The sequence below is a fragment of the Carettochelys insculpta genome, chromosome 1 (assembly GCF_033958435.1).
Source record: "Carettochelys insculpta isolate YL-2023 chromosome 1, ASM3395843v1, whole genome shotgun sequence".
Taxonomy (NCBI): domain Eukaryota; kingdom Metazoa; phylum Chordata; order Testudines; family Carettochelyidae; genus Carettochelys; species Carettochelys insculpta.
Window position 1 is genome coordinate 9,512,068 of NC_134137.1, and position 71,685 is coordinate 9,583,752.

Genomic DNA, 71,685 nt, shown 5'->3' on the forward strand with positions numbered 1-71,685 from the left:
ATGGAAATGGAAATTTTTTCCATGTGAGAGAACAGTCTATTCCCCTCTCTTTTTCTCTCTGTCAGACTATATGTGTCCTAGCAACAAAGGGTCCTGTGGCACCTTATAGACTAACAGAAATTTTTGAGCATGAGCTTTCGTGAGCACAGACTCACTTCATCAGATGCTGGTCTTGGAAATTTGCAGGGCCAGGTATAAATAAGCCAGAGCAAGGGTGGGAATAGCAAGGTTAGCTCAGTCAGCAAGGGTGAGGCTTACTACCAGCAGCTGATCTGGAGGTGTGAACACCAAGGGAGGGGAAGCTGCTTCTGTATTTAGCCAGCCATTCGCAGTCTTTGTTCAAGCCAGAGCTGAGGGCGTCAAATTTGCAGATGAATTGTAGCTCAGAAATTTCTCTTTGGAGTCTGATCCTGAAATTTCTTTGCTGTAGGATAGCTACTTTTAAATCAGCTACTGTGTGGCCTGGAAGATTGAAGTGCTCTCCTACGGGTTTTTGTATATTGCCATTTCTGATATCTGATTTGTGTGTGTTTATTCTTTTACGTAGAAACTGTCCAGTTTGTCCGATGTATATAGCAGAGGGACATTGCTGGCACATGATGGCATAAATTATATTGGTAGATGTGCAGCTGAATGAACCCACGATGGTGTGGCTGATCTGGTTAGGTCCTGTCATGGTGCTGCTGGTGTAGATATGTGGGCAGAGCTGGCAACGAGGTTTGTTGCATGGATGTGTCCCTGAGTTAGAGTGACTGTGGTGCGGTGTATAGTTGCTGGTTAGGATTTGCTTCAGGTTGTCAGGTTGTCTGTGGGCAAGGACTGGTCTGCCTCCCAAGGCATGTGAAAGTGGGGGATCATTGTCCAGGATGGGTTGTAAATCCCGGATGATGCTCTGTAGAGGTTTTAGCTGAGGACTGTAGGTGATGGCTAGTGGTGTTCTGTTAGTTTCTCTCTTGGGCTCGTCCTGTAGTAAGAGGCTTCGTGGCACACGTCTGGCTCTGTTGATCTGTTTTTTCACTTCCTCAGGTGGGTATTGCTGTTTCAAGAATGCTTTCTTCAAATTGCATTCTTGAAACTGCAATACCCACCTGAGGAAGTGAAAAAACAGATCAACAGAGCCAGACGTGTGCCACTAAGCCTCTTACTACAGGACGAGCCCAAGAGAGAAACCAACAGAACACCACTAGCCATCACCTACAGTCCTCAGCTAAAACCTCTACAGCGCATCATCAGCGATTTACAACCCATCCTGGACAATGATCCCCCACTTTCACATGCTTTGGGAGGCAGACTAGTCCTTGCCCACAGACAACCTGACAACCTGAAGCAAATCCTAACCAGCAACTATACACCGCACCACAGTCACTCTAACTCAGGGACACATCCATGCAACAAACCTCGTTGCCAGCTCTGCCCACATATCTACACCAGCAGCACCATGACAGGACCTAACCAGATCAGCCACACCATCGTGGGTTCATTCAGCTGCACATCTACCAATATAATTTATGCCATCATGTGCCAGCAATGTCCCTCTGCTATATACATCGGACAAACTGGACAGTTTCTACGTAAAAGAATAAACACACACAAATCAGATATCAGAAATGGCAATATACAAAAACCCGTAGGAGAGCACTTCAATCTTCCAGGCCACACAGTAGCTGATTTAAAAGTAGCTATCCTACAGCAAAGAAATTTCAGGATCAGACTCCAAAGAGAAATTTCTGAGCTACAATTCATCTGCAAATTTGATGCCCTCAGCTCTGGCTTGAACAAAGTCTGTGAATGGCTGGCTAAATACAGAAGCAGCTTCCCCTCCCTTGGTGTTCACACCTCCAGATCAACTGCTGGTAGTAAGCCTCACCCTTGCTGACTGAGCTAACCTTGTTATTCCCACCCTTGCTCTGGCTTATTTATACCTGGCCCTTCAGATTTCCAAGACCAGCATCTGATGAAGTGAGTCTGTGCTCACGAAAGCTCATGCTCAAAACTTTTCTGTTAGTCTATAAGGTGCCACAGGGCCCTTCGTTGCTGTTACAGATCCAGACTAACACGTCTACCCCTCCGATACTTGACATATATATCCTGTAAGCATAAAATCCATAGAACCTGGGAATTTCAGTGGAAGAGATCTTGGGCTGAGCTGCCAGAATGAAGGTGTGTGTTAAACCCAGTTCTTGGGATCTTTTCTGAAGAGCTACTTGGGCGTAACTATTGGTTTCTCTATGTTAGGGCTGTAATAGGTTAAACACATCTGGCTCAGTTTAATTTAACAGCAGTTTGCTGGAAAATGAGCATGAAGGGAAGCAATAACTAAGGCAAAGCCATCACTCCATGAGCACTTCAGGATAGCTGTGAGCTGCTAGCTGGGAAGAGATGAGAAGCTGTTCAGAGTTCCAGGCCCAGACACCACTGGGGAAGCCAGAAGGTCCCGTCCCCATCAGAGTTGGAAGTTTTGAGCACAGAAATGTGCACAAACTTCTGTTCCTATGGTTCAGATTAAAAAGTATTTTGGTCCAAGAAGGTCGGCTGGTCACTCCCGTCACTGCTCCTCACAGCCTCTTGAAGGACAGAACCCCACTTGGACTTGAGGCTTAATCAATCTGAGAGTGAGGGTGAGAGGATTGTGTGACTCCACCTCATACGAGTCATGTGGCACTCAGAGACCAAAAAAAAGCTGAGATGCCAGTAGCCCTATAATGATAATAGGAACCTGTGGAAGTAGAGATGGAACTCTCAGTCAGACAGAAAACTGACATGTGCCCCATTGTACCTGTGACCACAGAGCAGCACAGCTCTGAATTCTTGTCTTCACTTTGGAGCCAGAGAATAAAAGCTTTCAAAATGCATTCACTGGTTAAATTTCCAGGAGCAAATAAACCTGGAGTGATTTGGAAATTAGTCTCTGATACTGCATAGACTGATCTGTCACTCAGCCCCTGGCAGGATTGAACCCAGAGCACACGGCACCTCTAGAAATGGGATTCCTCAAGAAATTCTGAATCAGGGAATCAGAGTCTAACACTTCTGACTGGCTTTGAATTCCAGATTTCTGTGGAGGATGAACAGCCCCCCCATGGATCATGAGCAGATGTATCTGAGGGGTTCCCAAGTTACCTACCCCTGCCTGCCCTCCAGCCCTTTAACGGAGTCACCCCAACAGCCCAGTCGTATCCCCTGACACTGTACAGAACAGCTGGCAGCCTTTCTCTTGCAGTTTAATTTTAATGATAATTGATGAAATCTGCCAACTTACCCAATTTGCGCTAGAAGAAGAGCTGTTGAGCCTAGAGCTATTCACACTCAAGGACAAAGAGTCACAGAAGAGGATGTCCTGACAGCAGGCAGTGTGTGTGCAGGTAGGAAGGCAGCTTCCTTTATAAAACCTTACTTGCACTTTCCCTTGGGGGCCACTTGGCCAACAGGGAACTTCAGCTGGTTGGCGTCATGTGCACCAGCTTTAACTGCCTTGTGGTCAATGGCAAACTGCAGGAGGCCAAATCCCAGGGGTTGGGCTCTGATGCTAAATAACGGGACTGCAGCACCAGCCCTGCTGTAGGCTCCATTACCACAATCTGGGCTTGTCAGCAGTATTTGTATTGTTCCAGTAAGACTCTGGGCCTCCTTGAGAGCAGCCAACAGGTAACAATGATGCTGTCCCATGTGACCATTCATAAAATAATAATAATAATAAATAAACAGATTTCACTCTGTCTCATTTCCTTCCTTATAAATCCAGGGTGCAGGCTGGGGAAGGGAGTTTCCACAAGGCTGTCTACATGGAAATTTCCTTCAGAATAAACCAGGAGGGAAGGCCCCTTCCCTTCTTTTTTTCTTGAGGTATGAAAACCGCAGCCCAGGATCCAAGGCTCTCCAAAGCTAGCCACAGAGCTCAGTGACTCACCAATATACAGGCCCACAAAAACACAATCTCTGAGTGTCCATATCTCCTCTAGGACCCTCTCCAGCCCCACTGCTAGCACAGGCTCATCAGAGATGTGCTACCAGAACCTGTATAATTAGTCACTGCCTACGGGATATGCTGAAGGGGTATTGCAGACAGACGAGAGGGCTGCACAGAGGTGAGAAGGCTGTTAGAGTTCCTGATGGACATCATACCTCAGGTTTCAACCTTTCCTTACCAAGAGTACAGCCATAGGCTCCATCTGTGCAACATTCATTTAAGTTAAAGGGTAGAGGCAGATGGAAAACCTTCCATTTCTTTTGGGGATCCAGACAGCTGTAGCTGTGCAGCATCCTGCCGTATGAAATTTCAGAGAAAAAATGGTCTGCGTTCTATGGAATCACAGTCCTCAAAAAAACATGAAAAAGAGAATGTTTTGATTGCTGTAAAACTGTGACTGTCTGAGGTAGGGACCCCCCTCTTTCCCAGACCAGGTCAAGCTCAGTGAATCTCTGACTCTCATCCTCCAGGACTATACCACTAGGTGACAGCACTGTTCTTCCCTTAACTTCCCACAGTGAGAAACCACTTTAGGTGACCATATTTCCCCAAGGAAAGAGAATCAGATGTTTATAGATGCCCAGAATACGAGGTTTTCACAGTGTTATTCTTGGTTTATATTCAGTGCTGAATCTCTCCTTCATGAACACATTGTAATGGGTTGGATCACAGAGGTCCCCTTGAGATAGTCACATGATGGGCTTATCATACTGCTGATCCTGCGTGGCTGCGCTCTGGGGAGCCCCATTTCTCTTCCCTGCTGAACCAGAAACCGTGGTCTCTTCCAGCAAAGGCAGAGATTTGTGGCAACACTCTGCTCTGAGAACACTCAATCACAGGGACTTAACACAGCACCCAGGTGCATCGCCCCGTAGGACGGTCCCCTAAGATAAATCCATTGTAATCTGCATCATAATTTTGTACAAACCAATATCATAAAGGGTTTGTCACCTATATCAATGAAGGAGAGATATTCACAGCTGTTGCCCCTCCCAACACTGGCAATTATTTACATTGGGTGTAATCATAAACGAGAAACTTTGTAAAGAAGAAAAAGTAGGATTTAAGTGATTGCAGGTGTCATGAATGAATGTGTGTAATGGGTTAAGAGAGGGCTCTCTGCAGGTGGCTGCTAGGTAAGCTAACAGGAAGAAGAGTGTTTTTTATACATGGAGAGCAATTGTAGTCTGAGTGCTCTTTTGGTCTGTGAGTCGAACAGGGAGAGGCAAACAATGCTTGAATGAATCCACTAAATCTCCTGGGCATCTCGTAATCAACACATAATGGGTGCGTCTACAGTAGCCGGCTACTTTGAAGTAGCCAGCACAATGTCAAAACAGCACCCGTCGCGTCTACACACACCGGGTGCTATTTCGACGTTGAAATCGATGTTACGCGGCAAGACGTCGAAGTCGCTATTCCCATCCAAGGATGGGAATAGCACCCTACCTTCGACATTGGACGTCGAAGTAGGGCGTGTGTAGATGATCCGTGTCCCACTACTTCGAAATTGCAGGGTCGTCCATAGCGGCCATCAGCTGAGGGGTTGAGAGACACTCTGTCCAGCCTGTGCGAGGCTCTATGGTCCCCGCGCACAGCAGCCTTAAAGGCACCATGGAGCCGGATTTCCTGTGGCAGGAAGCTGAGAGCGTGGAGGCAGCAGCACAGGCACGTGCTAGCCCTGCACACTTCTCAGAGTCCCCGATCCCTGCTGCCTTCATCCATGGCCTCAAGCCAGCTGCCCGAGCGCCCTTCCCCCAGGTCCCCTTCCCAGGCATCTGCCCAGGTACCCCACTTACCCAGCCCATCCCTCCCCAGTACCCCTTCCTTTCCAGCCGCCCACCTGGCCCCTGCCTCCCGCCCTCCCCAAGCCCACCCCCGGACCCCCACCCCCCAGTGGGTGCATGCCCGGGCCTTCTTACCTCCATGACGATAGCCCCGACAGTGGTCTTTCCCACTCCAAACTGGTGTCCCACGGAGTGATAGCTGTCTAGAGTGGACAGCTTCCAGATGGCTATTGTGACCCTCCTCTTGATGGGGAGGGTGCGCCACATCCAGGTGTCTTGGCACCTCAGTGCTGGGGTGAGCCACTGGCAGAGCTCGAGAAAGGTCTGCTAGCGTATGCGGAAGTTCCAGAGCCACATATCGTCGTCCCACTCCCTCATGATGAGCTGCTCCCACCACTCAGAGCTGGTGGGGCAGCTTCAGAGGTGGGGGAGCAGCTGGTGAGGGAGGAGGAGGGGACACCAGTGGTCAGGGGCATCCCTGTCTGCCTCCAGGGTGGGCTTCGCTGGCAGGAGCCACTGGGCATCACCTAGCAGGGCGCTTGCCCCCTGGATGACTACCTGGAGGGCCTCCGCTTCCTGCTGCTGCTGCTGCAGCTGCTGCTGGGTGTCCATATCTGCTTTGACTTGATCTGTGACAGAGTGGTTACTGCTCTGCAGACCTCACGCTGGGCAGGCCAGGTGTGTCTGGGAGGGGCCCTTTAAAGGAGCAGTTTGCAGTTGCCCTGGAAGGGCTAGTGTGCTCTGTGACCTGGTCCGCGGTCGTTCCTGGCCCCTTATTTTGAAAGAGGGTGCTTGTGTGTGTGGACGCTCTGCATTTCCTTCCAGGGCAGCTCCTTTCGACGTTCCCCATTGCTACTTCGATGTTGAACGTCGACGTTGCCAGCCCTGGAGGACGTGTAGAGGATAATCATTGAAGTAGCCTATTTCAATGTTCTTACTTCGAAATAGGCTACTTCGATGTAATGTGCTAGTGTAGACGTAGCCAATATGTAAAGAGAAAGGAAATGTTTGGTTAGATGTGATCAGGTTATGGTTATTTTGAAACTGGGGTGGACTTTCTCTGGCTTGTTGATACTTTCCCCTGTACTCTGTAACTTCTAAGCTGAATCCCTGGGAAGTAATTCTGTGTGCTGCAACCAGAATGTTTAGTGCTGTTTTCTCTCATTTTGAGAATAAGTTACTATTTTGAAGGCACTCATTTGATTCCTGCATCCTAGGCAAAGGTCTGTGTATATTCATGCCTTAGACTGAAAGGTCAGCTATCATACTGCATCTGTTTTTGGGGTTTTTTTTCTCACAAGCTTTCATAAGGGAGGGTTTAGAGCTTGGGGTTTACCCCACAGGGAGATATTTTCAGTGGTTTTTTCTGGGTTAAAGGGTGTTTTTAGAACTTAGGTGGTGGTGGCGATTGTCTCCTCAAGGTCAGATAATATTTCACCTTGGAAGCTTTTTTAAGCAGAGCCCTTAAAGACAAGGTATTTTTAAGTTTTTTTGTGGGCCCCGTGTTCTGTACCCAGAGTGTCAGAGTGGGGAAGCAGCCCTGACAGCAAATGGTAGCAGACAGCTCCAAGTAAATTATTAAGCCAAAATAAAACAAAACATGTCAGCTAAGCCTCATACTCTAAGAAACTTGTTACCTGAATGTTTTACTCTAACCATTATTTAAACCATCTTTTCTTACAAGTTAGAAAGCCTCCTAGATTGGGCTTCATCCTTCCCCCATCCAGTTTCAGATGTTTCCAACAATCATCTTTCTTTTTATATTTAAATTAATCTTAGGTCAGTTATTAAGAACGGGCTAAAGTGTGTATCTGAGATAAGGTCTGAAATATTGATTGACCGGGAAGTTTTTCTGTTGGATCCTTTGGGATTAGTAGAACTTTATTTTGCTGGGGTATCTGGGTTGTGGCCAGACACTGGGTACTTTAAGGGAACTCCCTGATTGTCCAATAAGCTAACACGGGCTTGTGCTGGCTTGGAAAATACTGGAATGATTGCCAGAATTGGGAATTGGCTATTCCATTTCTTGCAGTCTACCTTGTTTCAGTGAATTCCCGTGAGCCTATTGCATGACACAAATTGACTAATGTGACCCATAGCATGTAAGTCTAGAACGGACATCATGGGTCAATGTGCCCATCTCCTACCATGGCACATCAACTCAGTATATCATCTGGTGCATAAGCCTTTTTAATTATTGTGTGAAAGCCTTCTCCCATGAAAGCTAGCTGGGATGGGGAAAGATTCAGGGGGAAACTATTTACATGAACACTTCTAATCTGTCCAGATATCTAGCAGATAGCTCAGTGTTGTTTAACGTCATGAGCTTTGGCTGACGTTGGGTAATTAGTCACCATAGTGTTGAATGCAGCAGATAGTGACGTTGTTATCCATCTCATTGTCTTTCACTTGGTTTTTGATTAGCTGTTTAACCAGAGTTACCCTAAAGGCCAGATGAGAGATGGATTTTGGTTGGCATATATAACATTGTCTGAGCATTTCACTTTTGGCACAGTACAGATAGTTTGGAGGTTTTAAGTGAGATCCATAGAACACTGTTTATCTTCAGAGCAAAAACCCATTGTATGCCTTTATGTACTTTTATATGACCTGTGGCTTAATTTTTATACGCAGGTGACTTTTTATGGCCTGGGGACTTTTGACAATTATTGTCTTTTGTACGATGGTCACTTATTCCAGGCACAACTCACTCTCCAGCATAATCGGAGGCTCTGATACACCTCATGGACCAACTCTGGATTCTGGAGTGCAGATAGGGCACAGCTTCTGATAACAACGAGGAACAGGGGGTGAAGTTCTTGTTAAAGAGATTAGGCATAAAGTGGGACCTTGTATGAAGAGGAGAAGCAGAGGGTAATGGAATCAAGAAGAGAAAGAGTGAAATAGTTGAAGTCAGTGAGTGGATGAAACTCCTAAATATGTCCCACATTTTCCATTTGTGTAGGTGGTCTTCCAAGACTGAACAGGATCTGTTGGGACAGCATCTGGCTGGGTCTCTGTAAAGGATCATTTCCACTGGAATAGGAAAATGGTTTGGAGTAGAAGGGAGTCTGGGAGTGAACCTCTTGCTAGGAGAGAACAAGAGTCATGGCACACAGAAATCACATCCCTCCTCTTTATTGACTGTATCAACAGAAAATCAAAGGAGGGAGCAGTCACTGATAATGCTCCTCACTGGCCAACATCCCACTGGTGCCCTCACTCTCTGGGAAAATATTCACTTTCCAAATGCTATTGACTGCCTTGGTCTCCTTCCCTCCATGCATTGTCCTCCCTCACCAGCTCATCTCACATGGCTCCAGGTCTTAGTCAACGTCAGGCCACAAGTGGAGGTCACTAGTTATTTCATATCAGATGTAAGGGTCCAAGATACAATAGATAGCCCATGTTTTTCATGGCCTGTGGTACCAGTACTGCAGCCAGATGATTACGTGAACCTTCATTTGAAAAACACCCGGATGATCCTCTCACGAAAATATGTGCTTTTCACACTGTACACAATTGGGTTCACCAGGGGTGGTACAAGCACATAGATGTAGCTCAGAAGAATCTGGGGCAAGTGAGAAGACCTATTCCCAAATCTGTGTATCAGAGACAGGCTTATCTCTGGTACATAGAAGAGCAGAACAGCACAGAGGTGGGAGACGCAGGTGTTCAGGGCCCTGAGGCTCTCTGTACGGGATGTGACACTCAGCACTGTTTTGAGGATCATCACATAGGAGAGGAAGATCAGAACAATATCGAAAAACACTGTTAGACATTTAACAGACAAGCCATAGAGGCTGTTGACTGTGATGTCTGAACAAGCCAGCTTCATGACATCCTGAAACAGGCAGTAGGAATGAGAGAGAATATTGGCACGACAGTATTGGAAGCGTTTCAAGAGAAAGGGATGTGGAAACAGTAGGGACAGAGATCTTACCACAAGCACAAGGCTCATCTTGGCTATTCTTGCTGGGGTTAAGATGGAAACATATCTCAGCGGGTCACAGATTGCAACAAAACGGTCAAAGGACATCAACAAGAGCATGGAGGATTCAATTAATGAAAGTGAATGGATGAAGTACTGCTGGGCAAAACAAGCATGGAAGTTTATCTCCCTAGAGTTAAACAAATATATTCCCAGTATCGTCGGCATGGTGGCTATCAATAATCCAAGGTCTGTGGCAGCCAACATGGAAAGGAGAATGTACATGGGCTCATGGAGTCTTGGATCTGTTTTTATAACGAAGAGAATGATGGAATTTCCGACTATTGATACAACATATATGCAGCAGAAGGGGATTGAGATCCAAAATTGGGTATCTTCCTGCCCCGGTATTCCTGTGAGAAGGAACACTGAAAATTGGAATTTGGTATCATTGAGAGGTGACATAAGGTAGTGCGCTGGTCTGAAGAGCTTTGAATTTCCTCCCTGAAAGGAAACAAAACAGGAGATTAGATGATATTTATCAATACACCTCTCTGCTCTCAGTGGAAGATTAGAGACTACCAAGAATATGGGAAAGATCATCAGAAACACTGTGTAATTTTCACAACATTAATAGGAAGATAGGCACTGACAGACTGCATCAGACTTGCCGTCCATCTCTCCCAAGGGTCTGCATCCTGAGGCTCTAGGTTCACATGGTGCTCTCTTAGGACTTCTTTTTGGCTCCCAATGCCGTAATTGCAAAGTGAAAAAAAAAAGGGCCTCCTGATTATTTTTAATAAACGATGAATGTCTGAGAGCCCATCTGTGAACAACTCATATCTAAAGAGAAAGTGATATGTCACCTTGAAACTTTCGATAACTCCCCCTTCTTTGGATTGTGCAGTGGATCATGGGATATGATATTGTATCTGTGTTCTGATCGTGTTGCTAATAACATCTTAATTTTGTGAAGGATAAGGAAACTTGTGGCATTCCTGCTGTTAAGGGCAACGTGCATTTTAAGAAAGAAAACTGAAATTAAATGTGATGTAAAACTGGCATAGTTAAAATAGGTTCAGAGTGAAAGCCAGGAAGATAGTGAGACAAACACACACATGTAAATTGTGCAGAAATAGAATATGTAAAAAAAAAAAGATTGTGAACATCCTGCAGTAAACATTTATCATATTACAAATATTAGTCTATGCTATTCTGAGAAAAGGGGTCATAAAAACTATGGTTTGACATTGTTTATAAAGGACCATCTCATATTCACATGCCCTGAGGCCCTTCCATTATTGAGTTTTTGACTGAAAGAAAAAGGCTGTTCTTGCTACTTTAGCTGTCGACCCCTTACCTAGCCCAATGACCAGTGGCTGGTTCCAGATTCTACAGAAGAAGACAATAAGCCTTGCAACAGGCAACTATCATACAACCATCTCCCAGGGAAAGCATAACTCACAAAATAAAAATTTGTTATGTAAATCAGGAAGGTTTGAAGACCTTCTATGTCTTTTCTACACTATTACTCCCTATTGTAGTTGGATTTTCCAGTGAGCCATGCAAACATCCAGTCCACCTTCAAAACCTACAAAGCTCTGGACCCACTGATATCTTGTGGCTGGGAGTTACACATCCTACTTGAACAGTGTGTGACTTTTTAATTGTGATCTTCCCACAGACAAATTTTCTGGCCCTCCATGCCCATCATATCACAATAAACATAGTCAGTTGCATGGGAAGGAAAAGATGGTTTATCTGTACTACATTAAAACTACTTATTAATGTTTCTCTTTGTCACATTATAAGTATATTTTATTGTCTCCACTCCAGCTTTCCTTCTATAAATTTCATCAGATCCTGGATTTATGAACCTTTCCTTAGAAAATGTTACACTGTAATGCCACGAATCCTTCCGAGAGGGACTGAAGTGCCTTACCTGGCCAGTATTGACTGCACCCAGAGAGACTGCTCATCTACAGATTCCTCTTCATCTTTCTAGTGCCTGCATCTTCTACACAGAGAGTTGCTTAGTTGGGCTGCATAGGGGACAACATCAGAAAGGGGTAAATAACGGAAACGCTAGGTTAAATAAACCTCTATCAGGGATAGTGAACATGGTGTATGGTCCTGCTGTGATGGCAGAGGACTGGCCTTGATGACTGCTCAAGGTCCCTTCCAACTCTTATGTTCTATGATGCTATGATTACATGATTCTTCTTCTTCTTGGCAGTCACTTGATAGCAAGTGGGGTGTCTTCATGTAACCTTCTCTTTGTAGTCTGTTGATGGCTGAGCAGCCCAATTCTGGAGCCGCAGGTCTTATCACAGAAGGGGCAGGTGTTGGTGGCTGCTGGAGGGGCGTGGGGAAGTTTTTGCCACTCTTTTCTTCTTCTTTGCTTCTCCTCATCGGCACTGCAGCAGAACCTCTCAAATTATGCCTCCTCCTCATGGATCACTGCTCTCCACTGTAGATGGACCTGGGCAAGGCTCTTCCAAGTGTTGACACTCATGCAGCAGTTTTTCATGTGTGCATTCAGTACGTCCCTACATCACTTCCTGTGACCCTCAACACTCCTCCATCTTTCCAACTTGAAAAACAGAATCTGTTTTGACAGGCACTTATCAGTCATCCAAACCACATGACCGGACTAACAAGTTGCTGGTGAATGGTAATGGCTTCAATGCTGGTCATGTTTGACTACTCCACGAGGCTAGTATTCACATTCCTATTCTACCAGGAGATAGTTAGAATTCTCCTGAGGCAGCATTCATTACATTGTTCAAGTGCCTTGAAATGATGCTCATATATTGTCAAGGTTTCATATGTGTACAGTACTGTTGGAATCACCACTGTGCGGTATATAAGGAGATTTGTCTTGGCATGGATGTTCCAGTTTTCAAAGACCCTTTCTTTCAGGTTGGCAAAAGCAAAGCTTGTACAGCTCAGACAATACTGGATTTCTCCAGCAATGTTAACTTTAGCATAAAGATAACTTCCAAGGTATTGGAAATGTTTCAAATATTCCAGCAGCTCTCCATTGACCTCAACAGAAGGTCCATAAGATTGTCCCATTGGCGAAGGTAGTTGGAGCACCTTGGTCTTTTTAACATGGTTTTGGGAAGAAGGGGCTTTTGAAATAAGGGAGGTCATTTTGAAAGTTCCCCAGCTACACAGGTGACATGTGTTTTGAAACCAGCAGTTTCAAAACACACGTGGCTACCATTATGCCAATGAGGCACTGCATATTCCTGGAAACACCTCATTAACATATTCCAAAGTTACAGCTTATCACAGCCCTTCCAAAAGGAGCAGATAGTGTGACCACGGCCTCAGTGAGCACTTCAAGGAAACTGAGAGCTGCTAATTGGGAAGAGATTAGAAACTTTTCAGAGTGACAGGCCTGGACACCACTGGGGAAGACAGAAACCCTCTTTTTCCTCCATGTTACACTTTAGTCCAGCTGTTCAAATTAAACAGTATTTTAGTTCAGAAAGGCTGGCAGGTCACTCGTCTCATAGCTGTTCACAGTCTCTTGAAGGAAAGATCCACAGGTTTCAATCACCACTTGGGCCTGCTGGGAAGGCATATTTGACCCACACAGTGAGGGTGGGAGGATTGTAATTCCACTCCATAAGAGGGCAGAGTATGATGCCTGCCACATGGCACTCATAGACCAGAGAGAGGCAGAGATGCCACTCGCCCTGTAATTATGACCTGTAACTGTGATAGAAGATCTGGAGCCCTCTGCCAGTCAGGTAACAGGAATATTCCGTACTGGACTTGATACCACAGAGCAACACAGCTCTGAACTCCTGCCTTTACTTCTGAGGCACAGAGTAAAACCTTTACAAATACATTTGCTGATTAATTTCCAGGATCTAAGAGGCCTGAGGCAATTTGGAAATTAGACACTGATATTCTGTGGAGTATCTGTCACACCTTCACTGGCAGGATTGAGACCAGAACACATGGATCTTCTAGAAAAGGGACGTCTTGAGAATTGCTGACTTGGGAAATCAGAGTCTAATACTCCGAACTCACTGTGAATGTTAGACTTGTATGCAGCTTGAACAATCCACTTTGGAGCATTGTCAGATATAGGTGATGGGATCCCAGGCTTATGTAGCACTGTCTGCCCTCCAGTCCCAGGACTGAGTCACCCCGAGAGACCATCTGAGTCCTCTGAAGCAGAGAACATCTGCCAAAGGGAACAGCTGGCAGCCTTTCCCCTATACATCACATTTTAAAGATAGTGAAATGTTCCAACTTACCCAATTTCAGCTAGAAGGGGAGTTGCAGACATCAGAGTTATTCATGGTAGAAGATAATTAGTCATTGGAGATGTTGAGCTGGCAGCAGGCAGTGTGTGTTCAGATAGGGAGGCCACTGCCTTTATGAAGCATGCTGGAGCATTACCTTGGGGACATTTGGCTATCAGAGAACCTCAGCTGCTTGGCTTTGTGTGTACCAGCCAATCAGAGCCAGTGTCAAACAACAGGAAGCCAAATCACTGGGGATGGATAGTGATGCTACACAATTGGTCTGCAGCCCCAGCCCTGCTGCAGGCTCCATTTCTTGAATGAGGACTTGTCATCGGTGTCCCTGTGGTTCTAGTCAGCCTCTGAACTTCCTTGAGAGCAGCCAAGACATAATGATGTTGTCACTGATGTGGTCTTTCAAATAATAACAATAACAATAACAATAACAATAACAATAACAATCATAGATTTCACCCTAACTGTCCCCTTTCCTTCAGTGTAAATCCAGGGTGCAACCTGGGGAAGGGAGATTCCACTAAGCTGTATACATGGAAATTTCCCTCAGATAATGCCATGATGGAAGGTCCCTTCTCTTCTTTTCTTCTTGAGTTATGAAAACAGCAGCCCAGGATCCAAGGATCTCTAAAGTCATTCACAGATCTCAGTGATGCACTAATGACTAAGCCCAGAAAAACACAATTTCTGGGCCTGTGCACCTCTTCTGGAACCCTCTCCAGCCTCATGATAGCACAGGCTCATCAGTCATGTGCTACCAGAAATGGTCACATGAGTCACTAGCCACAGGCAATGCTGAAGGACTGTTGTAGGGAGGCAAGGAGGATGAACAGAGGTGAGAAGGCTGGTTAGAGTTGCTGATGAGAGCCTAAGACCGGTCAGAAGGTTTCGAACCATTACATGCCCCCCCTGGCCCCAGTTAGGGCGCAGTGCTCTCCATGGGTGCAGGTGCTGACAAGCACTGACGGCCATGCTGCCATCGTGGGACCATGCTGTGGCTGGGCAGTTGTGGTCCAGGGTCTGCTGGGAGTACGGGGGGGCAGTCATGTTTGGTGCCCCTGCCCCATTGACCAGGGATGTGTGCCCTCTGAGGTATACACCTGACCATCCACTGCTGCAGTTGGGGGACACGCAGTGGACAGACGCCCGGCTGGAGCTCCGGGGGGGAGGTCAATGATAAGCCCCCCTTCCTTGCTACTGGACCCTCCTCCACTGTCACAAGGACTGGCTCCTCAGGTGGGCCCTGGCGTGTGGGGCTGGCCTTGGGGCTGGACTCTGGTTCTGAGGCCTGCTGGGACTCCGGGCCGTGGTGTCCTGTGTGGCCGGGGAGGAAGAGGTGCCCTGGGGGCCCAGGATGACCCTGAGCTCCCTGTAATAGGGGCAAGCAGCAGGGGCAGCCCCAGACCAGATAGCTGAGTCTCAGGCCCAGGTGTAACCCTGCCACAGATACTTGACTTTGCTCTGGAAGTGATCCAGAGCTACAGGCTGGGTGACCACAGGTGGCCAGGCCCTTGGTCAGCTGGGTGAACGCTTCTGTGTTCTACTGCTTGCTCCCCATTATGTGGAGCACCTCCTCCTCACCCCAGAAGGTCTCAGAGGTCATCCTCCATCCAGGAGGGGCCCCACCACATTTTGGCCACCCATTTGGCTGCCTGAGGGCCCTGGGGCCCCTCAGGGGGGAGCCCAGGGGCACTCCAGGGGCTGGATGGCTGCCATAGGTGCCTGTTGGACAGGTCTGTGGAGGTCGTGCAGATCTACCATGTGCGTGTGCTCCTGCCTGCACACTCTAAGCTTCCTGCCACAGGATATCCAGGTTCGTGGTGCTTTAAGAGCTGCTGCACGCGGTGATCATAGAGCCATGCAGGGGCTGGACAGCAAATCTCAACCCCTCAGCTGATTGCCACCATGGAGGACCCCTCTATTTTGAAGTAGTGGGATGCAGATTGTCTACACACACCCTACATAGACGTTTAACTTCGAAGTTGGGCACTAGTCCCATCCTCTGATGGGAATAGCGATTGCGACATCTAGCCACCTAACATCGATTTCAACTTTGAAGTAGCACACGGCATATGTAGATGTGACACGCTATTTTGAAGTTGTGTCTGCTCCTTCAAAGTAGCTGGCTAGTGTAGACGTGGCAAGAGTGTCAGAGTAGCCTTGACAGCAAATGACAGCAGAGAGATCTGAGTAAATTATCAATCCAAAATAAAATAAAACATGCCATCTAAGCCTTATACTCTAAGAAACTTATTACCTACCAAGTTTTCTCATAACCATTGTTCTAATTATCTTTCCTTGAAAGTTAGGCAGCCTCCTAATTTGGGCTTCATCCTTTCCCCATCCAGTTTCAGAGGCTTCCAAGAGTCATCGTTCTTTTTTATATTTCAACAAATCCTAGTTCAGTTATTAAGAATTGTCTAAAGTGTGTATCTGAGATAACGTCTGAAATATTGATTGACCTGGACAGTTATGTGTTGGATCCTTTGGGGTTGAGAGCCCTTTATAGACCTCAGGTGTCTGGGTGGTGTCCAGACACTGGGTACTTTAAGGAAACTGCCTGATTGACCAATAAGATAACACAGACTTGTGCTGTCTTGATTAATACTGGAATGATCAGAATCTCTGGGAGTTGGCTGTTCCATTTCTTGCCTTCTACCCTGATTGAGTGACATCAGCTTGCTCCCCTGGCACCCTGTGTATCACAGCAAGAGAGTCTGCATGAGCCTTTGGTGTGACACAACTCTGCTGATTATCAGAGGGGTAGCTGTGTTAGTCTGAATCTGCAAAAGCAACGAGGGGTCCTGTGGCACCTTATAGACAAACAGAAATATATGAGCATAAGCATTCGTGGGCAAAGACCCACTTCGTCAGATACAGGCAGATTTGTCCTGCATTTGACGAAGAGGGCCTTTGCCCACGAAAGCTTCTGCTCATACATTTCTGTTAGTCTATAAGTTGTCACAGGACCCCTCGTTGCTTATGTAACTCTGCTAATGAGACCCATAGCACGTGAGTCCGAAAGGGAGAGCCTGGGTCCATAAGACAAGTTTCTACTGTGGTACAGGACAGCTATATGTCATCTGGCACATAAGCATGAGTAATTATTGCATGAAAGAGTTCTCCCATGACAGCTAGCTGCGATGGGGAAAGATTCATGGGGAAACTTTATTTACATGAACACTCCTACTCTGTTTTGATATCCAGTAGATAGAACAATGTTCTTGAATGTGCTGAGCTTTGGCTGAGAGTCGGGTAACAAGTTATCATAATGCTGAATGCAGCAGATAGTGAGATGTTGTTAGACACATCCTTGTCTTCCCTTTTGTTTTTTGATTAGCTGCTTAACCAGAGTTACCCTGAAGGCCAGATGAGAGAGAGATTTTGGTTGGCATATAGAACATTTGTAGGGTGCGAGAAGACATTGTGACGGTCAAGAGTACAGTCCTACCCCTCTGTGAACCCTCAGGAGAATTCCAAACAGACCAGTCTATGCAAGGTGAAAAGCTGCAAAACAAATAATCCTGCCAAAGCGAACAGCTGCAAAACAAAGTACGATTGCCAAAACTTCAAGGCTACGCTGCCAGTAGGCCACAAGAGAGAGTAAGAGTAGCGCATAGGCAATTTTAAGCAATTTTATGTAAATGAGTTTAAGCTTTATTAGTTAGTGTTAGGAGGCCCGTTACAGAGCCTCTCCCCTGAGCAAAGCTCCGAAATGTCAGGTTTTCCCCCACTAGTGGCTGAAGCGTTTCTGGGGCTCCCATCGCGGGTGTCACGCTTTCAATAAACCAAATATAACACTTGCCTTCTGGGTGCAGCCTCGTTTCTGGGGAACCCGAGCGTGGTTGGTTACAACATTGTTTGAGCATTTCACATTAGACTCAATACAGATGTTTTGGAATTTTTTTAGGGACACCAGTAGAACACTGTTAATCAACAGAGCAAAGAACCGTTCTACACCTTTAAGTACTTTAATATGACCTGCGAATCAATTTTCATACTTAGTTGATTTTTTAGGGCACGAGGGCTTTCCAGCTGCAACTCACTCCCCAGGGAAAGCAGAGTCTCTGCCACACCTCCAAGTGCCTGTAGCTCCCCAGGCAGTTTTTCACATGGACGAACTCTAGCTTCCAGCCTGTAGACAGGGTGCAGCCTCTGATAATAAGGAGAAGCAAGGGGTGATGTCTTCAGTAAAGAAAGGCAGCAGAGAGAGGAGGATGGTGAGGAGAAAAGCAGAGGGTGGGGCCTCCAAGCAGAAGAAGAGTAGCAAAGGTGGGGCCACAGAGGAGACAAAGTTCCTGCATCTGTCCCACTTTTGCCTCTTGAGAAGATGGTCACCCTAGAATGAACAGGCTGGGCTGGGATAGCAGCCGGGATGGGACTCTGTACACAAGTTAAGGGTCGTTTCCCTGGGAGTGGGACGAATGGATTGGTTTGGAAGGGAATCTAGAGTCGAATTTCTTCCCAATGTTCCAGTGTGTCAGACCCTCACTCAGACAGACAGCTGTGCTCTGCCTAAGTACAGAGGAGAGGGGCTGCCTGAATGGCTTCTCCTGGGACTCCTGTGTTTATCATGGTTCTCAAATGACTCAGTCACAAGCAGCTGGCTGAGGACATAGGAGAAAGGTGGGTGTCAGGGTCCCTTGAACAGCCCCCATCCAAAGCTGGTACAGGCTCACAATGGGTCAAGACTGGGACTGCAGAACAGCTCTGTAGATATTTCCACATGCCTTGGATGTTTAATCAGAGGCAGAACAATGAGAGGACAGGTGTTGTGGGAAACAGCAATTACATCTCTTCTCTTTATTGACTGGGTCAACAGAAAATCTAGTGAGGTAGCAATCAATGAGATTGCTCCTTAAGGGAGAACATCCCACTTCTGCCTCACTCTCTGAGAACACAGTCACTTTATAAATGCTGCTGCCTGCTTTGGTCTCCTCTCCCCAGCGCATGGTTGTTCCTCACCAGCCCCTCTCACATGGATACAGGTCTTAGTCACTGTCAGCCCCCAAAGTGACATCACTAGCTCTTCAGTCTCAGACATAAGGTTCCAGGATGCTATAGATGTCTCGTGTTATTCACGGTCTACTTCACCAGTGCTACAGCCAGGCAATTAGGCGAGCCTTCACTTGAAAAACACCCTGATGATCCTTGCACGGAGGTGTTTGCTTTTTATGCTGTACACGATTGGGTTCATCAGGGGTGGTACAAGCATGTAGATGTAGCTCAGGAGAATCTGACCCAACTGAGAAGAGCTGTTCTCAAATCTGTGTAGCACAGAAAGGACGATCTCTGGTGTGTAGAAGAGCAGGATGGCACAGAGGTGGGAGATGCAAGTGTTCAGGGCCTTCAGACTCTCTGTGAGGGATGCAACACTCAGAACTGTTTTGAAGATCATCACGTAGGAGAGGAAGATCAAACCAAAATCCAAAATGATTGTTACAAATTTAACAGACAAAGCATAGAGACTGTTGGCTGTTGTAATATCCAAACACGCCAGCTTCATGACATCCGGAAACAGGCAGTAGGAATGGAAGAGGACATTGGAATGACAGTATTGGAAGCGTTTCAAGAGAAAGGGATGTGGAAACATTAAGGACACAGATTTTACCACAAGCACAAGTCCCATCTTGACTATTCTAGCTGGAGTTAAGATGGAAGCATATCTCAGTGGGTCACGAATTGCAACAAAACGGTCAAAGGCCATCAACAAGAGCATGGAGGATTCAATTAATGAGAGTGAGTGGATGAAATATACCTGGGCAAAACAGGCATTGAGACTGATTTCCTTAGAGTTAAACAAATATACACCCAATATTGTCGGCATGGTGGATATCATTAATCCAAGGTCTGTGATGGCCAACATGAAAAGGAGAATGTACATGGGCTCATGGAGGCTTGGATCTGTTTTTATAATGAAGAGAATAATGGAATTTCCTACTATTGAAATAACATAGATGCAGCAGAAGGCGATGGAGATCCAGACATAGATGTGTTCCTGCCCAGGCATCCCGGAAAAAAGGAACACTGAAAATTGGAATTTGGTCTCATTGACAGCTGACATAATGTACTGGGCAGGTCTGGCGAGTTTTGACCTTTACTCCCTGAAAGGAAAAAGAATAGTAGAGTAGGTGGTATTTAACAAGGCATCTTTCTTCTCTCAATGCAAGTTTAGAGACTCTCAGGAATGATCATCAAAAACACCATCTTAGATTACACCATGGATAGATGGAAGGTCCTTTCATAGACTGGTAACTGGTCAAAAAATTGGAAACAAAGAGTAGGAAAAAAAAATTTCCTAATGGTGTTCCCCTAGGGCCCATACTGGGATAAACCTATTTAATCGACTTATAAATGATCTGAAGAATGGGGTAAACCATGAGGAAGCAAAATTTGCAGATGATACTAACCTGATCAAGATATTTAAAACCAAAGCAGACTGTGAAGAGCTTCAAAAAAGATCTCACCAAACTAAGTGGGTGCACAACAAAATGACAAATAAAATGTAATGTTCATTAATGTAAAGTGATTCACACTGGAAAAAAATAAATCCAAACTATACGTACAAAAGCCTGGAATGCCTGCCGTATGAAGAGAGATTAAATGAATGGGATTTTTCAGCTGAGAAAAGAGGATCCTAAGTGACTTATGATATATATATATATATATATATATATATATATATATATATTTCATATATATATATATATATGAAATCATCACAGGCACAGAAAAAGTGAGTAAGGTAAAGAACTAACAAAAGGAAGTTTTTCTACTTGAAACACATGGTAGGCCTGTGGAACTCATTGCCAGAGGATGTGAAGACCAGGAATATAGCAGGGTTTAAAAAAGAACTAAATACGGATCCATCAGTGGCTATTATCCAGGATGGGTAGGAATGGTGTCCATAGCCTCTGTTTGCAGTGGCTGGACATGAATGACAGCAGAGGGATCACTCTATAATTACCTTTTCTGTTCACTCTCTCTTGGGCATCTGTCATTGGCTATTGTCAGAAGACGGGATACTGGACTAGGTGGACCTTTGTTCTGAATCAGTGTGGCAGGTTTTTATGTTCCTGATGGTAAAATAGGCATTGTCAGACTGAATCAGAATGGCCATTTTGGGCACGTGTGTTCTCCTTGTTCAACTTGTTGTGTGTACCTGGTGTGTTCTCCTGTGTTCAACTTGTTCATCAATGATCTAGAAAATGAGGTAAGCAGTGAGGTGGCAAAGTTTGCAGATGACACCAAGTTGTTCAGGACAGTCAAAAGCAAAAGGGATTGTGAAGAACTACAAGGAGATCTCAGCAAACTGAGTGATTGGGCAGCAAAATGGCAAATGAAATTTAATGTGGGTAAGTGTAAGGTAATGCATGTTGGAAAAAATAACCCAAATTACACGTACTACATGATGGGGTCAAATTTAGCTACGACAGATCAGGAAAGGGATCTTGGAGTTATAGTGGATAGTTCTCTGAAGACATCCACGCAGTGTGCAGCGGCAGTTAGTAAGGCAAATAGGATGTTAGGAATTATTAAAAAAGGGATCGATAATAAGACAAAAGATATCATACTTCCCCTATATAAAACTATGGTACGCCCACATCTCGAGTACTGCGTGCAGATGTGGTCTCCTCACCTCAAAAAAGATATATTGGCATTAGAAAAGGTTCAGAAAAGGGCGACTAAGATGATTAGGGGCTTGGAAAGGGTCCCATATGGGGAGAGGCTAGAGAGACTGGGACTTTTCAGTTTGGAAAAGAGGCGATTGAGGGGCGATATGATAGAGGTATATAAAATCATGAATGGTGTGGAGAAAGTGAATATAGAAAAATTATTTACCTTTTCCCATAATACAAGAACTAGGGGACACCAAATGAAATTGATGGGTAGTAGGTTCAAAACTAATAAAAGGAAATTTTTCTTCACACAGCGCACAGTCAACCTGTGGAACTCCTTGCCCGAGGAGGCTGTGAAGGCCAGGACTCTATTAGGGTTTAAAAAAGAGCTTGATAAATTTTTGCAGGTCAGGTCCATAAATGGCTATTAGCCAGGGATAAAGTATGGTGCCCTAGCCTTCATAACAAGGGCAGGAGATGGATGGCAGGAGATAAATCACTTGTCTTCTGTTCTCCTTCTCTGGGGCACCTGGCATTGGCCACCGTCGGCAGATGGGATGCTGGGCTTGATGGACCTTTGGTCTGACCCAGTATGGCCATTCTTATGTTCTTATGTTCTTATGTTCTTATGTTCTCCAGAGTTAGTCCAGAACAGTTTATTCTGGAGATATAAGCCCAAAATTAGCTATGCCAGAATAACGCATCCTCGCTACAGGGAAGCTCCGAAATAAACAAAACTTGTTCCAAAAGAGTGTGTCCACACACAAAATAGCTTCTTTCAGATTAGAGCCCCTGGAACCACTGCTTTCAGGGGTTATAATCTGAAACAACATAGTAGTATTATGTTGAAACAAAATATTCCAGAATAATTTATTTTAAAATAGCTCCTATTCTCTGTCTACACCACCCCAATGAAATTAATGGGCAGCAGGTTTAAAACAAATAAAAGGACGTTCTTCTTCACACAGTACACAGTCAACCTGTGGAACTCCTTTAATAACAGGGTATGAAAAAGTAACAGAGATAGCCGGGATAGTCTGTATTCTATCAAAACCAAAGGGCAGTCCAGTAGCACTTTAAAGACTAACAAAATAATTTATTAGGTGGTATATAACTGGAAATGGTTTTGGGTAGTCATTGAGTCCAGTCCCCTGTTCTCTTGGCAGAACCAAGCACCATCCCTGACAGATTTTTTTTTAATTAAAAAAGTCTATTTGCCCCAGACCTGTAAATGGCCTCCTCTAGGACTGAGCTCACAACCTGGGTTTAGCAGGCCAATGCACAAACCACTAGTCTTTAAAGGGTATAAAAAGAGCTAGATAAAATCACAAAGGTTAGGTCCATCAATGGCTATTAGACAGGAAGGGTAAGGAATGGTGCCCATAGCCTCTGTTTGTCAGAGACTGGAGACCGATGGCAGGAGAGAGATTATTACCTGTTTGGTTCGTTCCCTCCAGGGTATCTGGCATTGCCTACTGGCAGCAGAAAGGATACTGGGCTGGATGGACCTTTGGTCTGACCCAGTATGGCTGTTCTTATACTCCAAAATCTCTGTTTCTGAATAGGCACTATTCCTCTTAAAAAGAGGCTTACCAAACTTGAAACAAACCATACGCTACTTTGAAATTATTTCAACATAGCAGTTGCATTGTACAGATAGTCACAGTGTTATTTCAGAATAGGGGCCATTATTCCAAAATAATGTTGCTGGTCAGACACATCCTTCCAGATTCTACAAAAGAAGATGAATGAGCCCTACAATTGGCAGCTACAATATAACCTGCTCCCAGGGAAAATATAGTTCTAAAGATACATATGTTGGTATCAGTCAGAGAATCACAAAATCACAGGGCTGGCAGGGACCTCAGGAGGTCATGTACTCCAGCCCCCTGCTTCAAGCAGGATCAACCCCCACTAAGTCATCCCAGCCAGGATGACCTTGTCCAGCCGGGACTTAAAAACCTCAAGGGATGGAGAATCCACAACCTCTCTAGGCAATGCATTCCAATGCTTCACCACCTGCCTGGTGAAGTAGTTTTTTCTAATCTCTAACCTACACCTCTCCCTCTTCAACTTCAGACCCTTACTCCTTCATCTGCCACCTGACACCACTGAGAACAGTTTCTCACCCTCCTTTTTAGAGCTCTCCTTCAGGAAGTTGAAGGCTGCTATTAAATCACCTCTAAGTCTTCTCTTCTGTAAACTAAACGAGCCCAAATCCCTCAGCCTATCCTCATAGGTACTGTGCTCCAGACCCTTAATAATTTTTGTTGCCCTTTGCTGAACTTGCTCAAGCAAATCCACATCCTTTTTATACTGGGGGGCCCAAAACTGGACACGATATTCCAGATGTGGCCTCACCAGTGCCGAATAAAGAGGAATAATTACTTCTCTAGATCTGCTCGAAATGCTCCTCCTAATGCACCCCAGTATGCTGTTAGCCTACTTGGCTACAAGGGCACACTGTTTACTCATAGCCAGCCTTTCATCCACCATAACCCCTAGGTCCCTTTCCATCATACTGCTGCTGACCCAGTCGGTCCCCAGCCTGCGACAATGCTTGGGATTCTTCCGCCCCAGGTGCAGGACTCTACACTTCTCCTTATTGAACCGCATCAGATTTCTTTTGGCCCAGTCCTCCAATTTATCCAGGTCCCTCTGGATTCTCTCTCTACCCTCCAATGAATCTACCTCTCCCCCTAGTTTTCCATCATCCACAAACTTGCTGAGGGTGCAACCCAGTCCCTCATCCGGGCCATTAATAAAGATGTTGAATAACACCGGCCCCAGAACCGAGCCTTGCAGCACTCTGCTTGAAACAGACCGCCCTCCAGGTATTGAGCCATTGACCACTACCTGTTGTGCCTGACCATCAAGCCAGCTTTCCATCCATCTTATAGTCCAAAGATCCAATCCATATTTCTTTAACTTATGGACAAGAATGTTGTGGGAGACCGTATCAGAAGCCTTGCTGAAGTCAAGGTATATCACATCCACTGACTTCCCCATGTCCACAGAGCTTGTTACCTCGTCATAGAAGCTGATCAGATTGGTGAGGCAGGACTTGTCCCTGGTGAATCTGTGTTGCCTACTTTTCATCACTTTCCCATCTTCCAAGTGCTCCAAAATGGATTCCTTGAGGATTCCCTCCATTATTTTCCCAGGATTGAGGTAAGGCTGATGGGTCTATACTTCCCTGGGTTGTCCTTCTTTCCTTTTTTTAAAGATGGGCACTATGTTTGCCTTCTTCCAGTCATCCAGTATCTCCCCCGATCTCCAAGAGTCTTCAAGGATAATGGCCAAAGGTTCAGCAATGACCTCTGCCAATTTCCTCAGTACCCTGGGGTGCATTAAATCCAGACCTATGGACCTGTGCACATCTAGTTTTTCTAGCTAGCTCAGAACTTGTTCCTTCCCCACAGATGGCTTCCCTCCACCTTCCCATACTGCATTGTCTTGGACTGTCATGTGGAACTTGACTCTTTCTGTGAAGACTGAGGCAAAAAAAGCATTGAGTACTTCAGCTTTTCCTGCATCATCTGTCACTAGGTTTAACCACATTCTCCACACCCCACTGCCTTGTGGGTTATCCTGGGAAGGAGAAAGGCTAAGGGAGTAAACCCTGACAGAAAATTCGGAGTGGAGTCCGAAGGCGGTTCGGTGTCAACTTCTGGCACTGTCCCGGCAACTCCTGCAGCTGAGCTGGTACCAGACGTGGATGTTATCCTCTCCTTTGGACTATATCAGTAAAGCCGAGAGCGGGACACTGGTGTCTGGGCAGCCCAGAGTCTCCATAATAAGTGCCCAGGCTCGCACCTGGAGAGGTACTCCGGCATTGCTGAACAGCGTTGCATCAACACGGGAGGCAACAGATACTGGTTTTAAGCTCTTGCTCGATTGGCGTAGAGAACGAGTGCCAGGGGTTGCCTTTGACGGTGGGAGAGATCCTTGCATCTCACTGAACAGTCACCGCCCGCCTCAAGCTGGACTGCCCCCAGCCAATAGGGTACTGTCCCGCCACAGTTCACCTGCCTCGCTGGGTGAGTGAGGCTTAAGGTTCCTGAACCTGACAAGTGACTGAAATTTGGGCACCAGGCAAACCAATAAGAAAATCAACAAGAAATGAGAAACATCAACAATTTAAGCTTGCTTGCTGGAATGTGCGGACCATGCTGACCGGCTTGACTGAAGATCTTCAGGCCATCAGTGACACCCGAAAGACCGCTGTCATCAACGAGGAACTGAAAAGGCTCTGAGCTGATATCGCTGCACTGCAAGAGACACGACTCGCAGATTCGGGATCTCGAAAGGAAAAGGACAACACCTTTTTCTGGCCGGGTAAAGCCCAGGAAGAATCCAGACAGCATGGTGTTGGCTTTGCTGTCAGAAACACCCTTCTACAAATGGTGGAATTGGTCATGGCGGGATCAGAAAGACTTCCTCGGATCACGCTTCAAACTTGCGCCGGTCCCGTCCACCTGATCAGCGTTTATGCTCCAACCCTGTACGCCACACCAGAAGTAAAAGACAAGTTCTATGATGTGCTTAGTGCTGCTGTAGTGCAAATACCTGCTCGTGAACAACTGTACATCTTGGGTGACTTCAATGCAAGAGTTGGAGCTCATTGGGTCTCATGGCCTTCCTGCTTAGGACACTTTGGTGTGGGAAAAATGAATGACAATGGACAGCCTCTCCTTGAACTGTGCACGTACCACAATCTGTGCATCACAAATGCATTCTTCCAAATGAAGCCACAGCACAGAGTGTTGTGGAGACACCCACGCTTGAAACACTGGCATCAACTAGACGTGGTCATCACTAGGCGTAACAACCTCAAAAATGTCCTTCTGACACGCAGCTATCATAGTGCTGACTGTGATACAGATCACTCGCTAGTTTGCTCCAAGCTCAAGCTGAGACCCAATAAAATGTATCACTCTAAACCTGCTGGAAGGCCCCGCATTGACGCCAGAAAGACGGCAAACTCAGAGAAAGCTGAAAAGTTCAGAGAGACCCTCCAGGAAAATCTGCGCAGCGGCCCTGGGGGTGCCTATGTGACATCCAAATGGCAACATCTGAGGGATACAGTTTACAACAGGGCCTTGTCGGTGTTTGGAAGAAGAGCTAGAAACGTGAATGACTGGTTCGAAACTAACTCCGATGAGATGATTCCAGTCATTGAAAAGAAGCGCACTGCATCCTGGAGTACAAACGCTCACCGAGCCAGAGTACCCAGCAAGCACTTAGAGCAGCCAGAAGAACAGTACAGCAGACAGCCAGGCTCTGTGCCAACAGCCACTGGCTCCAGCTATGCAGCAGTATCCAGACCTGTGCTGACTTTGGTAATCTCAGAGGAATGTACGAGGGTATGAAGAAGGCATTAGGACCCACCCAGAACAAGATGGCACCTCTGAAATCCAAATCTGGTCAAGTCATTGCTGACAAAGCCAAACAGATGCAGTGCTGGGCTGAGCACTACTCCGAGCTGTACTCATACGACAACATTGTGATTGACGCAGCCCTCAATGCCGTCGAGCTCCTATCAGTAATGGACGAACTGGATCAAGAACCGACTGTGGATGAACTGAAGAGAGCCATCGACAGCATTGCAGCAGGAAAGGCCCCTGGCCAGGATGGTATACCACCAGAGGTAACCAAGTGTGCTGCGGACACACTCCTGGAACCCCTGTGCTGGAAAGAGGGTGAGGTTCCACAGGATATGCGTGACACTAACATTGTAACATTGAATAAGAACAAAGGAGACAGAAGCTACTGGAACAACTACCGTGGAATCTCCCTCTTAAGCGTCACTGGTAAACTGTTCGCTCGTGTCATCCTTGGCAGACTCCAGAAGATTGCTGAGAGGGTGTACCCCGAATCACAGTGCAGATTCCGCACAGAGAGGTCTACCGTTGACATGGCAGCTACAGAGAAGTGCAGGGAGCAGAGAATGCCACTCTACATAGCCTTCATCAACCTGACCAAGGCCTTTGACTTGGTAAGCAGGGATGGTCTGTTCAAACTGCTCCACAAGATAGGCTGTCCTGCACGGTTACTCAAGATGATCCAGTCGTTCCACGAAGACACGAGAGGAACCATCCAATATGACGGCGCATTATTGGATGCTTTCAGAATCGGGAGCGGCGTCAAACAAGGATGTGTGCTTGCTCTGACATCGTTTGGGATCTTCTTCGCACTCCTCCTGAAGCATGCCTTTGGATCTTCAACAGAGGGCATCTTGCTGCGCACAAGATCTGATGGGAAACTGTTTAACCTTGCAAGGCTGAAAGCTAAGTCTAAGGTGCAGGAAGTCCTCATCAGAGACATGCTGTTCACAGACGATGCTGCTGTAGTGTCCCACACAGAAGGCCAGCTTCAAAAACTGCTGGATCAGTTCTCCAAAGCGTGCAAGGACTTTGGGCTTACCATCAGCCTAAAGAAGACAAACGTACTTGGTTAGGATGTTGCTGAATCCCCATCAATCAGCATTGACAACTATACGTTAGAGGTCGTCCACAAGTTCGTTTACCTTGGGTCCACCATCACTGACACCCTGTCGCTGGACACTGAGCAAAATAGAGCAATTGGAAAAGTGGCCACAACTCTGTCCAGACTCAGCAAGAGAGTGTGGAATAACAACAAGCTGTACACGCACACCAAAATGCAAGTCTATAGAGCTTGCACCCTCAGCACCCTCCTTTATGGCAACGAGACTTGGACCCTGTATGCCCGCCAGGAAAAGAGGCTGAACGTCTTCCACTTGCGCTGCCTCAGGCGCATCCTTGGAATATCATGGAAGGACAGAGTGACCAACACCACGGTCCTAGAGCAAGCTGGAATCCCAACTATGCACACCCTCCTCAGGCAGCATTGGATCCGCTGGTTTGGCCACGTCCACAGGGTGAATGATGGAAGGATTCCAAAAGACATCCTGTATGGTGAGCTAGCCTCTGGCAAAAGACCTCCCAGCCGCCCCCAGTTGTGCTACAAAGATGTCTGCAAGAGAGACCTCAGAGAGGTAGACATCGAGCTGGACAACTGGGAAGAACTAGCAGACGACCACAGCAGATGGAGGCAGGGCCTTCAGAAGGGCGAGATGAAGATCACACAGCTAGCAGAGGAGAAGCGAGAGCAGAGAAAGCACATTAAGGACTTGCCAGACACCCACCACATCTGCAAGAGATGCAGCAAGGACTGTCACTCTCGTGTGAGCCTTCATAGTCACAGTAGACGCTGTAAATGAAGTCCTCAATTGAAACTATAAAGGGCGCGATCCATAGTCTATGCAGACTGAAGGATGCCTACTACTGCTACTGTCACTAGGTTACCTCCCTCATCCAGCAATGGGCCCACGCCTTCTCTGATAACCTGTTTATTGTTCACATGCCTGTAAGAACCCTTTTTGTTACTCTTCACATCCCTTGCCAGCTGCAGTTCCAATGGTAATGATTACTGCCTGGCATTTTCCATCCGTATGTTTATACCATTTTTCCATTTCTCACTATGCAGTGGGATGGTTTGTTCCTGTGCCTTCAGTAACACTTCTTTAAAATACTGCCAGGTCTCTTCAACTCTTTTCCCCTTCATCGTCGTTTCCCAAGAGATCCTGCTGATCTGTTCTCTCAGGGAGTCAAAGTCTGCTTTTCTGAAATGAAGGGTCTGTATGTCACTCTCCCCCTTTCCTACTTTTGTCCGCATCATGAAATCTATGATCTCATGGTCGCTGCAGCCCAGGTTCCCTCCCACTTCTATTTCTCCTATTAGTTCTTCCCTGTTTGTGAGCAGCAGTTCAAGTTGAGCACGACCCCTGGTCGGTCCCTTCAGCACTTGTTCCAAGAAGTTTTCCCCAACATTCTCCAAAAACTTCCGGATTTTCTGTGTGCTGAGGTATTGGTCTCCCAGATTTAGAAATTTAGAGAACTTCTAAATATTTTCTTAAATTATCCTCACCATTTTAATTGGATTTTCTGGTAAGCCATGCAAGCATCCTGTCCATCTTTGAAACTGACTAAGACCTGTCCCCATTGACATCTTGTGGCTGGGATTTACCCATTCTACTTGAGCACTGTATGATATTTTAATTGTGACTTTCCCACAGACAACATTTCTGGCCGTCCAACTCTGAGTATGACCCATGATTTCACAATAAACACATGAAATCGCATGGGAGAAAGGGTGATTTATCTGTCCTGCATTAAGCCTATATATACATTATCAAAACAAAAAACAGTCAAGTAGCACTTTAAAGACTAGCAAAATAGTTTATTAGGTGAGCTTTCGTGGGACAGACACACTTCTTCCCATGAAAGCTCACCTAATAAACTATTTTGCTAGTCTTTAAAGTGCTACTTGACTGTTTTTGTTTTGATAGCGTATAGACTAGCACGGCTTACTCTCTGTTACTATATATACATGTTACTCATTGACACATTACATATTTATTTCATTGTCTCTACTCCACATTTGCATGTATAAACTCCATCCGACCTGGGATCTATCAACCTTTCCTGAAAAATTGTTATATTGTATCCCCAAGAATCTCTCCAAGCATCTCTGAAGCACCTTACCTGGTCAGTGTTGCCTGCACCCCAAGATACCGCTCAACCTACAGGTTCCTCTTCTTCTTTGTAGCACCTGCATCCTCTACCCATGCAAGTGTTTGTGGTGTCTGGAATGTTTCATTCTAATGCATATATTTACCTAGCTCAGCTGCAGACAGGACAGATTCAGAGATGGGTAAATACTGCTGCAAGTTTTGTTGTTTTTTTTTTCAGCAATGCTCGTGTAAGTAGCAAAGAGCTTCAATTATACAGAAATATTATTACATCCTCTTTTCCTGCACCTCTGCTCTGCTCTTTGCTGGAGCACAGACCAGACCTTTTCACTCAGGACTTCTTGGAAACCCTGCACAAGTATTGTCAAGGGATTGTGTTCATAACCCTCAGTGTAAGTATTAGAAACATTTTATGGTCAGTTACCAGAGGAAAGAATCATACAGATGTTAACCGAATCAACAATTTATAGTAGAAATAACAATTTCAAACAGGATGTGGAGAACTTCTGGAATATTTTGTCAGCAAAAGCCATTGAGCAGGAAAGTTACAACTCCACTTCCAAGTAGAAATTCCAAATGTTTTGCTGCAGGATCTCAACACACAGTCTTAGTCAAGGGGATGGCCAGAGTTTACACGGTCTCTTCAGTCACAGAGGATGTGGCCCATTATCAGTCGCTAATGTGGGGTGTGAACATCAAGAGCAGACAAACTGCTTCCACTCTTGATGTTCACATCTCCACATTAACAGCTGACAATGAGCCGCATCCCCCCTGACTTCACTGACTTGATTGCTCCTCTCTTGATATTCACAACTCCACATTAACTGATGATAATGGGCCACATCCAGCCCGACTGAATAGACCTTGTCAGCTCTGGCCTCCCCTTTACTGAGACCCCCTCTTTAAATCTCCCTCCAAAATCTCCCCCTACCTCATGCATCTGATGAAGCAGGTCTTTGTCCACGAAAGCTGATGCTCCAAAATATCTGTTTGTTTATAAGGTGCCACAGGACTTCTTGTTGTTTTTGAAGATACAGACTAACACAACGACCTCTCTGATAAAAACTTCATTGATCCTCTGTCCCTGAGTTAATAGCTGACTGGTTTTCTCAGACTGTGATATGTCAGTCTGTAGCCTCCATCCATGGTTGTTAAGAGGCATTCAAATATACATTCTCTGAGAGCTAACCCTTCAGTTCATAGTGACTCCAGGGCTGGTTATTCAGGCAGGATGAGAGTAGCAAGGAGTGGATTTCAAAGTAAACGGCAAGAATATTCATGGAAATGGAAATTCTCTCCATGTGAGAGAAGAGCCCATTTCCCTTTCTCTATGTCTCTCTCTGTCAGACCACATATGACCTGTCCTAAGGCTCAGATTAAAATGTATTTTGATTCAAGAAATCTGGCTGGTCACTGTTCTCACTGCTACTTACAGACTCTTGAAGGAAAGATCTTCAGATTCTGAACCCCACTTGGGAGGATTGTGTCGTTCTACCCCATAAGGTAGCAGAGTATGAGTCCTGACATGGGGCATTCACAGCCCAGACAGAGGCACAGATGCCAATACCCCTGTAATGATGATGGGTACCTGTAACAGAACAGCTAGAACTCTCAGCCAGAAAGGCAACAGAAATATGCCCTATTGGACCTGTTATCACAAAGCAACACAACTCTGAATTCCTGTCTTCACCACTGAGCCGGAGAATAAAGCCTTCCAAAATGCATTTGCTGATTACATTTCCAGGAGCAAATAAACCTGAGGTGATTTGGGGATTAGTCTCCGAAATTCTATGGAGTGACCTGTCACTCAGCCCCTGGCAAGATCAAGCTCAGAGCAAGCACATGGCACTTCTAGAAAGGGGACTCCTCAAGAAATTCTGAGTCGGGGAATCAGAGTCTAACTCTCCAGACTGGCTTTGAATGTCAGACTTCTAAGCAATCGGAACAGCCCTCTGCAGAGCATGAGCAGATGTACCTGAGGGGTTCCCAAGTAATATACCACTGTCTGTCCTCCAGCCCTGTCACTGGGTCACCTCGACAGCCCAGCTGTATCCTCTGCCACTGCACAGAACATCTGGCAGCCTTTGTCCTGCACTTTCCTTCTAAAGATCCTGCAACCTGCAAATGGCCCCATTCCTGCTAGAAAGCAAGCCACTAACATCAGACATATTCACCCTCAAGCAGAACAAGTCACTGGAGAGGTTTCACAGGGAGCAAGCAGTATCTGGTCAGATAGAGAGGCAATTTCTTTTATGAAGCATGTTGACACATTCTCTTGGGGGCCACTTTGCTATCAGGAAACCTCAGCTGTTTGGCTTTTTGTGCATCTGCTTTAATCCCTTCAGGGCCAATGTGAAAGGTAGGAATCCAAATCACATGGGATGAGGGCCGATGCTAAACAACTGGACTGCATTGCCAGCCCTCCTGCTGGTTCCTTTTCTGGTTTCTGGGTTTGTGAGCAGTGTTCTAGTGGTTCCAGTCAGACCCTGGGCTTCCTTCAGAGTGGTCAGGAGGTCACCATGAAGCTGTCACGGATGTGATCTTTCTGAAATGATCTTAATAATAATAAGAATAAGAACAATCATTTATAAGAAAGCAGATTTCACCCCTATGGTCCCTTTTTCTTTCATTACAATTCCAGCATGCAGGGGAGATTTCACAAGGGATATTTCACAAGGTTCTGTAAATGAAAATTTCCCTTGGATTATGCCATGAGGGAAGGTCCTTTCCCTTCTTTTTTTCTTGAGTTATAAAAGGGGGAGCCCAGGATCCAAGGATCTCCAAAGTTAGTCACAGATCTCAGGGATCTACTAATAGCTAGGGCCCACACAGCCACAGTTTCTGGCCTTCACTAGTCTTCTAGGACCCTCTTCAGCTCCCTGCGAGCACAGGTTCATCAAAGCTGTGCTGCCGGGGCCTTTCCCACTAGCCACAGCCCGCAGGATGTGCTGAAGGGGCATTGTACAAAGGGGCTGCACAGGATTGAGAGGGCTGTTAGAGTCACTGATGGACACCGTAACACAGCCTAAGACTGGTCAGGAGTTTTCAACCTTTCCTTACCAAGAGTACAGCCATAGACTCCATCAGCCCAACAGTCATTTATGTTATGAGCTAGAGGCAGGTGGAAAACCTCCCATTTCTCCTGGGAATCCAAGCAGCTGTATATGGGCAGCATCCTGGAAGCTAAAATTTCAGAGGAAAAATGGTCTAATTGAGATCAAAACCCAACACTCAAAAGTGCATGAAAATGAGAATTTTTAGCTCGTGGTATAATTGTGTGTATCTGGGGTGGGGACCCCTTATTTCCAGCCCAGCGCCAGCTCAAACCGTGACTCTCTCTCTCGTGCTACAGAACTACAACACTAGGTGGCATCACTAGCCCTCCATCAGCTTCCCACTATGAGGCACTAGTGTGGGTAATCATATTTCCCCAAGGAAAAAGAGGAGTGCCCACCCCCATCCTCCTCTACTCCCCTTGGACCTGGACAAGGATGTTGCCCGTCACTAGAACCCTGTCAGGCTTCATGCTGGCATGTCCACTTGTTCCCTCAGAACATTCATTTGATCCCCACATCCCCAGCTTGTTGAGAGAAATGGCAATTTCTCCCATTTGGTTTTGCCATCTGGCCAAGTCTGCCAGAGCAAACTGGACAAATCTCCCCTTTGAAAGAAAAAAAAAAGTCAGGTTGGCTGGCAGAGGGCTTTGAACATGGAATTCCCTGCCAAAACAGGATGTAGGTCATCCTACAAAGGATGTTGGGCAAGATGGCAACAATAGGTGTACAACAGAGGAAATCCCTGGGAAAGACTTTTCTGTCATTGTCTATCCATGAAAAGAACAATTTAATATGAATGGCCATATGGATTTAGACCTTGGTCCATCTAGCCCAGTGTCCCGCCTTCAGGCAGTAAAGGAATAAGGGAATGAACAGTAAAGGGAGTTATGAAAGGACTGCAAGAGCAAACACCTTCCTTCATCCTCTTCCGTTTTCTCAGTCAGTTGTTTACAGACACCCAGTGAACTTGGCTTATAGTCACAGATGAACCCCTCTTCCATGAACTTATTGTGATGGATTGGGTCACAGGGTTCCCCTTGAGACTGTCACTTGATAGGCTGACTATACCAGTGACCATGCTCGCCTGTCCTCTCGGGTGACCCATCAGCTTGTACTGCTGAGGCAGAAGCTCTGGACTCTTCCAGCAAAGACAAACAATTGTTGCAAAGGCCCACAACAGAGTAACACAGACACTGAGAGCAGCTCAGTTCTGAGGATGTTCAGAGGGAATTGGCACAGCACCCAAGTGCAGAGCCCCAATATGAGAAGCATTTCCAGAAGATCTAGAGAAGTTATTATTCCCCTATATACGTCACTAGTGAAGTCTCATCTGGAGTACTGCATCCAGTTCTGGGCCCACCCATGTAGAAAGGATGTGGATGCATTGGAGTGGGTTCAGTGGAGGGCAATGAAAATAATGAGGGGACTGGAGCACATCACCTATGAGGAGAGACTGAGGAACCTGGGCTCATTTAGTTTGCAGAACAGAAGAGTGAGTAGGGCTATTTGATAGCATCCTTCAACTTCCTGAAGTGGGGGTTCTAAAGAGGATGGAGAGAGGCTGTTCTCTGTAGTGATTGAGAGCAGAACAAGGAGCAGTGGTCTGAAGTTACAGTGGGAGAGCTGTAGGTGGGTATTAGGAAACACTTTTTCACCAGGAGGGTGGTGAAGGGCTAGAATGTGTTACCTAGAGAGGTAGTGGAACCTCCTTCCCTAGAGGTTTGTAAGTCCTGGTTTGACAAACTCCTGGCTGGGATGATTTATTTAGGGTTGATCCTGCTATAGGCAAAAGACTGGACTAGATGACCTCCTAAGATCCCTTTCAGCCATAGGAATATATACTTCTCTAACAGGACTAAACCCAAGGTAACTCCATTGTTTTCTGCATAACAGTTTTGTACAAATGAATCGTGGAATCATAGAATTCTTGGGCTGGAAGGGACCTCAGGAGGTCATCTAGTCCAGCCCGCTGCCTAAGCAGGATCAAACCCAACTTAAATCATCCCAGCAAGGATTATGACTGAAGGAAGCTCATCAGGTGTTTGCCCCGTTTACCAATAAGAGCGTAGGTGCTGCCCTCTCCAAGGTAAAAATGATGTACACAAGGATTAATGGTAAACAAGAAATTTCTCTAAAAATAAAAGTAGGATTTAAGTGATTGCAAGTGATAACAACCAGATCAAAGTAAATTATTAAGTCAAAATGAAACAAAACATGTCAAAATATCATAGTCTAAGAAGCTTGTTACCTGACACTTTTTACCCTGACCTTTGATTTAGTTTTCTTTTCCCACAAGTTAGGCAGCTTCCTAGTCTGAGTTTGATCCTTTCCCCCTCCAGCCTCACATGTTTCCAAAGTTTATAATAGTACTATGCAGAGTGTCTTGGTGTCTCCCATCTGCCAACTTCCCCATTGTCTGGTTCCCTGCCTATAAATATATTTTGACCAGACAGGAATCCTTTGTTTTCATCTTTAGCCCTTCCAGAGGCCTCTCCCACAACCACCACACCCCTGCAAAATTACCACATTCCACATGGGTTCCTGAATCAGGTGACCTGGCAACATGTTTTTTGTAGAAAAAACAGTAGTCCAAGCTTATGGGAAAAAGAAGACTATTCACAGGACACTCTCCTCACGGGGAGGGATAGTTCAGTGGTTGGAGAATTGGCCTGCTAAACCTGGGATTGTAAACTCAGTCCTTGAGAGGTTTACTTAGGGGTCTGAGGCAAATAGATTAAAATAAATAAAGGGATAGTGCTTGGTCCTGCCAGTGGGGCAGAAGACTAGATTTGACGACCTCTGAGATCCCTTCCAGTTCTATGATATGTGTATTTCCATGTATTGGGCCATTAAGTTGGTATAATTACCTTATGTTAATTTCAAAGGTTTAATAACTTTGGCTATATCTATGCTAGAATATTTTGAAGACAAATTTGGGGTTTTGTCAACAAAACTCATTGAGCAGTTACACACAAAATGTGTTTTTCCAACAGAAACTGTCAACCAAATTAAAAACATGTAGACACTCCGGGGGGGCCCTTTTGTCAACAGAGCATGTTAAAAGATCAATCCACTTTTATGTGTAGACATGATCTGTTAACAGAAGTTTTGTCGGAACGTCTCTTCTGAAAGCAACTCCTGTAGACAGATGCTTCTAATGTAGACACAGCCCATGAGCTTACATTAAAAAAAAGCTATTGTATTCTCCCAGGAAAGGGACTAAAGGGTCTAAAGACTCTTGGGTGCTCATCCTTTTGGTCTCATATGTTCTTGGATGCTGCTACAGAAAGTTGCAAGCCATAAGAAATGAGATCCTGCATATCCCAGTGCCCCTTTAATGGTCACTGACTCAATATGTCATAGCTGATTTTGGACTATAATCATGGACTAAATTCTTAAAGATTTTTTTTCAATTGTAAGAACACCATAGCCATGTCTACACGTGCACGCTACTTCAAAGTAGCGGCACTAACTTCGAAATAGCGCCCGTCACGGCTACAAGCGCCGGGCGCTATTTCGAAGTTAACTTCGACGTTAGGCGGCGAGACGTTGAAGTCGCTAACCCCATGAGGGGATAGGAATAGCGCCCTACTTCGACGTTCAACGTCGAATTAGGGACCGTGTAGTCGTTGCGCGTCCCGCAACTTCGAAATAGCGGGGTCCGCCATGGCGACCATCAGCTGAGGGGTTGAGAGACACTCTCTCTCGAGCCCCTGCGGGGCTCTATGGTCACTGTGGGCAGCAGCCCTTAGCCCAGGGCTTCTGGCTGCTGCTGCGGCAGCTAGGGATCCATGCTGCAGGCACAGGGTCTGCAACCAGTTGTCAGCTCTGTGTACCTTGTGTTGTTTAGTGCAACTGTGTCTGGGAGGGGCCCTTTAAGAGAGCGGCTTGCTGTTGAGTCCGCCCTGTGACCCTGTCTGCAGCTGTGCCTGGCACCCTTATTTCGATGTGTGCTACTTTGGCATGTAGACGTTCCCTCGCAGCACCTATTTTGATGTGGTGCCGCGCAACGTCGAAGTTGAACATCGACGTTGTCAGCCCTGGAGGACGTGTAGAAGTTATTCATCGAAATAGCCTATTTCGATGTAGGCTTCACGTGTAGACGTAGCCCATACCTATTATGTAACTGAACATCGAGAATTTAATTCATGGTTATATGTTTTTGTTCTTGTAAGCCATGCTATTTCTTTTCCTATTTTAAGCAAATATTCATTTAGATATGAAGAACTGTCTAGATTCATGTATTTGTGATAAGGTCTGAAATACTGATTGACCTGGATGGCAATGTATTGACTCCTTTGGGACTGGTAGAACTTTGACTGGCTGGGTTGTCTGGATGATGGTCAGAGACTGGGTACTTCAAGGGAACTGCCTGATTGAGCAGTAAGATTATTCAGGCTTGGTTAATACTGGAATGATCATCAGCTTTGGGAACTGGCTATTCCATTTCTTGCAGTCTACCCTGCTTGAGTGACCTCAGCTGGCTTCCCTGGGACCCTGTGTATCACAGCAAGAGACTCCACATGAGCCTTTGGAGTGACACAAATCAGCTAATGTGACCCAGAGCATGTAAGTTTGGCAAAGACATCCTGGGTCCATGAGCCCAGGTCCTGCTACGGCAGATGACCCCAGCATGTCATGCAGTGCATAAGCCCATTTAATTATTGTGGGAAAAAGTTCTCCTGTGACAGCTAGCTGGAATGGGGAGTGACTTCATGAGGAAACTCTATTTACCTGAGCACTCCTGCTCTTTCTCATTATCCAGCAGATAGGTGCAGTGTTGTTTAATGTGACGAGGTCTGGCTGAGTGTTTGGCAGCAGATCACCGCAGCACTGAAAGCAGCCGATGGTGACATGTTTTTACCCAGGTTATTGTTTTTATTTTTGTTTGGAATACCTGTTTTACTGGTGTTACCTCCAAAGGCCAGGTGTGCTAGAGATTTTTTTGTAGTGTAGAAACATGTTTTGACACTTTCATGTGAGACCGCATACAGCTATTTTGATGTTTTTAGGGAGACCAATTGAACATACTTTATTATCACAGCAAGGAGCCATTGCACAGCATTATGTGTTTTTATATGATCTGTGGATTAATGTTCTTACATATTTGATTTTTTAGGATGTGAGGGCTTTTGACTATTACTGTCTTTGCATGGATGGGAATGTTTTCAAGACCCAGCTCTCTCCCCAGGGTAGTCAGAGCCTCAGAGTGGTTGACGCTCCCAGGCAGCTTTTCATGTGGCCTAGCTCTGGCTCCTGGCCTGTCACAGGGTGGAGTCTCTGCTAAGGAGGAGAAGGAGGAGATAAGGTCTTCTTTAAAGGGATTTGACAGAGAGTAGGGCCTTGCAGGAAGGGGAGGAGAAGAACGTGGGGCCTCTAAGCAGCCAAAGAGTGGCACAGGTGTAGTCACAGAGAAGACAAAGCTCCTGCAGGTGTCCCACTTTTGCTTTCTGAGCAGACGGTCATCCTAAACCAGGTGTTGGTCACCTGCAACTCCGGAGCCGCATGTGGCTCTTTGAGGAGTCATTTGTGACTCCAGATGCTGCCTCCCCTGTGGCTCCAGATGCTGGAATTAGAGTTACTATACTCCATTTTTTCTTGGACATGTCCCCTTTTTCATCCATTAAATCTCTGTCCAGCCATGGGTTTACAAGATCTAAAAGTGTCCAGGATTTTGGTCTGCCACTGCCAAATCTTTCTGCAGCCCTGGAACTTTTCCATGGTCTGGTTGCTCAATTTACAGTAGCTCCCTCTAGTCAGCTGGGAACAAAGTCAGAAAAGGAATGGGCAGGAGTGGAGCAGTGGTAGCAGATAGTAGGAGGCTTCTCCCCTCCCTTTCTGTTTAGGGAAATGAGGTCTACGGGGGCGGGTTCAGGCCTGGAGCTGAGCTCCTCTGGGCAGCAGTTTGTTTGCAGCCCAGCTGCTGGGCCAGCCAGCCCAGGCATTGCCGCTCACTGGCATGATAAACACGCTCCTTGGGCGGGAGGGTTCAGGCTGGGAGCTCAGCCCATGCAGGGAGAGTGCTTGAAGACCAGCTGTGAATGGAGCCAGCCAACCTAGGATTGGGGAGAAGCAGCTCCTAGGGAGGCTGCGTTGCTACAGTTACCACATAGCTCTGCCTTGGCCTGATTGCTGTACAGTTACTGTCAGGGTTTTGAACACTGTGCTTGAATTGATTAGTGCTGAGATTTTCCCAGGCTATGGACTCAGCGGAGCAGGAGAGAAGGAACACAGTGTTCAACCTGGATTTCAAAAGGGTGCTCACATACACCTGGGGCTATTTCCTTCTTAAACTACTTCTCTAGCTCTGCAATGACCTAAAGCTCAGGGCCTGCCCACCAATGGTGGACTTTTAGGTTCCATGGACTGTAGGTCCCAGCAACAAGGATGCTTCAAGAGCAAATTTGCCATAGCTGCTATTGCGGATCAACCAGATAAGTTTGGGTTCACTCTCCCAATATCCCTGTGAGACAGGAATTATTATTAAGCCTGTTTCACAGATGGGGCAACTAAAGCAGAGAGAGAGAGAGAGCCAGGCCTCACAAGTGCTGCAAACTTGTGTCTGAAAAATGGGTCTCTGCTGACTCTGTTTTGCTCCCACTGTGCTCTGAAAACCATTCATTCTTGGTGTGTCATATATGGACTTCTGCTTAAGCTGAACCAATGAAATGCTGGAAAAAGAATTCATCTCTAGATGCATCGGCTTCTGCTCTAAGCACTAGGCAAAGTACTCTCGTCCCAATACAATATTGCAGGGTTACAATATAAAAAAAGAGGACACCCCTGAGTGTATCTGTATCAGTATTTAACAACTCACGTAGTAATATGTTTTAGTATATATAGTATATTAACATAACGTGAGTTTGTCAATACTGATTGATACACATACACTCGCTCACGGGGGTGTCCTCTTTGCTGAAAGGGCAAATATGGTAACCCTGCTAGAATGACCCTGCCCTGCACGCCCCTTTGGGGAGGCATGACATTTTGGGAGGAAAGCACAGCGCCATTGGCCTTCCCCAGCCTAGCCCCCGCCGTGTGGTACTCTTTGAACCCCCAGCTTCCCCATAGCTTGGGAGGTACCAATCTGGCAGATGATGGTGATGATGAATCTGGCAGCAGCAGTGGCTCTGGGGGAGGAGAAATCTCCATGGAGTCAGTGCAGGTGGAGTCTGGGGAAGGGGCACTCAGCAGGGTTCTGGCTGCCAGGCCCAGGTGCTGCAGTGCATAGCAGAGCCGGCTGGGTGGGACAGGCAGATACCAGGGCAGGAAGTGGGTGGGCGGAGGCCAGGGCTGTGTGATGTCCCTTACAGCGCTGGTGAGTGGGGGTGCCCTCTTGGGGGAAGGGGGAGCAGAGGTTCTGAGCCAGAGTGAGCAACAGCAGGAAAATGTAGGGGAAGTTTGCTCCTCAGGCAGATGAGGTTCTGCCTGTTGTGTGTGTTCTTTTTTCTCTTTTTCACTCTGGCGCATATTAAGCACTGGTTGTTAGCAATACTCCCTCTCATCTTTTCCGTCAGGGAGCAGATGTGTTTCCATCCATGTGCAGAATAAACTTTTTTTTCTGTTCATTGACATGTGAACACGCGCCACCAGGAGAAACTCAGATCCCGCTGGACTCATCAGCTGGGCAGCCTTTGAATCTCTCTTGAGCAGCTGCACAAACACACAGCTAACAAAACGGGTGCACATGGGGTGGGGTGCACCCCCACAGGGGGTATTAAATTTCATAATTCACAGTGCAATCAGCTTCCCCCCCATGGGTTCTGATGGAAGCCTTCCTTGCTCCCACCATTGTCAAGGGAGTGTGGAGCATAACTTACTGAAGATTACCTCTCGCTTCTGGGGCACTGGACCAGCTAGGGGGAAAGGGGATGTGCTAAATGCAGGGAAAAAAGTGGGGCCCAACAGCAAACGTTTGTGCCACCTGCTATCTCGTATGCTCCTAAGTTAACCCCTTGGATCCCCAACTAATTTCTGGTACTCATTGCCACCAGGTAGGGCTGATCTTGGTGCTTGCTAGGGCTCAGGCCAAGGTGACATATTGCCATGGAGCACATTACAAATCATCACATGTGCACTTTTCTTAAAAGAGAGCAGAAAAAAAGTCTGGCTGGACGTTACTTATTGAGGACCATCTCATATTCACGTGCACTGAGGCTCTTGAAGCATTGATTTTGTAACCGAATTTGAAAAAAAACCAATGGCTCTTCTCACTATGTTGTTTGCAGACCCCTGGTCTGGACTGAACGGACTGGGCTGGAATAGAAGCTGGCTGCTCCTCTGCACAGGAGTTAAGGTGTTAATCATGTCTCTGAAATGGGTCAGTCACACGCACCTGGCTGAGGGTGTAGGGGAAACATGGCTGTGTTCGTACCCCTTTAACAGCCCCTGCCCACAGCCCTCACGCAGCAGCCCTTGTGAATCACACGGCACCCAGTGTGCTCACAATGGGTCAAGATTATGACTGCAGAACAGCACTGCAGATATTGTCACATGCCTGGAATATTTATTCAGAGACAGCACTGCAAAAGGCCAGGTATCATGGGAAACACCAATCACATCCTTGTCTTCATTGACTGTATCAACAGAAAACCTGAGGCGGGAGCAGCCACTGATACTATGTCTTATCAGCCAACATCCCACTGGTCCCTTATGCTCCAAAAACACAGCCAGTTCATAAATGCTGCTGCATTTCCTGGTCTCCTGCCTGCAGTGCATCGTCCTCTCTCACCAGCCCCTCTCACCTGGATTGGGTCTCAGTCTCTGCCAGTCCTCAGTGGAGATCACAATCTATTTCATCTTAGAGGTAAGGATTCAGAATGTGTCAGTGGCTTGCGCTCTTCGTGGCCTGTGTCACCAGAGCTACAGCCATGCGATGAGGGATCCTTCACTTGTAAAACACCCTGATGATCCTCAAACGAAAGTGTTTGCTTTTCACGCTGTACACAATGGGATTCATCAGGGGTGGTACCAACACATAGATGTAGCCCAGGACAATCTGAGGAAAGTGAGAAGAGCTATTCCCAAATCTGTGTAGCATAGACAGGCTTATCTCTGGTATATAGAAGAGCAGGACGGCGCAGAGATGGGAGACGCAGGTGTTCAGGGCCCTGAGGCTCTCTGTGCGGGATGTGACACTCAGCACTGTTTTGAGGATCATCACATAGGAAAGGAAGATCAAAGTGATGTCCAAAAACACCGTTATGAATTTGAGAGACAAGCCATAGATGCTGTTCACTGTGATGTCCCCACAAGCCAGCTTCATAACATCCTGGTACAGGCAATATGAATGGGAAAGTACATTGGTGCGACAGTATTGGAAGCGTTTCAAGAGAAAAGGATATGGAAACATTAGGGACACAGATTTTACCACAACCACAAGCGCTGCCTTAGTTATTCTGACCGGTGTTAAGATGGAAGTATATCTCAGTGGGTCACGAATTGCAACAAAACGGTCAAAGGCCATCAACAAGAGCGTGGCAGATTCAGTTAATGAAAATGAGTGCATTAAATAAACCTGGGCAAAACAGGCACTGAGACTGATCTCCCTAGATTTAAACAAATATACGCCCAGTATTGTCGGCATGGTGGATAGCAATAAACCGAGGTCTGTGATGGCCAACATGGAAAGGAGAATGTACATGGGCTCATGGAGGCTTTGGTCAGTTTTTATAATGAAGAGGATGACTGAATTTCCAATTATCGCAATCACATACACGAAGCAGAAGAGGATAGAGATCCAGAATTGGCCATCTTCCTGCCCAGGTATCCCCGTGAAAAGGAACACTGCAAATTGGAATTTGGTGTCATTGAGAAATGACATAATGTGCTTCGCAGGTCTGAAGAGTTTTGACCTTTCCTCCCTGAAAGGAAACAGAACAGGAGAATAGATGATATTTAGCAAGACACCTTTCTTCTCTCACTGGAAGTTTAGAGATTCCCAGTAACTCAGGAAAGATCGTAAAATCACAGACTTTTATATACACCATCAGTAGGAAGATAGGCACTGCCTGACTGCATCAGACTTTTTGTTCACTAGCTCGATCACCAGCGGCCAGTTCTGAATTCTACAGAAGGTGGAATAAGCCTTACAATGGAAAGCTATAATATAACCTGCTCTCAGGGAAAGCATAATTCATACGATATAATTTGTGGTGTAAATCAGGAAAGTTCAGAGACTTATAATTCTTTTCTTACCTAATACTCACTTTGTAATTGGATCTGGTAAACCATGTGAACATCCAGTCCATCTTTGAAACCTGCTAAGCTCTGATGTCTTGTGTCTGGGAGTTACACAACCTACTTGATCACTGAATGATTTTTTAATTGTCAGCTTCCCACAGACAACTTTTCTGTCCCATTACTTCTGGGTGTGGCCCATTATTTCAAAACAAACACATGGAATTGCATGGGAGAAAGGGAGATTTACCTGTCTTCCATTAAAGCTGTAAATAAATGTTACTTATTGCCACATTCTCAAACTACGATCAGGCTTTTCAACTCCAATGTCAAATCAGTTCTACTGTATAGAGCAGAAACTTGGAGATGATTCAAAAAAAAATCCAGACTTTTATCAATAATTTCCTCTGTAAAAACCTGTCCATCCACTGGTCATACACCATCAGCAACCAAGATCTGGAAAGTGAAAGCACAATTGGAACTGCAGCTGGCAAGGGATGTGAAGAGTAAGAAGAAGGGTTTCTACAGGCATGTGGACAATAAACAGGTTATCAGAAAAAGTGTGGGGCCATTACTGGATGAGGGAGGTAACCTAGTGACAGATGATGCAGGAAAAGTACTCAATGCTTTTTTTGCCTCAGTCATCACAGACAAGTCAACTTCCCAATGATGGTCCTAGATGATGCAATTTGGGAAGGTGGAGGGAAGCCATCTGTGGGGAAGGAACAAGTTCTGAGCTAGCTAGAAAAACTAGATGTGCACAAGTCCATGGGTCTGGATTTAATGCACCCCAGGGTACTGAGGGAATTGGCAGAGGTCATTGCTGAACCTTTGGCCATTATCCTTGAAGACTCTTGGAGATCGGGGAAGATACCGGATGACTGGAAGAAGGCAAACGTAGTGCCCATCTTTAAAAAAGGAAAGAAGGACAATCCAGGGAACTATAGACCCGTCAGCTTTACCTCAATCCCTGGGAATATAATAGAGGGAATCCTCAAGTAATCCGTTTTGGAGCACTTAGAAGAGGGGAAAGTGATGAAAAGTAGGCAACATGGATTCACCAGGGGCAAGTCCTACCGGACCAATCTGACTAGCTTCTATGATGAGGTAACAAGCTCTGTGGACATGGGGAAGTCAGTGGATGTGATACACCTTGACTTCAGCAAGGCTTTTGATACGGTCTCTCACAACATTCTTGTCCATAAGTTAAGGAAATATGGATTGGCTCCTTGGACTGTAAGATGGATAGAAAGCTGGCTTGATGATCGGGCCCAATGGGTAGTGGTCAATGGCTCAATATGTGGATGGTGGTCTGTTTCAAGCGGAGTGATGCAAGGCTCATTTCTGGGGCCGGTGTTATTCAACGTCTTTGTTAATGACCTGGATGAGGGTCTGGATTGCACCCTCAGCAAGTTTGTGGGTGACACAAAACTAGTGGGAGAGGTAGATTCATTGGAGGGTAGAGAGAGAATCCAGAGGGACCTGGATAAATTGGAGGACTGAACCAAAAGAAATCCGATGTGGTTCAATAAGGAGAAGTGTAGAGTCCTGCACCTGGGGCGGAAGAATCCCAAACATTGTTACAGGCTGGGGACCGACTGGGTCAGCAGCAGTATGATGGAAAGGGACCTAGGGCTTATGGTGGATGAAAGGCTGGATATGAGTAAACAGTGTGCCCTTGTAGCCAAGAAAGCTAACGGCATACTGGGGTGCATTAGGAGGAGCATTTGAGCAGATCTAGAGAAGTAGTTATTCCTCTTTATTCAGCACTGGTGAGGCCACATCGGGATTATTGTGTCCAGTTTTGGGCCCCCCACTATAAAAAGGATGTGGATTTGCTAGAGCAGGTTCAGAAAAAGGCAGAAAAAATTATTAAGGGTCTGGAGCACAAGACCTATGAGGATAGGCTGAGGGATTTGGGCTTGTTTAGTTTACAGAAGAGAAGACTTAGAGATGATTTAATAGCAGCCTTCAACTTCCTGAGGTTCACTCTCGTGTGGGTCTTCATAGTCACAGTAGACGCTGTAAATGAAGTCCTCAATTGAAACTATAAAGGGCGCGATCCATAGTCTATGCAGACTGAAGGATGCCTACTACTGCTACAACTTCCTGAAGGGGAGCTCTAAAGAGGAGGGTGAGAAACTGTTCTCAGTGGTATCAGATAGCAGAACAAGAAGTAATGGTTAGAAGTGGAAGAAGGAGTGGTGTAGGTTAGATATTAAGAAAAACTACTTCACCACAGTGATGAAGCATTGGAATGCGTTGCCTAGAGAGGTTGTGGATTCTCCATCCCTTGAGGTTTTTAAGTCCCGGCTGGACAAGGTCCTGGCTGGGATGACCAGCCCTATGATTCTGTGATTCTGTGAACTGCTTCACCAGCTTCCTGCCAAAGAAGAAATCACAAAGAGAAGATGGTAATGTGTAGGACACACCCTCCAATAACCAACCACCAACATCACAAGGTAAGCCTTAAGTTGGAACCCACAAGAAAAAAGGAAAAGAGAAACACCTGGCAGAGAGACCTGAAGGCAGACACTAGAAAGGGTGGGATGTACCTGGTCAGAAGTGGAAAAGATCACCCAGGACAGGGGACACTGGTGAACGGTTGCCAAGGGCCTATGCTCCAAGGTGTATCATAGAATCATGGAGATCTAGAACTGGAAGGGACCTTGAGAGATCATCAGGTTCAGACTCCTGCCTTCACGACAGGGCCAAGCACTGTCTACAGTACACCATCTCTCTAATATGCTCTTTAATATCTCCAGTGACTGAAATTCCATAACCTGCCTTGGCAATTTATTCCAGTGTTTAACCACTGTGACAGGAGGATTTTCTTAGTGTCCAACCTAAACCTCTGTCGCTGCAGTTCAAGCCCATTAGTCCTTGTCCCATCCTCAGAGGCCAAGGAGAACAAGTTTGTTCCCTCCTCCTTGTAACTCTCTCTTAGGTACTTGAAAACCACGATCATGTCCACTCTCAACCTTCTCTTTTCTAAATTCAACAAGCCCAGTTCTTTCAGTCTTTCCTCATGGCTCATGTTCTCTAGACCTTTAATCATTTTTGTTGCTCTTCTCTGGACCTTCTTCAAATTCTCTACATATTTCTTGAAATGCGGTGCCCAGAACTGGACACAAGACTCCAACTGAGGCCTAATCAATGCTGAGTAGAGTGGAAGAATAACTTCCTATGCCTTGCTGAAAACACTCCTGTTAATGCATCCCAGAACTGGACACAATACTCCAGCTGAGGTCTAACCAGAGCAGAGTAGAGTGGAAGAATGACTTCTTGTGTCTTGTTCACAACACCCCTGTTAATGCATCCCAGAATCATTTTTGCTTTTCTTGCAACAGCATCATGCTGTTGACTCGTATTTAGCTTTTGGTCCACTTAACACCTAGGTCCTTTCCTGCAGTAATAATTCCTAGACAGTCGCTTCCCGTTCTGCATGTATGAAGCTGATTGTTCCTTTGTAAGTGGAGTGCTTTGCATTTGTCCTTATTAAACTTCATCTTATTTACCTCAGACCATTTCTCCAGCTTCTCCCAATCATTTTCAGTTATGACACTGTCCTCCAAAGCAGTTGCAACCCCTCCCAGCATGCAAGATCTCTTGGCTAAGCCAAGGCGGTCTTTTACTATACTGTCTGTCTTTCCTACACAGCGGTATAGCTTGCTTTTGGACCCTTAATAATGTCTCCCTGAAACTGACAACTCTTTTCAGTTGTCATTCCTCTTAGGCCACGTCTACATGTGCACGCTACTTCGAAGAAGCGGTGCCAACTTCAAAATAGCGCCCGTCACGGCTACACGTGTTGGGCGCTATTTCGAAGTTGAAATCGACGTTAGGCGGCGAGATGTCGAAGTCGCTAACCCCATGAGGGGATGGTAATAGCGCCCTACTTCGAAGTTGAACGTCAAAGTAGGGCACGTGTAGACGATCCGCGTCCCGCAACATCGAAATAGCGGGGTCTGCCATGGCGGCCATCAGCGGAGGGGTTGAGAGACGCTCTCTCTCCAGCCCCTGCGGGGCTCTATGGTCACTGTGTGCAGCAGCCCTTACCCAGGGCTTCTGGCTGCTGCTGCTGCAGCTGGGGATCCATGCTGCATGCACAGGATCTGCAACCAGTTGTCGGCTCTGCGGATCTTGTGTTGTCTAGTGCAACTGTGTCTGGGAGGGGCCCTTTAAGGGAGCGGCTGGATGTTGAGTCCGCCCTGTGACCCTGTCTGCAGCTGTGCCTGGCACCCTTATTTCGATGTGTGCTACTGTGGCGTGTAGACGTTCCCTCGCAGCGCCTATTTCGATGTGGTGCTGCGCAATGTCGATGTTGAACATCGACGTTGCCAGCCCTGAAGGACGTGTAGATGTTATTCATCGAAATAGGCTACTTCGATGTAGGTTTCACGTGTAGACGTAGCCTTAGTCTTGCATCCCATGGGACCTTTCCTACAAGATCTCTGAGTTAACCAAAATCTGCCTTTCTGAAATCAACTGTCTTTATTTTGTTGTTCTGCCTTTCACCATTTCTTAGAATCATGAACTCTGTGATTTCATGGTCACTTTCCCCCAAGCTGCCTTCCACTTTCAAATTCTCAGCCAGTTCCTCTCTATTTGTTAAAGTCAACTCTAGAACTGCTTGCCCCCCACTAGCTTTTTCTACTTTCTAAAATAAAATAAAATTAAAAAAAATCATCAGTGTAGTCTGGGAACTTACTGGATAATCTGTACCTCTCTGTTAGTTTCCCAACATATATCTGGATAGCTGGAGTCCCCCATCACCACCAAATCCTGTGCTTTGGATGATTTTGTTAGTTGTTTAGAAAAAGCCTCTTCCACTTCTTCTGCCTGACTAGGAGGTCTGTAGTAGATGCCTAGCATGGATCACCCTTGTTTTTACACCATTTGATCTAACCCAGAGATACTCACTGCATCTCTCTCCTGCATCCGTCTCCGTCTCAGTCCATGTGTGCACATTTTTAATATATGAGGCAATACCTCCTCCCTGTTTACCCTGCCTATCCTTCCTGAGTAAGCTGAGCCCTCCTATAGCAATATTACAATCATGTGTATTACCCAGCCAAGTCTCTGTGCTACCAAATATGTCATAGTTGTATTTATTTATTAGGCCTTCAAGTTCTTCCTGCTTATTACCCATACTTCTTGCACTCACATATAGGCATCTAAAATATTGATCTGCTTTTGCCTCCCAGTTCTGCCTACTCCCTCTTTCTCTTTTGCTATTATAGCTCATGTTTTCTCCCATTTCAAACCCAGCCCCCAGGCCTCCAGGCTTTTTACTTACTGTGGGCTTTGGTCACCTGTTCCCATTAAATCTGGTTTAAAGCCCTCCTCACTAGGTTATCCAGTCTGGATCCAAATATGGTCTTCTCATTTCTCAAACATCAACCCCATCCCTGATTGACAGTCCTTCTTGGAGTAGCATCCGGCATTCACCTCCAGGATTCCCCTGTCTCTGGCTGGGCCCCTATCTTTGACAGGAAGGATTGAAGAGAACAACACCTGCCCTCCAGACTCATTGACCCGTACTCCCAGAGCTTTGTAGTCCTGCTGGATCTGGTCAAGGTTACACCTTGCAGTATCGCATGGATGAGTAGTATGGGGTAGTAGTTAGATGTTCGGCTAATCCTCAACAGCACCTCTGTAATGTCTCTCATATGGGCTCCGGGCAGGCGGCAAACCTCCCAAGAGGACATGTCAGGGCAACAGGTGGGTGCCTTTTTCCCTTTCAGAAGACAGTTTCCAAACCACCACTACCCTAAGTTTCACCCTTGTAGTGGTGACAGCAGACCTGCTAGCCTTGGGAGTACAAGGCTTCTCTGCTTCTCCTGTAGAAAGTGATTCCTTATCTCCCATATCCAAAATGGCATGACAGTTAACCAGTACCATGGTGGGAGGATTGGGAGCAGTAGTGGAGCATCTCCTGCTGCCAGGGGTGACCAGCTGCCAGTGTCTCTCCAAGCCATCTCCTCCTCCACAAATGGTATGGTGGTAGTCTCTTGTGGGGGGACAGCTACCTTAGCCTCAGCTGTCGCCACATGAATCCTGTCCAGGAACTGCTCATGAATAAGGATACTCCAAAGCCTATCCACCTACTCCTGTAGCTCTCCCATCTGCTTCCTGATAGATTCCAGCAGAAGACACCTTCCACATGGGATGGTCCCCCTGGCCTGGATTTCAGTAAGAGGGAATTGCAAGTTACAGTTCGTGTAAAACCACACCAGGGTCTGGGTAAAGGCATCCATGGTCAGGAGGTCTCTCCGACTACAGGCACAGAAGGAGGAGACCGAAGCCGTGCTGGCAGAGGCGTTGTGGGTCGTCTTAACCATAGTAGAATTCCCTAAGTTACATTCCCTCTATCCAGCTCCCTCTTAAACTCCCCTGTCTGCAGCCTCCTGTCTGCTTCGCTCTCCTGGTCACTCTGCTTTTGGCTTTTTAAAGCCTGCTCACTTAGGTCATGTAGAAGTGGAAGAGGATTACTGTTACTGCATTGCCGCATGACATGTCTACTTCATTGTCTCCACTCCAGATTTCTATGTAGAAGCTCCATCTGACCTGGGTCTATTAACTTTTCCTTAGAAAATGTTAGATTGTAACCCCAAGAATCCCTCCTAGAGGCTTTGAAGTGCCTTAACTGGCCACTGTTGCATGCATCCAGAGACTGCTCAGCCTGCAGGCTTGTCTTTGTTGTAAAATAACAAAGTTGTGTGGCACCTTACAGACTAACAAAGGGTCCAAAATATCTGTTAGTCTATAAGGTGCCACAGGACTTCTTGTTTTCTAAGATACACACTAACACAGCTACCTTGCAGATACTTGTCTTCATCCTTGTAGTACCAGCATCCTCTATCCATGCAAGTATTTGTGGTATCTGGAAAGTTCAATGCTAACACATAGAGGTATCTAGGTGGGCTGTGGAGGGTCAGCGTTGGAAAAGAGGAGACAGTGCAAGCACTACATTTGCACTAATATCTGATGGACTGTACACATTTTTTTCATGCTTATATAAGTCATAAGCAACTTGAATTAGACTGACATTTATAAGTACATAGGACCAATAAATAAATAAAAACTGACAAATCAAATAGGATAGAAGGAAGGGGGCGAGAGGTGGGGGGATATTTATTGTCCTGTCTGAGATAATTACAAGCATCAATGGAAGGGAAGCAGTCCTTCTAATGCATGAGGTAGTTGATGTCTCCATTCATACCACATGTTAATGTGTCAAATTTGAATACGTACTCTACCTCAAACTCTCGTTCTAATCTGTTGTTAAATGCTCTATGTTGCAGGGCACAAATTCTCAGGTCTTTAACAGAATGGCGCGCTCCATTGAATTAGACTGACATTTATTGAATGGAGTGCGCCATTCTGTTAAAGACCTGAGAATTTGTGCCCTGCAACATAGAGCATTTAACAACAGATTAGAGCCAGAGTTTTCTGAGTACATATTCAAATTTGACAAATTAACACGTGGTATGAACAGAGACATCAACTACCTCACACATCACTGCTTCCCTTCCTTTGATGCTCATAATTATCTCAGACAAGACAATTAACATCCTCTCATCCCTCACTCCCTTCCTTCTATCCTATTTGCTTTGTCAGTTTTTATTGGGTTTTTTTTTCCTTTTTTGTCCTCTGTACCTATAAATGTCAGGCTGTATTGGAAATTAAATTGATTTGAGGAAGTGGGTCTGGTGTAAAAGCTCATCACCAGATGAATCATTTTGTTAGTCTTCAAAGTGCTACATTTCTGCAGCTTTGGTTTGTTGGCGTACAGACTAACACGGCTGCCTCTCTGTTACTATTCAACTCAAATTAGGTAGAAGTGAGTCCTCTGCTCTTGCACCGAACATTTACAGGTGGAAACAGCTGGCACCCTTGACCCTGCACTTCTTATTCTGTGGATAGGGAAACCTGCCCACTTACCCAGTTCTGGCTAGGAGAAGAGCCCTTGACGCTGCAGTTCTTCACCCTAAAGCGCAGAGAGTCATCAGAGAGATTGCATGGGCAGCAGGCAGCGTGTGTTCAGCTGGAGAGGTGACTACCTTTATGAAGCAGGCTGGCACAGTCCCTCGAGGACACTTGGCCACCAGGGAACCTCAGCGGCTTAGCTTCTTGTGCAACAGCTTTAACCCCATCATGGCTAATGGCAAACTGCAAGATGCTGAAGCACAGGGGATGCAGGGTGAAGCTGTACAACTGGGATGAAGCACCAGCCCTGCTGTAGGTTCCATTCCTGGAATCCAGGGATGTTAACACTGTTTCTATGGTTCCACTTAGACTCTGGGCTTTCTTGTGGTCAGCCAAGTGGGAACAGTGATGCTGTTACAACTCTGATCATGCTGACTTAAAATAGTAATAATAATAAAAAGTATTATTATCAGTAGTAGTATTATAATATAGTGACAGAGATGTAGCCATGTTAGTCTGTATTCCATCAAAACAAAAAAGCAGTCAAGTAGCACTGACGAAATAACTGTTGATCTGATGAAGTGGGTCTGTTCCATGAAAGCTCATCACCCAATACATTATTTTGATAATCTTTAAAGTACTACTTGACTGCTTTTTGTTTTGATAGAATAATATCGAAGCAGCTTTCTTCCCAGCAGCCCTCTTTGCTGCATTACTAACCCAGGGTGAACGCCTCTTCCCTTCTCTTCTTCCTGAAGGATGAAATGTGTGACCCAGGGTCCAGGGATCTCCAGAATAATGCACAGATCTCAGTGATCCAGGGTAGTTAGGTCTACCCACCTACAATCTCTGGGCCTCCACCATTGCTCTAGGACCCTTTCCATTCTCCCTGCTAGCACAGGCTCATCTCTTCCCTTCTCTTCTTCCTGAAGGATGAAAAGTGTGACCCTAGGCGGAGACTGGTCATGAGGTTGTGATCTTTTCATAGGTTGAGTGCAGCCAGCAGTGCAAACTTCATTTCAGTTATGACAGAGAAACTGATGAAAAGCCTCCAGTTTCTCTTGGAGATCATGGCAGCTATAGCTGGGCAGCCTCCTGGCAGATGAAATTCCAAAGTAAAATAATGTTTTCTCTGGAAAATCACACACCAGAAAAAAATAAAAAAAAATAAAAAAGGAAGAAAAGACAATATTTTAGCATGTGGTAAAGCTTGTGGGACCTTCTCTTTTCCAGCCCAGCTCCAGCTCAAATCACAAACCTCTGTGTTTTATGCTGCAGGACTATGCCACTAGGTGGGAACACAAACCTGCCATCAGTCAACCACTCTAGGCAGCTACTTTGGGTGAGAATATTTCCCTAAGAAAAGAGAGCAGACCACCCCCTAACACTCCAGATGCTTGCCCCAGTCCAACCACCCCTGTTGCCCACTGCTGGAATACTGTGGGGTTCCCGTGGGTTTCAGAGGGCTGTTACCTGTGATTAGTATGCTGCCTCTTCTCTCAAGCACTCCCATTTGGTTTTGCCAGCTGATTGATGAGAAGAATAGCCACATGTATTGAGACCAATGGTCCATCTAGCCCAGTGTCCTGCCTTCTGGCAGTGCTGATGCAAATGATTCAGAGGGAATGAACAATACAGGGGAATTCTCAAAAGATTTCAAGAGCAACCATCCTCCGACATCCTCTTCCATCTTCTGACTGTTAGACATTTACAGACACTCAGAATGTGGGTTTTTCTCCCTGACCATATAAGCATAAAGACAATGTTGAACCTCCCCTCCATGAATGTACTGTGATGGGTTGGACCACAGAGATCCCCTTGAGACTGTCACTTGATGGACTGATGAAACCACTGAGCCTGTCTACCTGACTACTGAGGGACACCTCCACCATGTCCTGTTGGGCCAAAAGCTCTGGTCTCCACCTGCAAAAGCATAGAGTTTGGGTAACAAGCCTCCAGCAAATTAGGGGATTCTAAGAACAGCTCAGCTCTGGAAGGTTCAGTCACAGGGACCTGACACAGCGACCAAGTGCATGGCCCATTAGGATGAAACCTCAGATAAATACGTTACTCTGCAAAAAGAATCTTATAGACCGTGTCTACACTAGCCCCAGATTTCGAAATGGCCATGCAAAGGGCCATTTCGAAGTTTACTAATGAAGCACTGAAATACATATTCAGCACTTCATTAGCATGCGGGCGGTTGTGGCACTTCGACATTGACGCGGCTTGCCGCCGCACGGCTCGTCCCAACGGGGCTTCTTTTCGAAAGGACCCTGCCTACTTGGAAGTCCCCTTATTCCCATCTGCTCGTAGGAATAAGGGGACTTCGAAGTAGGCGGGGTCCTTTCGAAAAGGAGCCCTGTCGGGACGAGCCGTGTGGTGGCGAGGTGCATCAATTTCGAAGTGCCGCAGCCGCCCACATGCTAATGAAGCGCTGAATATATATTTCAGCACTTCATTAGTAAACTTCGAAATGGCCATTTGCATAGCCATTTTGAAGTTTGGGGCTAGTGTAGACATGGCCATATAGAGCAAACTCTTAGCCACCTTTATCAATGAAAGAGAGAGATGCACAGCTGTCATCCTGCTCCCAGGTGAGAATTATTTACAATGGTTTTAATAGTAAATAAGTGACGTTATAGTGGGTGAAAGTGATCATGAAATCATAGAGTTCACAATCCTAAGGAAAAGTAGAACAGAAAACAGCAAAATAGAGATAATGGATTTCAGGAGGGCAGATTTTGGTAAGCTCAGAGAGCTGGTAGGTAAGGTCCCATGGGAAGCAAAACTGAGGGGAAAAACAGCTGAGGAGAGTTGGCAGTTTTTCAAAGGGACATTATTAGAGGCCTAAAAGCAAGCTATCCCGCTGTGTAGGAAAGATAAAAAATATGGAAAAATACCACCCTGGCTTAACCAGGAGATCTTGCATGATCTCAAAATAAAAAAGGAATTGTATAAAAAATGGAAACAAGGAAAAATTACAAAGGATAAATATAGACAAACAACACAAGAATGAAGGAGCAAGATTAGAAAGTTTAAGACACAAAATGAGCTCAAACTAGCTACAGGCATAAAGGGAAACAAGAAAACTTTTTATAAATATATTAGAAACAAGAGGAAGACCAGGGACAGGGTGGGGCCATTGCTCAGTGAGGAGGGAGAAACAGTAACAGGGAACTTGGAAATGGCAGAGATGCTTAATGACTTCTTTGTTTCGGTCTTCACTGAGAAGCCTGATGAAGGAATGCCCAACATAGTGAATGCTAGTGGGAAAGGGGTAGGGTTAGAAGTTGAAATAAAAAAAGAACAAGTGAAAAATCACTGAGGAAAATTAGATGTCTGCAAGTCACCAGGGCCTGATGAAATGCACCCTAGAATACTCAAGGAGCTGATAGAGGAGGTATATGAGCCTTTATCTATCATCTTTGGAAAATCATGGGAGACAGGAGAGATTCTAGAAGACCGGAAAAGGGCAAATATAGTGCCCACCTATAAAAAGGGGAATAAGAATAACTCAGGAAACTACAGGCCAGTCAGCTTAACTTCAGTGCCAGGAAAGATAACGGAGAAGGTAATTAAAGAAATCATCTGCAAGCACTGGGAAGATGGTAAGGTAACAGGAAACAGCCAGCATGGGTTTGCAAAGAATAAATCTTATCAAACTAATCTGATATCTTTCTTTGATAGGATAACGAGCCTTGTGGATAGGGGAGAAGAGGTAGATGTGGTATACCTAGATTTTAGTAAGGCATTTGATACGGTCTCTCATGATATTCTTATCAAAAATTAGGCAAACACAATTTAGATGAGGCTACTATAAGGTGGGTGCATAACTGGCTGGATAACCGTACTCAGAGAGTAGTTCTTAATGGTTCTCAGTCCTGCTGGAAAAGTATAACAAGTGGGGTTCTGCAGGGGTCTGTGTTAGGACCGGTTCTGTTCAATGTCTCCATCAATGATTTAGATATTGGCATAGAAAGTATGCTTATTAAGTTTGCAGATGATACCATGTTGGGAGGGGTTGCAACTGCTTTGGAGGGTAGGGTCATAATTCAAAATAATCTGGATAAATTGGAGAAATGGTCTGAGGTAAACAGAATGAAGCTGAATAAGGACAAATGCAAAGTGCTCCACTTGGGAAGGAACAATCAGTTTCACACATATAGAATGGGGAGAGACTGTCTAGGAACAACTACAGCAGAAAGGGATCTAGTGATTATAGTGGAGCACAAGCTAAATATGAGTCAACAGTGTGGTGCTGTTGCAAAAAAAGCAAACATGATTCTGGCATACATTAACAGGGGTGTTGTGAACAAGACACGAGAAGTCATTCTTCCACTCTGCTCTGGTTAGACCTCAGCTGGAGTATTGTGTCCAGTTCTGGGCAGCGCAGTTGAAAAAAGATGTTGAGAAACTAGACAGGGTCCAGAAAAGAGAAATAAGAATGATTAAAAGTCTAGAGAATGTGACCTATGAAAAAAGATTGAAAGAGTTGGGCTTGTTTAGTTTGGAAAAGAGAAGTTTGAGGGGAGACATGATAGCGGTTTTCAGATATCTAAAAGGGAGTCATAAGGAGGAAGGAGAAAACTTGTTCTTCTTGGCCTCTGAGGATAGAACAAGAGGCAATGGGCTTAAACTGTGGCACGGGAGGTTTAGGTTGGACATTAGGAAAAAGTTCCTAACTGTCAGGGTGGTCAAACAGTGGAATAAATTGCCAAGGGAGGTTGTGGAATCTCCATCGCTGGAGATATTTAAGAACAGGTTAGATAGATGTCTATCGGGGGTGGTTTAGATAGTACTTGGTCCTACCATTGGGGCAGTGGGCTGGATTCGATGTCCATCCAGTCCTAGTGTTCTATGATTCTATGATTATTAAGTAGAAAAAACAGGATTTAAGTGGTTGCAAGTGATAACAGACAGAACCAAGTGAGTTATTAAACTAAAATAAACCAAACATGTCAGCAACACTTCATAATCTAAGAGACTTTTTACTTGCTATTTTATCCTAACAGTAATTTTAATATTTTTTCACAAGTTATACAGCTTCCTTTCTCAGCCTCAGAGGCTTCCAGCCATTGTCTTGGAGGTAAGAGGGTAGCCTTGATGTCTGACATCTGCTAAATGCCTTATTGTCTGGTTCTCTGCCTATGCATAGATTTTGTCCTTTGTAAAACAAAGCAAGCAGTCCTGTAGCACCTTAAAGACTAACAATATTATTTGTTAGGTAGTGAACTTCATTGGGAAAGGCCCCCAGCTTCAGGTTCTAGAGCATAAATGAGAGAAAAGCTGAGAGAAAACTTAGGAATCAGCTACATTAAAAAATTAAAAAGTAAGAAGGGCGAGAGAAAGAATCAGGAGACAGAAAAAACTTCTGGGAAGTGTCAACTAAATTAAGTGGGGTATCTGCCATCCCTGATAATATCAAAGGTGGGGAAATTGTCCTTGTAATGCATAAGATAATTGAGATCTATGTTGAGTCCTGGGTCGTCATCATCATCGTCATCGTCGTCATCATCATCATCATCTTCATCAATAATCGTAGGCTCAGTGCCCGTTGGCATCTGATGCCTCTCTCACTGCTTCTGTCCATCTTTCCCTGTCCAGTGTGGAGTAGCTTAGATTCTGTAGACTAGCTCTGCACCAATCCACTACATCATCTATCCATTCTCTGTGGGGTCTGCCTCTCCTATTCGAACCGTCCTTTATGCCAAATACCAGGGTCTTGATTTTTCATTCATCGTTCATTCTGCATAAATGCTCAAACTGCTGTAGCTTCCATGTTATAACCTTCTGCAGCAGGTTCTCTTTTGACTGTATTTTTCTATATAATTCCTCATTGCTGACCTTCTGCATTCATCCTATTCTCAGAATCTTTCTATAACAACTCCTTTCAAATGCCAATATTCTTCTTTTTGAATATTTTGTTATCACCCTTGCCTCACATCCATACAACATGCTGCTGAATACATACTTTTTCAAGACTCTCAGCTTTGTTCTTAAGCTAATTGCTTTGCTTTTCCAGATCTTATCCATTGCCTCCAAACTTGCTCTTGCTTTCACTATTCTAGTCGCTATTTCCTTCTTACAGTCTAGATCATATGTTATGTTGCTCCCCAGATATGTGAACTTCTCTACATTTTCTAGTTCAATACCATTGACCCTGATTTTCCTTCCTACTTCTTTATCTCCAAATACCATTGTTTTTGTTTTATCAATGTTCATAATTAGTCCGTACCGCTTCCCTTCTTCGTTTAACACCTGCACCATCTTCGCTAGCTTCTCCTCATCTTCCTCAATGATAACTATATTATCCATGAACCTCAAGTTATTAATGCTTCTCCCATGCACAGATACCCCTTCTACCTCTTCCTTAATCTTGTCCATCACTCTCTCCAGATATGCGATGAAGATACTTGGTGATATTGGATCTCCTTGTCTCATACGTCTACTTGTTTTAAATCAACTTCCCAACTCCCCACATGTTCTCACCACTGCCTACTCATTGTCATTGATATCCTTCAACAACCGTATCAGCCTGCTATCCACTCCATATGACTCCAACACTGCCCAAGTCACTCTCTGATCTATTCTGTCAAATGCATTTTGAAAATCGACAGAGGAAGTGTTCTTGTTCTTCCATTGAGCTTTCTCTGCTATCAGTCTTAGTGCCAGCATCTGCTGTATTGTACTTCTATCTTTTCTGAACCCCGCTTGCTCATCTGCTATATGTTCTTCTATATGTGATCTGAGACTCTCTGTCAGTATCATCATCAGCACCTTGCCTAGATGACTCATTAGAGCAATCGTTTTGTAGTTCTTGAATTCCAATGTACTTCTTTTCTTAGGTATTGTCTCTCGCACAGTTCTTGTCCATTCCTTAGGCACCTTCCCTTCTTTCCATGCTATATTACATAGTCGGTATTCCTGGCTGATAGGTGTCAAACATGGAAATGAATTCCAATTCAAATATCTCCCTTTGTAATCTGGTGTTAAATTGAACTGGAATTCATTTCATTTGGCATTCATCTTTCCCCTCCTTTACACTAATGTCTTGTTTCATAGCATCACAGAATTATAGAACACTAGAACTGGAAGGGCCCTTGAAAAGTCAAATACATTTCCCTGCCAATTTGAGACATAAACTGGGGACATTTATAATTATTTTTCATTGCTATAATGTTTCACTCCAAGAATGGAAGAGAAGTTTGTAGTACTAGACAAAACTGCCTCAATGACTGGACCAAGCGTTAACAAGGGAAAGACCAAGACAAGGAGGATCAACCACTCCAACCACAACTTCTTTACACTGGGAGGGGATGACCTGGAAGATGTGGATCTGTTCACATACATGGGGACTATTATGGGGAGAAATGGAGGAACAGACAAGGATATCAATGCCAGGATAGGGAAAGCAACAGCTGCATTCAAGACTCTTCATCCCATATAGATTTTACAACTGAGATCTGCACAGACAAAACTGCAGATCTTCAACACAAACTTGAAGAGTGTGCTCCTGTATGGAAGTAAGACCTGGTGTACTAAAAAGTCTTCAAATCCCATAAACAGATACCTGAGGTACATCTTTCACAGCAAATGACAATACTTCGTCACAAATAAGGAGCTTTGAAACAGAGGAGGACAGAAGCCACTTGACATTCAAATCAAAAGAAGAAAGTGGAGATGGCTAGGCCATACTCTCAGAAAACCATCATGCAGCATAGTCCACCAAAATCTCACATGGAACCCACAAGGAAAGCACAAAAGAGGAAGACCTCAGACAACATGGAGAAGATCTCCTGAGACTGAATGACAACAACTGGGGTACTCCTGGAGTGAGCTGGAAGTTTTGGCCCAAGACAGAGTAAGGTAGAGGAGACTCATAGGTGACCTATGTGCCACTCGGAGCACAAGGGTTTAAGTCAAGTCCAATTCTGTTTTTCTGTTCTGGTATGGTACCTGTGATGGAATGCCTGTAAGGCAAGGACACCAAACTGCAGATGGGGTGCTTTACCTTATAAATTCATTTGTTCTTTGAGATCATTGTTTGTACAGAGTTTGTAACTTGGTATGTGCTCATGAAGGGGCACAAACCCATGATCCCTTGGGATCGAAGGATGCCTACTACTACTACTTCTATGTGCTCATGGTCACTTAGAATAAGAACAAAAGCAAAACTGCAGTTGTGATGCCTGCTTACAATGAAATGGGCAAGCCGTGACACAACAAGCTGACCCATGTGTAGATGGCAATGGCTTTGTACCATGAGGTTAAGGTTAAGATTGTGTACCATGTGTAGCAAGTGTAACATAAATCCAACATAATGCACAGCACCACCAACAGTCAGACCCAGAGCACCGAGGACCACATTTATCTGGGGGAATCAACTTGTCTAGTTATTTGCCGCTGTGGGTAAATGTGCATAGGAAGAGTTTCTTCCCTAATGTTTCTCATTCCTATCCCCAAACACATTCTGTGCACATGTGTGTGCACACACACGTGTGCATGTGTACACACACACACACACACACACAGAGTGAACTGCTCCTCCAGATTGAGAAACTCAGCCTAAATTGATTCAATGGCTCCTTCTGGCCTCAAATTCTGTGACTCTATGACTCATTGTGGACCATTATCGTAGATACAACCAGAACAAGTTGCTCCTCTGAATGCTGATAGGCCCTCAACAGAAACAGGGGCTGGCCAAGGAGAATCAGGATTGTTCTAATAAAACTGGGCTATATGGTCTGTTTATAGTCTAAATCAGGTCCTCTCCTCTCGTCTGAAATCTCACAGTTCTCCAAATCTTCTGGCTTGTTACTATGCTAAAGGCTTTTAACACTGCAAGAGTGATGTGACACCTCAGTCTCTTCCCTTTGGGTGCTTGTGACCAGAGCTATTCAGGCACCCCTGGCATCCTTAAAAGTAAAAGGTGAAAAGCACAAAGGATTAAAGAAAATGGTTTTGAAATAACACACACAATGGTCATGTGAACACTCACCTATCTCATCCATCAACACAAGCTAAGTTGGACAGATTTTTGTTCTGGAGATAAAGGAATAGAACTGGCCCAGCTTAAAACCTTTTGGGAAGCCAAGGAGCTCCTGGTTTCCCTGTGTGTCTGAGAGCATCTTGCCATGTGTTTACCCCATTTATGTGGCGGCAACCTTGGCTGAAACCTGTGTGAGCCTGGGCCCAATTAATGTTGCGCTTACCTGGCACTGCATTACAGGCCAAGGGATGAAGCTGACCTTTGCCCTCAAACTGCTTTCTCCCAGCCAGGCTAATATGAGGCTCCATTGCTCTATAATTGCAGCTGTGATCTTGCTGACATCATCATCATCATCATCATCATCATCTAGGAGCAGATTTCTCCTGAGCAGCCCCCTTTCCAAACGCAGGGTGTAGGCCAGGGGAAGGGAGCTGTCACAAGACTCTGTACAAGGAATCTTCCTTTGGATCATTCCAAAATGAATCAAGAGGAAGAAAAAGGAGGGTCCTTGCCCGACCACCCACAATTTCTGGGCCTTCCAAAGAGATCTACCCCAGGCTGCTCACAGAGGTGCTACCAGAGTATGCCACAGCAGCCATGGCCCAGAGGAACTGCTGAAGGGGCATTGGGAAGTGCAGAGGGGGCTGGCTTCCACCGGCTAGAATAGCCGATGGGCACAATACGCTAACTGTAGAGTGGTCAGGACCTTTGGAGCTTTTCATATCTAGGGTGCAGCCATTGACTCTCTCAGTGTAGCCTTCACTTATGTCATGAGGGAGAGGCAAAGGAAAACCCTTCAATTTATCCTGGGCATTAGAGAGGCACAGGTGCGCTGAGGTTTGTGAGATAACACGGGCACAGCTGTTTGTGGTGTGACCACAACACTGTTGCAAGCTGCGGCCTGCATGCCACCCGTGCATGACCAAAGCTTCACTACCCAATCAGAACCTGGCATGCCAGCATGCATTGACAACCCCCAACCCCACCCCTACCAAGGAGCTAAGGGCTCAGCCACATACGAGGAAAAGGGGCCAGCTAAGGGCTTAATCACATCTGCGGAAGCAAGACCCCGCCTCCCCGCCTCCCCAAACATTGAAAGGTCCTTAAAAGGGCAAAAGGGTGCAATGCATTGACATTGGCCCAGGGGTTGCTTCCGTGTCCAAACCCTGATACAAAGTTAAACTCCCGCCTCCCAAATCAGAGATGTGCGTACCTTGACAAGCCCGTTGGCCAGCCCGAGTCGCTTGTCCTGCCTGCTGAAAATCTGGACCCTTTTGGCTAGATGTGGGTGTGGGCTCTGCTCACCATCTGTGGTTTGGTAACCACTCTGTAAGTACAGGCTTTCCTGTGTGTCACCTGACATCACGTTGGGGTAGACAGCTAGAGCATGCTAGGTATTCCCGCTTAATTCCTCTCCACCAACACTGGTTAAGCCATTGTTAATAAAGCTTTTGTTACACTCACTGCTTGTCTCTTCTCCATCTACCACTCGTTCAGTGAACCCCTTTTACTCCTGGGACAGTTAAATGATCTGTTTTGTATGAATTCTCCTCCCCACCCATCCTGCTCCTGCCAAAAGGAAAAAGTGGATTAAAAGGAAACATTTTAGTTTGGGTGAAAAAAAATGAAGAGAAAAACTCTGTTTTCCCACTGGTGAGGACTTGCTCAACCCTTGAGACATTGACCCTTGTACTGTAAGACCACACACCCCCAGTGCCAGTAGTAGCCCCATATCGGCCTCCCACACTGCCATAATTGTCAAACAGAAAATTGGAGATCCTCAGCTGCTTACTCAAGGGTAATACCCCACCCACCCTTCATGAATTTGTTACCCATCACTGGGCAATAGAAAAGCAGGACATGCACAAACCCATGGGATCAGATGCATTCCACTCAAGGATGCTGAAGGAGTTGGCTGATACATCTGGAGAACCATTGGCCTTTATCTTTGAAAACTCATGGTGAGAGGGGTGCACCTGGATGACTGGAAAATGACAACCATAGCGCCCATCTTTAAAAAAGGGAAGAAGGAGAATTTGGGGAATTGGCCAGCCTCACTTCAGTCCCTGGAAAAATCACACATCAAGTCCTCAGATGATCCATTTTGAAACCCTTGGAGGTGATCAGGAATAGTCAACATGGATTCACCAAGGACAGGTCTTGCCTGACCAACCCAATTCCCTTCCATGCTGAGATAGCTGGCTCAATGGATGTGGGAGAAGCAGTGGGTATAATACACCTTAGCTGTGTCTACACTACAAAGATTTGTCAAGAGAAGAGTCCTTGTGTCAACAAAACTAGGGCACGTCCACGCTACAAATGCATTCTGTCTAGAATCTGTCAACAGAACACAACCTTTTTTCCTGCCAGAGTTATGTCTTAAAAGTCTGAGGCATAGTGCCTGTGTATACAGAGTCTGTCAACAGAAAAATAGTGTAGACATTCTAGGGGGCCCTCCATTGACACAGAGGGCTTCCTCTTCATTGGGCAGCCCTGTTTGCAGAGCTTCTGGTTGGCTGTTTTGTTGACAAAGGGCTGGGCAGTTTGGCTGGTCTCTGTCAATGGATGGCATCAGCAGGGGAGCCCCTATTAGGTGTGGACATGTTCAGTAGACAGAGTTTCTATTGGGAAATATCTGTCAACAGTGACATCTGTCAACAGAACTCTGTAGTGTAGACCTAGCTCTTGACTTTAGCACCACTTGATATGGTCTTCCAGGGAATGCTTGCCATCAGGATAAAGAAGTATAGCTCGGATGAATGGAGTGGATATAATGATCAAATGGTGGCTTAGATCATTGAGCTCAATGTGTATTTCACAGTCAGAATTAAACAGAGTGCCCCAGTGTCAGTCCTGGTGGCAGTTTTGTTCAACACCTGCATTAAAAACCTCTCTGTGGGGATGGATTTCACCCTCAACAAGTTTATGGATAACACTGAGGTTTGGGGAGGGGTTTATAGTCTGTAGGGTAGGGAGTGACTTAGACAAATTGGAAGACTGGGCTGCAAGAAATCTGATGAGGTTCAATAAGGACAAGTGCAGAGTCCTGCACTTGGGCTGGAAGAATCCCAAGCATTGTTACAGGCTGGAGTCTGACTGGCTTAATAGTAGTTCTGCAGAAAAGGACCTGGGAGTTGTAGTGGATGAGAAGCTGGACATGAGTCAACAGTGTGCCATTGTAGCCAAGAAGGCTAATGGCATATTAGTTTGCATCAAGAGGAATGTTGCCAGTAGATCCAGAGAAGTGACTATTCCTCTTTATTCAGCTTTGGTGAGGCTGCATCTGGAGTACTGTGACTGTGTCCAGTTCTGGGCCCCCAATTATAGGAAGGATGTGGATATACTGGAGAGGGTCAAGTGGAGGGCGACCAAAATAATTAGGGGACTGGAGCATATGACCAATGAAGAAAGGTTGAATTGGGACTGTTTAGTCTGTAGAAGAGAAGACTGAGGGGGGCTTGATAACAGCCTTAAACTTACAGAAGGGAGGTTACAAAGAGGCTGGAGAGAGGCTATTCACGGTGGTCACGGATGGCAGAACACGGAACAATGGTCTCAAGTTGTGGTTGGGAAGGTCAAGGTTGAACATTAGGAACAACTTTTTCACTAGGAGGGTGGTGAAGCATGGTCTACCCAGGAAAGTAGTGGAGTCTCCATCCCTGGAGATGTTTAAGCCTCTCCTTGACAAAGCCCTGCCTGAGCTGATCTGATGGGTTTGGTCCTGCCTAGGGCAGGGGACTGGACTTGATGGCTTTTTTAGGTTTCTTCCAGCTCCATTGTTCTATGATTCTGCGATTCTATAGGGTCCAGTGTGACCTAGATAAATTGGAAGACTGGGCCAAAAGAATTTTGCTGAGGTTCCGTAAAGACAAGTCTGAGTGCTGCCCTTGGAATGGAAGAATCCCACTTCTGGAGACTGACTGGCCAAGTTGCAATTCTGCAAAAAAGGATCTGGTGATCACAATGAATTAAAAGTTGGATGTGTGTTAACAATGTGCCCATCTTGTCAAAAAGTCTAATGGCATATTGAGCTGCATGAGTTGATTCATTGACCTCAGATCAAGGGAAGAGATTTTTCTCTTCTATTCCACACTGCTGAGGCCACATCTGAAACACTGCATGCAGTTTTGGCCCCTGCCCCCATACAATACAGAAATGATGTGGGCAGATTTGGGAGAGTCCAGTAGAGGGCAACAAAACTGATTAGAGAGGTGTAGCACATGACTGATGGGGAGAGGCCGAAGGAACTGGGCTAATTTCATTGGCAGAAAAGAACAGTTGGAAGGGAGTGGCTGGATTTGCAAGCAGTCTTCAGTTTCCTGAAGGGGATGTCTAAAGAAGATGGAGCTAGGCTATTCTCAGTAGTGGCAGATGACAGGACAAGGACCAATGGAGTCAAACTGCAGTGTGGCATAGCTCGGTTGGATATTAGGAAAAGCTATTTCACCCAGAGGATGGTGCAGCGCAGGAATGGGTTGCCTACAGAGGTGGATGGAACTCCTTCCCTAGAGGTTTTTGAGCCCAGGGTTCTAGGGAACACCACAGAAGCCGCCCCACATCTCAGGAGACTGACACCTATAAGCAGAAAGCTTCCGCCTTCCCCAAATCTGCCTCAGCACCTGTGGATGCATATGGATGGAAAAAAAATGGAAGTAACATTGGCAGTGACTCCAAATGCCCTCCAACAGGATCCCTTGAGAAGACTCAGTACCAAATCCTAGGAGAGAGGGGTCCTTACTGAGACCCAACTGGGCATGGAGGGTGGAGAGCACTGTGGAGGAAGGGGTGGGTCAAACTAATCAGCTACCCCTCTCCTCATGTAAGAGTGTTTCACAGGAGGTTGTATGTGTGTCACCTCTCCTCATTCAAAACTTAGAGGTAAATAAAAAGAGTCCAGTAACTCAATACTTCTTTTTAACAGGGGCTTGGTCCTTTAGACGTTCAAGGCTCAAGACTTTTGGGACATGTGGTTCCCATCTCTTTGCCATTCTAGTCTTTTACATCCCAGCTGTCTTCTCCGTCATCACATACTGGGCTGACCACAATGTACCTCTGCATTTCCATGCTCTCTTTGCCAACATCTGCCTCCCACCCCCCGCCCAAGTTAAACCCCATCATTTTTGGCATTAGGATGAAACAGATCTGTAACAGGCCATTCTAGCTCTTCAGTCAGAAAGTCATCAATGTTTTCTCCTTGTTCTCTAGCTTTCAGAAAGAAGCCCTTGGAGAACTCACTTCTGACATGGCACTGTGCTGTCTTCCCTGAGTCACTGTCTATGCAGTCAGAGAACCATTAAGCACTTTCCTGGTGTTACTGTGTGCTCTCAGTGTGAGAAAATGTGGAATCCATCTGTGTAAGACTTGTTGAGATGGACACCTTTCCAATTGCCTGTACCTGAACCCTGGACACTGGATAGTCTACCTCCTACCCCACCTATGTCAAGAATGTGCCACCTCAGTTGTTTACTTCTCTCCTCCCCTATCTCTCTCACTTGTTGAGTTATTGCTGTGGTCCTCCTTCCTCCAGGCCATTTCAGATATTGATGTAGATGCCAACTTCAAACAAACTTAACAGACTTGTATATTCTTATTTTGTAACTAATTTTGTGGAGATAGTGGCACAACCAGGACTCCTGGGTTCTGTCTCAGGTCTGAGAGGGGAGTGGGGTGTAATATGTTATGGTAGAGGTGGGCCAGATATATCTGGGGTCTATATGAGAACATCAGAATGACCATAGTGGGTAAGAACAATGTCCTGTCTAACTCAGTGCACTGTGTACCTACGTGGCCAATACAGTATTCACCTCTTCAGAGGCAATGAACAGAACAACAGGCAATCACCCAGTCCCATGTCACCCACTACCAGGGTCTAGAAAACAGATGTTATGAGTATTCAAGCTGTGGGGTTGGAGCCCTGCCAACTCTGTTCTGCCTCAGTTGGGAGTGAGCTCAGCAGGGGTGTGATGTGCCGAGCCATCAAAGGGGAGGCTTCTTGCTTGGCTTCTCCTTGGGCTCATGTCATAATCATGTTTCTGACAATACGTAGTCACAAGCACCGGACTGAGGGTGTAGGAGAGGCCGTGTGTCTGTATCTCTGGAGCACCCCTCTCCATGGCTGGTGCAGTGCACAGGGATCACACAGCACTCAGAAAGGACCATGGCTGTAACTACACAACAGCTGTGCAACTTTTTCATGGACCCGGAATGATCAATCAGAGACAGGCCAGGTGTCACGGGAAACAGCATTCACATCCCATCTCTTTATTGACTGTATGAACAGGAATTTTATGGTCAGAGTAGCCACATAAATGGCTGTATATGGGGCTATGTCCCTCTTGTCCCCTGGCTCTCTACGAACAGAGTCAGTTTGTAAATGCTTCTTGGTCTCCTTCCACCAGAAGGTGAGCACAGCCCACCTACCATTGTTTTCAGCCTTATACAACACATGGGACTCTCTCTACAAAATGGAGTTGTGCAACTTATCTCAGATGTAAGGATCCAGGATGCAATCAGTGGCTTCATCCCTGGCTGGTGTTCTTTGTATCCCACATCACCACCATTGGAGCCAAGTGATGACCCGATACATCACTTGAATAACAACCTGATTAGCCTCACACGAAGGTGTTTGCATTTCACACTGTACACGATTGGGTTCATCAGGGGAGGGACAAGCAGGGAGAGATAGCTCAGGAGAATGTGAAGCAATGGAGAAGAGCCCTTCCCAAATCTGTATATCACACTCAAGCTGATGCCAGGTGTGTAGAAGAGCAGGACAGCACAGAAGTGGGACACGCAGGTGTTCAGGGCCCTGAGGCACTCAGTTTGAGATGCGATGTTCACCACAGTTTTGAGGATAATTACATAAGAAAAGAAGATGAGGAGTAAGTCCAAGCCCATGGTTAAGAGCTTAGTAAACAAGCCATAGATGAGGTTGAAACTGATATCCGAACAAGCCATCTTCATGACATCCTGGTGGAGGCAGTAGGAATGGGAGAGGACATTGTCTCGACAGTATTGGTACCGTCTCAGGAGAATGGTGAGCGGAAGCATTACAGTCATCCCTCTCAGCACACACACCAGCCCCATCTTGGCTATTTTCGGCAGAGTTAAGATGGACGCATATCTCAGCGGGTCACGGATTGCAATGACGCGGTCAAAGGCCATCAACAAGAGCACAGCAGATTCAATGCTTTGAAATGAGTGGATGAAAAACAGCTGGGTAAAACAGGCATCAAAGCTGATCACCCTGAAGTTAAACAAGTATATTCCCAGTACTGTTGGTGTGGTGGATATTGATAAGCCAAGGTCTGTGACGGCCAACAAGAAAAGGAAAATGTACATGGGGTCATGGAGGCTTGGATCTGTTTTTATAATGAAGAGAATGACTGAATTTCCTACTAGCGAAATAATATACATGATACAGAAGGGCACAGAGATCCAGAAATTGACATCTTCCATGCCAGGTATCCCGGTGAGAAGGAACACTGTTGAGCTGAATTGCGTGTCATTGACGGCTGACATAATGTACTGGGATGATCTAAGGTGTTGTGAACTCTTTTCCCTGAAAGGAAAATGAACAGGAGATTAAGTGATATTTAGCATCGCATCTATTTACATCTCCAGTAGGAAAATAGGCACTGCCAGACTGGATCACACCGAGTTCATCGAGCACAGAATCTAGTGCCCAGGTCCAGATGTAGCAGAGGAAGGTGGAAGAAGCCCTGCACTGGGTAGTTATGAAAGATCCTGTTCCCCTTTTCCCCTTTCACCCACAAATTAGATGTGTTTTGCTGTAAAGTTGAAGAAGGGACAGAGCCCTTCATTTAAAGATTTTAAACAGCTGTCACTAGAGTAACAGGATTTTTCGGTTACACTAATAAAGATCCATTTCCTCTTTAAATCCTGCTAAGATATGGATCTGATGAACAGCTCTTGGATGTAACTTCTGCAGCCTACTGGAGCATATAATTTTCTGCACTCCAGAAAGTACAAATTATGCCATTGCCTAAATTCTCAGGAGTACAATCTGAATTTGATAACGTTGACATTAATGGCATGAAATCAGATTTACATGTCTTAGTTCAATCAGAACTGGGCTCTATGAACTTTCCCTTACCAAATGCTCCTGGTTTTACACTCTGAGCCCTGACAATCCCTCCAAGGGAAGCTGAACTTCTTTCTCTGGCCAATGTTGACTACATTCAGAATGTTTGTTCATTTATAGGCTTCACTTCATCCAAACAGGGCCTGCATGCTCTCCCCCTACAAGCGTCTGTGCATATAGGCTGAGTTAGAAATGAACTGTTACTTGAATTTGTCGGGGGCAGGGCTTGCATCATAAATGGGTGTAAATACTAGATTTGCACTAATGTCCAAATCAGTAAGCAAGTGACTTCAATCATGCTGGTATAACAGCTGGTCGTGTCAATTACATGCAACCATTATGACATTCCTATTTCTGCTCTGCTTTGCAGAAACACAGACCAGCAGTGCTGTTATCTTAGGCTTTCAGAAAGTCTTGCACAGGTAATACAGACGGACAGTGTTCATGACCCTGAATGTGTTAGTTACAGCGTCTGTTCAGTCACCAGGAGACAGTAGCCTCCAACTATCACTTAACAAAACATTCCTTTAACATTTCATGAAGCTACTGCAAACAATACTTGGAGTATTACTGAAATGCTTTCTGAAGGAAAAGCCAGCGAGCAATAACTACACTGCAAGAAGGAAATAGTGATTAGAATAGCGAAAGCAAGAGTGAGCTTGAAGGCAATGGATAAGACCTGGAAAAGCAACACAATAGTGTAGGAACAATAGTGTAGGAACAAATCTGAGCGTCCTGAAAACGTGTGCATTCAGCAGCATGATGTACGGATGCGAGACGTGTGACAATGAAAGATTCAAAAAAGAAGAATCTTGGCATTCAGAAGGAGTTGCTATAGAAAGATGCTGAGACTAGGATGGATGCAGATGGTCACCAACGAGGAATTATATAGAAAGATACAGCCAAAAGAGAACCTGCTGCAGACGGTTATAAAACGGAAGCTACAACGATCTGGGCGTATTTGCAGAATGAATGACGAGTGAAAAGTCAAGACCCTGGTATTCGGCATAATGGATGGTTCAACTAGGAGAGGCAGACCCCACAGAGAATGGGTAGATGATATAGTAGACTGGTGCAGAACTAGTCTACAGAAACGAAGCCTCTCCACACTGAACAGGGAAAGATGGAAGGAAATAGTGAGAGAGGCATCAGACACCAATGGGTTCTGAGCCCGCAGTGGATGATGATAAGTAAGCAGTAACACTGAAGAGGCTAACTAACACTGTAGAGGCTTTCGACATACAAGAATGCCAGGAATTCTTGCTTCATAACATTTCTATTACAATGAAAAGTTTTCCACATGTGTACCTGAGCACACACTTGTAACCCAGCTTCCAGGCTCCAGCCACATTACACAGCTTTTTCTGGGAGTGTGTCCAGAAGTGGGGAGGCTGTTACTGAGAAGCCCTGCAGACTGCCAAGCACAGACACAGCTGGGAAAATGTGACAGCTCTCAGACTGCCTGGGTCCCAGTGAGAGAGGGAGGACTGAGGGTAAGATACATGTGCACACAGATGTTTGAAAAACCTCTTACTCTCCTGTTTTATGCTTTATGTTCAGATTTAAGAGTATTTTGGTTCAGGATGGTTGCTGGTCACTCATCTCAGCAGTACTTCCAGATCCCATAGGGACGAACCACAGGTTATGAACCCACTCAGTCCTACATGGAACACACAGTCAACCTGCAGCCTGCTGCAACCCAGGACTGAGTCTGCAGGTGAGAGAAATGCAGGACTGCATCACAGGAGAGGGCAGGGTGCCAGACCTAACATATGACATTCAGAGACTAGATCGGGGGCCAGAGTGGCCAGCAACCCCCCAACACTGAAAAGTATCTGTAGGGTTGAACTGCTGGAGCCCTCAGTCAGTCAGGAAACAGAACTATGCCCTGTAAGGCATGTTATGAAACATGAACACAGCTCTGAATTCTATGCAGAATTCAACTGGCAGAAGCAGAGAACAAAACCTCGGAAAAGATTAAATTTGCAACAGTAAAAAACCTGAGTCATTTTGGGAACTTGCCACTGATGTACCATAGCCGCAGCCTGTCCTTCAACAACACCATCCTTAGTCATGCTGACAGCCCAGCAGAGTCCTGTGCTGCTGCACAGAACATCTGGAAATGGAGACAGCTGGCAGCCTGGCCCTTGCACTGTGCAATTTAAAGATAGTGAAACCTGCCAACCTACCCAGATCCTGTTGGAAGGGGAGCTGCCGACTCCAGAGGTCTTCACCCTAAATGACAATGCAACATCAGAGAGGTAGCACAAGCAGTCTGCAGCGTGTGTTCAGACTGCAGGCAACTGTCTTTATGAAGCAGGTTGTTCCTTCCCTTGGGGGCCACTTGTCCATCAGAGAAACTGAGCTGCTTGGTTCCTGTGCACCAGTGTTAACCCCGTCACAGCCAATGGCAAACTGCAGGAGTCCAAATCACAAGGGGGTGGCAGGGGCAGGGGTGGGAGATATGAAATAACCAGACTGTTGTGCTAGCCCTGCTGCAGGGTCCATTCCTGGAACACAGGTTTGCTATCACTGTTTACTGATTACTTCCATCACAACCTCTGGGGAAGCTAAATGGTGACAATGATGTTGTCATCTTATATACATAGAATAGAATAGAACAGAATAGAATAGGGCAAGGTTTCTCTGTGCCAGACCCTTTCTTCTGTCACAAACCCAGTGTGTAGCCAGCAAAGGGAGGTTCCATGAGGCTTCGCACAAGAGTAGTTCCCTTCTATCAACCTGGACGGGGCGGTCACTTCCCTTCCCAGAACTAATGGGAGGCATGAAAAGGGAAACTGAGGCACACAGCCATCTTCTGTGCCTGGCTAAATGCCAAGGCTCCTGTCATAGGGAAAAGAGGTATGTCTTTCTTTAGTTGTTGCTTATTGAATTCTAAATGTAACCCATGTAGCTAACAGGGAGATATCTGTTTAAGAAACCCATGGAGAGGAATAGGAGTGAATTGTAGCTGGGTCACTGTTGCTGGGCAGATTTAGCTCTGCACCCTGAAAAGGTTCTGGAATTGGGGTTGGGGGGTTGGGGGGTCTGCTCCCATAGGTTCTGTCTGTTGTTGGGGTCAGACTCCATGGGTGCGTCTACACCAGCTGGCTACTTCGAAGTAGCTGGCACAATGTCAAAATAGTACGCGTTGCGTCTACACGCACCGTGTGCTATTTTGACATTGAAATCAACATTAGGCAGCGAGATGTCGAAATCGCTATTCCCATCCGAAGATGGGAATAGCGCCCTACTTCAACGTTCAATGTCAAAGGATCCGCCTC

The 71,685-nt window shown here is 45.7% G+C and overlaps 5 protein-coding genes across 5 annotated transcripts in view; all 5 read right to left on the reverse strand.

The window, feature by feature from the left end:
• The window catches only part of LOC142007691 (olfactory receptor 51G2-like), an 8,291-nt gene extending 2,396 nt beyond the window's left edge, over positions 1–5,895 (reverse strand). The window contains exons 1-2 of the mRNA XM_074984376.1: positions 5,890–5,895; positions 3,395–3,489 (exon numbers count right to left, since the gene is read on the reverse strand). Coding sequence (XP_074840477.1) covers positions 3,395–3,489; positions 5,890–5,895 — 101 coding nt within the window. The remainder of the gene's footprint in view (positions 1–3,394; positions 3,490–5,889) is intronic.
• Positions 5,896–9,214: 3,319 nt separating this feature from the next.
• On the reverse strand, positions 9,215–10,150 carry LOC142003327 (olfactory receptor 51G2-like). Its single transcript, XM_074980201.1, has one exon. The coding sequence runs from the start codon at positions 10,148–10,150 to the stop codon at positions 9,215–9,217; it is 936 nt and encodes a 311-aa protein (XP_074836302.1).
• Positions 10,151–19,090: 8,940 nt separating this feature from the next.
• On the reverse strand, positions 19,091–19,975 carry LOC142007692 (olfactory receptor 51G2-like). Its single transcript, XM_074984377.1, has one exon. It carries the CDS (start codon positions 19,973–19,975, stop codon positions 19,091–19,093), a length of 885 nt encoding a protein of 294 aa, XP_074840478.1.
• Positions 19,976–42,081: 22,106 nt separating this feature from the next.
• On the reverse strand, positions 42,082–43,017 carry LOC142007694 (olfactory receptor 51G2-like). The gene has a single exon (XM_074984378.1). It carries the CDS (start codon positions 43,015–43,017, stop codon positions 42,082–42,084), a length of 936 nt encoding a protein of 311 aa, XP_074840479.1.
• Positions 43,018–66,882: 23,865 nt separating this feature from the next.
• Positions 66,883–67,818, reverse strand: LOC142003334 (olfactory receptor 51G2-like). The gene has a single exon (XM_074980213.1). It carries the CDS (start codon positions 67,816–67,818, stop codon positions 66,883–66,885), a length of 936 nt encoding a protein of 311 aa, XP_074836314.1.
• Positions 67,819–71,685: the final 3,867 nt, after the last annotated feature.

Bases quoted from the DNA above. Each gene is read 5' to 3' on its own strand.
- LOC142007694 (XM_074984378.1), bottom strand. From the start codon at position 43,017: ATGTCATTTCTCAATGACACCAAATTCCAATTTGCAGTGTTCCTTTTC.
- LOC142003327 (XM_074980201.1), bottom strand. From the start codon at position 10,150: ATGTCACCTCTCAATGATACCAAATTCCAATTTTCAGTGTTCCTTCTC.
- LOC142003334 (XM_074980213.1), bottom strand. From the start codon at position 67,818: ATGTCAGCCGTCAATGACACGCAATTCAGCTCAACAGTGTTCCTTCTC.
- LOC142007692 (XM_074984377.1), bottom strand. From the start codon at position 19,975: ATGCCTGGGCAGGAACACATCTATGTCTGGATCTCCATCGCCTTCTGC.